Source organism: Nicotiana tomentosiformis, chromosome 5, assembly GCF_000390325.3.
Source record: "Nicotiana tomentosiformis chromosome 5, ASM39032v3, whole genome shotgun sequence".
NCBI classification, from domain to species: Eukaryota; Viridiplantae; Streptophyta; class Magnoliopsida; order Solanales; family Solanaceae; genus Nicotiana; species Nicotiana tomentosiformis.
In genome coordinates this window covers 48,278,438-48,350,526 of record NC_090816.1, presented here as the reverse complement: position 1 = coordinate 48,350,526, position 72,089 = coordinate 48,278,438, and the positions used below count along the sequence as shown (strand labels likewise).

Sequence of the window (72,089 nt, the reverse complement as noted above, 5' to 3'; positions counted from 1 at the left end):
GCGCAACAAGTTCATACAATACAACCACACAAGCACAATTTTATGATTCCGTCCCATAAGGTACAAGCAAAACGCATGGATAAGCATAGAGAATCATATCCCAACATAACTTAGTTACGGCCCATAACTCGATACAAACATACCTGATCAACATGGAATACACATCGAGCCATAATGATCATAATAAACAAACATATGTGTATCAACAACAAACACGTGAAATGCATGACCATAACCATGGAGAAATGAATTGCACAATATGCCACAAACATGATAAGCACGACTTAGGTGCAATAAGCAACTCAACACCCCGAGATCCATCTCGCTTAAATATCGCCCCAAAGCCTAAAAAGAATTACATCATACGTGTGAATAGTCACGTAGTCTCACAACCCCTCGTAACATGAAAGAGTAACACATAAAACATATCAGGACATGAATAAGATCAACTCCAGCTGATGACACACCTCAGCAGTTGCTATGCTGAGTAAACAAGCTTGATCCAATATAGAATACATATTCTCATTAGGCCTACCATTGGGCCCCCAACATCAACATCGATCATCCTAAAATAGGTAACTAACCTTCCAAAGATCCACAGTAACCTATCCGTAACACATACCATCAGATGTCTAACGCTTAACATACCTTTACAGTACACAACCAAGAAATAGTTTGCCTTTGAGAACATCTAGTCTCTAAACCTCAAGGATACATAAATCTCTATATCTTACCTCCAACTCTCCCACTCAAATGACTGATACGCCACTTATACACAATCACCTCCATATCTGACCTCCAACTCTCCCACTCAAATAACTGATACATCACTTATACACAATCACCTCACGAGAAGTACTCCCATAAATGTTTCGTGCCATGTAGCAACAACCTGAATGTCAGCAGTCAACAACAAGGCGCTTACCGAAATACTAGTCAAGCATCCATAAATCAATACACAATGTGCCTCCCACAACCCACCATTCTTAGGCGACACAAGATAGTGCTGGCATCCTTTTAACATTTGAAATCCCCCATGCTGACTAAAACTCATGAGCTTTCTTCTGAAGTTGCACTGCAACCTTATTCATACCACCCCAATGCCTCATGACTCATTGCATTTACCATGCTATGATACGAAAATGCGAGAATCTTATCATCAACTTTGAATCACGAGTAGGATAAACACCCCATCAATCAGAAACTTTCCTCTTAACTGAATCTAGGAGAACATCATAACACGCAATAGACCTTCCATACTTGTAGAAGACATCAACCTCGAGCCGTATTCAAAGCCTGCATGAACTCTTTGAAACAAATTCGCACATAATCAAAACATTTGAATTGGATCTATCTAAATCAACCAAGTCACACCGAATGCGAAACCCAGAAGTAAATCAAACCAAAATGCTCACTTTGAAGAGACCTTTTACGAATTCGAAGCTGTTCTTTCATCTCTCTAATACTGCCATGTAAAGTCAATAATGATATAAAGTACTGCAAGTCTCGGCACCATCCAATACAAATCTCATGTCCTAGCCATACACAAATTCAAAACTTTTAATTACCACATATGTATCTTGAACTCATAAGAACCATTCTCGAAAGCCAACCACTCTGCTATAACTTCAATGTACAGCCAATACACGCAGAATGACTCGTGCCTCAGTGGCTCATAAATACCTTAAGATGCAACCTCATCCTTAAGCAGCAAAGTAAGTCCTTTTCCTTGCACACCCCTCTACAACGGATGCCAAACTGAGTCATTCCACAATCTCCCTATACCAATAAAGCATATTACATAATATATGCAACATATCCCTTGCTTGAAACCATCCTTAATGACACCCTTCTCACATTATAGCTAACCCATAACCATGCCCTAGCCCAAGAACTATAACAACACATGCCCATATGACCTAACCATAGAGGGTGGACTTCCTCACTTAGCTGAAAGCCATTATACACATCCTCTTATAATCCACAATACTCTTCCTCCTCAACAGCCATGGTCTCACACTATTATTTAGCTGAATCCCTATAAACTCATATAGTACAGGTCAAAACACACTCCAATTCATCTGCCGAATGTATGCCCATCAACGTGACAGTCGTGCGAACTTCCTCAAATGATCCAAACTCTAGTCGTAGAACATGTATTCCATTTGGTAGAAAGGAAACTCTTCATAGAAATATCATAAGGATCATACAATCTCAGACCTTATGGCAGGATATAATCGACCTGCTTAGCCTTAAAGAGATACCTCTATATGACCCTACCATGGTCACAACAACTAGGCAACCAATTAATATTCCCGAGTCTATACTCGTCAACAAGATATACGAATCCACTTCATTCCTCAAATGAACAACTGAAATATACACCAACACATACATATCTTAAGATTGTACAATACATCAAGACAATAATCAATAATTCATAGCCCCCCTACATCCCAAGCATATCCTTACTATGATATCCAACCATATAGGCATAGTCCTCAATCTCATAATACTAATCACATAGATATATGACCACTCATTGAGCCATCAATCCCCCTCTTAGGGACACTACCGAACATAAAAGTCCAAAGGCGCATACTTACACAACTAAAACTACAAAAGCCCAAGCTGTAGTCTAAACCTAGCTTCAAGTCATCCAGACTGTCCTACCTTCACAACACATAAACACATCTCGCACCTCATCTATGACATCACATGTTATTGGTGCGCAGCTAATACCAAGTGCTTAATATCACATACTAATGAATGGGAAGAAATTGAAGATACAGCCTTTGAGCTAAAACAAGGTCCCACGATAAGGGAAGGAAGAAGGGAAATTTCCTAACTGTTCTGTAGCCTCTCAAACATAAGTAGGGACATCATCATACCGATCAGTAAGACTCTATAGATATTTGCTCATGACTCGTAGAAACCATGAACCTAGAGATATAAGACCAACTTGTAACAACCCAAAATCCCACCAATTCATGATGGCACCTTACCCAACACGCTAGGTAAGCCAACACCATAAGTTACGTATATAATGAGAAGTCAATAATATTAATAATAAATACTGCAAAAGAATTCAATATAATTATCCCAAGTACTGGTAGTACAAGTCATGATCTACTAATATTAGAGTTACAAGGCTTGTATGAAGAATAAATACAACATCTATTTGAAGTTTACATAAACAAAAATGAAGTCCTAAACTACCATAAACAAATGGTATCTTAAATCAGGAACAGATCTACAACTTTAATGTCAACCTTCGTCAGCCGCAGTAGCTCAGTTCCAAGATCTGCATGCAAGGTGCAGAAGTGTAGTATGAGTACAACCGACTTCATACACTCAGTATGTATCTTGACTAACCTCGATGAAGTGGTGACGAGATTTTTAAGTTAAAAGACACTCACTTTGCATAACCTGTATTGCTCAATAACATGTACAATACAGAGGAATGTCCAAAGAGACAGTCATAGAACAACATATATCAATATTAAAGGTGCACAACGAGGGTAAAGGTAGTAAACAAGCTTTGCCAATTAAACAGATCTAGCAAATACAACTTGCACCAACTCCTCTCACAAAGAGACATGCACCAAGTAGTATGCTCAAATACTCCTATATGAATGAAGAGTGTCTCTACATAATCATGATGCAACTCCGTATCAGTTTCTAGATACCATGTGTTATGAGTCTAATGCTTTAATGCATGGTGATAACTCTCTCTTTACATTAATCCTGTGCACTACTATCAACTCAACCAAAACATGAGATATCAGCTCAACATAGGTAAAATCCATCTTGATAATCAAATCGTCAAATAATAACAGAGGCATTGGATAACATGTTAGATGTAACATGAAAACATGTAAAATGCATGACAAAGCATAAAGAATGCATATTTATGATCAAGAATGTTGCCCTTATAGCGCGACATGAGCATCAACAGTGAAATGCCGCCCTTATACCCCGCACAATATTAGTAGTGAAATGCCACCCTTATTCTTCACACATAATAATTAATCAAAACAATCATGGTACCACAATCCACGTGTACGCCATCACGAGATAAACATGAGAGGGTGACCCTAGGGGGATGGATCCGTATCCACATGCTACACGGTATAAAGTCACGTGCATAACAATAGGTGCATGGAAAATACCTCATGCCCTAACAATAATAATATCATCACAACTGCATGGGAAAGACCTCAAGCCACAACAATAGGTGCACGACAAGACCTCGTGCCCTGACAATAACACTATCATAATATCCGTATGACAAAAACCTCATGCCTTCACCTCAGTCCATATCCGAAAACCATATGCATCGAAGTATGCATGTAAATGGGAAAATAAGCATTTATGATGCACGTGTATTGAGAAATAACCATATATGGATGTGTGCATGTATACAAGGGATGATCCCTAGGTAGGATGTATGCATATATGTGCGTATGACCATGGATCCAACATGTAATACGTCATCCAAGTGATCATCATGTCACAAATAAGCATCAAAAGCCATTTCATAGTCTATAACGTAGGTAAGGAAACTCAAGTAGTCATACTTCAATTTAAAGGCATAACACAAGAATAACAAGTACGAATGTGTGTTCATAGCATACGTGTGACTATGTCCAAACCAAGCATAGAAACAATCTCGAGAATAGTTCATCATACTCAAAATAAGGTACCATTAGCCTCACATTAGCTCTATTATGGTTTATTGTGCTCACGCAGTCAATTAATTGAATAACACATAGAACAAGTAGAACACACAACCAAACAAGGCATAAAGTAATCTTGAATCTACCCCGAGCATGAGTACCCATGGCATATGTATATATGCTCATTACCTTATATATAAATCACCCCCACATGTAGCAAACAACATCAATTAGTAGGAGAAATTTCCTTAACCAAAGGTAGGCAAGACACTTACCTCATCCTAGCTAGCCCAAAGCTCCAAAATCATGTTTCTTGAGAAATCACCTATAACCGGTTCGAATCTAGCTAATCATCAATCAAGGAAGTCAAACAATTTCATAGGAAGTAATCTCAATCAATAAAGTTTCGATCTTTGAAAAATTTCCCAAAAATCAACAAAATATAACCCCGAGCTCGCATGCATGAAACCCAGAATCAATACCAAAATTCGATGACTCATAACCTTTGAAGTCCAAATATATGATTAGATTTCAAAATTAGTACTCAAACTCTCAATATAAACATTCTCAATGTGTATGCAAAACCCCAAATTTCATCTCAATATTTCATATTTTGGGTGCTAATAATTTATGTAGATTCTAAAAATGATACCAAATATGGGTAGAAATCACTTACCCCAAAGTCTTGTATGAAAATATCCATGAGAAATTTCCCCTCTCTAAGCTTAGGTTTTAAAATAGGAGAAATGAGCTCTAAATCCAAAATAAACAACTTAAATCCAGCTGCAAATGTCACATTTACGACCAGAGGCTCGCAAATACGACCAAACACTTTGCAAATGCGAAGTCCCCCAGCTGCCATTCGCAAAGTGATCCACACCATCACAAAATAAAACAAAATCTGGGAAGCAAATAGTCACAAATGTGACTCACACACTCGAAAATGCTAGATCCTCCCAGCTGGACTAGGTCGCTAAAGCGACAATATCCTCGCAAATCTGATGGTCGCATGTAGCAACCTGACCGGTCGTTTTAAGTTCTAGCAGCTCGTTCTTTGATTTGAGACTTCAATAATATTCATATGATATATTATGACTTGATTTTAGGGTTTGTTTTGATTTTAGAGTGGTTTAGGATTCGATTTGATAGAGTGATTCTCAATTTGAAAGCTTTAAGTTGGAAGAGTTTACCAATGTTTGACTTGTGAGTAAGTGAACTTGGATTCATGTTTTGATCATTCCAATAGGTTTGTATGGTGATTTTCGACGTAGGCATCTGGATTTGTATTTAGAGGTTCTTCAGATTTGCATGGATGGCTTCGCGTCCGTGAAGTGTTGGTAAAGGTTGGTCAGTAGCCTTTCGCGTTCGCGCTTGGTCTCTCGCATTCGCCTAGCTAAGAGGCCAGTTGGCCTTCAAGTTCTCATGGAGCATACGATGAAGGATTTTCAGGGGTTAGGTTTTTATTCGTTGCGAACACAGGGTTGAAGTTGCGTTCATATAGCGTACTGTTGGGCAGTGTATTTAAGTTGCCATTTTCGGGATTTTATCCATTGTTTCATTTTTTAGCCCAGACTTCGAGAAGAGGAGATTTTGAAGAGTAATTTCACTACTAACTTGGAGGTAAGTGATTTTCACTTGGATTTGGTTTTATATATTGATTACCCATGAATTTCTACACCTAGAACTTGGAATTTTGAAAGTAATTTGGGGTTTTTGCATACACTTTATGAGAGTGTATTTTGGAGATTTGAGTAGCGATTTGGACACGATTTTGGAAACTAATTATATTTTTAGACTCGGCAGGTTATGCGTCATCCAATTTTGGTATTGGTTCTGGGTTTTGGGCACGTGGACTCGGGTTGGCTTTTGAGAAATTCATAAAGATTGAGGCTTTATGGATTGGGATCGTTGCCTATGGAATTTGTGGACTTCCTTGGATGATGTTCGGCTACATTTGAGCAGGCTAGATGTGATATCTCAAGGAAACGCGACTTTGAACTTTGGGTTAGCCCGGGTGTCTTGCCTTGCTTTGGTTAAGAGAATTTTTCTTAATAATTAATATTGTTTGCTACATGTGGCGGTGATGCCTATATGAGGTGACGAGCCTATATATATGTGCCATGGGTATTCATGTTCGGGGTGGATTCTAGACTTTTCTATGCCTTGTTTGGTTGTATGTGTCACACCCCAAAACCGAGGAGCGCGAACGGCGCTCAACCGAGTGAACCCGGCCGAGCAAGACTATTAGATTTCCTTCTACCTAAACTCATCCACGAATAGAGATAATACATATTTTCATTAATTAGACAAAAAGGTGTTCATGTCTACAATACCAATTCATTATCAATAGTTTCATCATTTTTAAAGTCTCAAATGGACAAATAATACAACCACAACATAACATATTTTGACTTTCCCAGCACCAATACACAACCCACACTATGTCTACGGAGCCTCTATAGATAAAGAAGAGTATAATGATAATGCCGGTCACAAGGCCCCGACTATACCTCAAACAAATACACAAAGTACAAAAGATTCATGACCCCGGGATGAAGTGGGGCTCACCATGTCAGTTTGGAAGAAGGTGTACTGCTATCACCGATCAATATCTCCTGTTGTGGAACCACCTGCATCCATTTAAAGATGCAGCGCCCCGGGAAAAAGGGACGTTAGTACTGTCGAATAGCACTAGTATGTATAATTAAACACCCTCTCAATAGAATGACAAATAATATATACAAGATTATCATAATGTTAATGGAAGCCTTAATCAACATCAAACCTCAATTTAAGATCAAGACAGTGTTTCAATTAATTTCCATATCTCACATTGGTAGATTTTTAGTGTTGATATACCACTGTCCACAATACCATTATTCACAATACCAGTACCATCGTACTCTCAGCACGGAGTCCGATCATGACCCGATCAGCTAGGCTATCTCATTAGAGAGATCAACCACAATTTCTCTCAATGTCAATACCACCATCTTTAACACAGAGTCCAATCATGACCCGATTGTCTATGCTATCCATTAAGGACATCAACCACAATTACCATTTCAATTACAATTTCCAGCACAATCACCACTATGTGTGCGGCATGATGTCTGATCACGATCCAACCAACTAGGTTGTCTTATTCGAGATATCAACCTTTTTATATCAATCATCACATTTCATATTACTTTCACATCTTTTCATTTCATTGGCACTAATGGCCATAATTATAAGATCATTCTTGGCACGTTGGCCATATTTAGTATTTCAGGTTCACCTTTTCACTTTCTAGCATCAACATCATCATCATCAACAACAACAACAATTCAAATCAAGGCATATAGTACACATGAGAGCAATTAAGAGTCTAAAGCACATAGAGATTCTTCACAAAATTTTGCATAATAGCCTTCGTTTGAATTTAGCTTGAAGTCGAACATTTCTAATGCACAGCCCATATTTTTAACGCATCCTCAATTGATAACATAACATAAATAAAGCATTTGGAATACTTGTTGAACATATATCTTTCAACCCAATCTTACTCGGAATAGCCAATTTTATAATGATCCACTCGGGACTTACATAATTCACATGAATATCGTGGGATCCAATTCTAAGAGAAGAGTTTAACCAACATACCTAACTTGAGCTTCCTTACACTCTAAATGTTCCGGAATTCTTAGCAACTTCAATCTATTTTAGAAATATATCAAATTGAACCAAAATTAGGACGATGATAATGGTTCTAGCTCATTTGAGCATTTTATCAAACATTAGGTGTGCGTTAAGGTTTCAAGGTTCTTTTATGGAGGACTCCATTATCCCACAACCCAATCTTTATCATACTTAGTTCAAGAATCTTCCTACACCACTTGACATCATATGCATGTAAAATAAACAACTCTCATGCCCAAAATTATCTTGCTAATTACCCATTTCTAGACAAAATTCGAAATTGAGGGTTAGGGTATAGAATCTTACCTCTAGGATGAAGACCTAGTAAGTTTTCCTTCTTAATCTTCCAAAACTTAGGCAAGAATTGAAGAACAATTATTGAACAACACCTTCTCACTCTATGGCACTCTCTCTCACTCTAGAATGTCAGATTATAGCTCAAAAATGGCCCAAATAGTGTATTTAACGAAGTAGGGTCGGGTTTTATAAACCCAAAAATGAAGCTCCGGAACAAGTTCTGCGATCGCATATGCAATCGCATAATCAATATGCAAACCGCATATCGGTCGCATAATTGCTGACCAAAACGACCAAAAATCTGTCTGTGTATGTGGTCATTATGTGGTCCGCATAACTATTCTGTGGTCGCATAATGCACCGCAAAATAGTTATTCGGTCGCATAGTCGACTGCATAATTGCTTCCAGACTGACCCTCTCCTGCCTCACTTCTGCAGCTATTATGCGGCCCGCAGAGTGATTCTGCGGTCGCATAATCTACCTGTCAAGGAAAAATAACTCCGATTCAAAGATCTATTGATTTTGCTTCAAAATTTCTTGATATTATTACTGATAGAACTCAGTTACAAAGATTTTTGGGAAGTTTAAATTATATATCACCTTTTTATAAAGATTTGTCTCGTGATTTAGCTCCCTTGTATGATAGGCTAAAAAGGATTATAAAAACCCTTGGGCAGATAGTCATACTATTGTAGTTAAAAATATTAAGCAACGTGTTAAATCTTTACCTTGTTTAACCCTTGCTAATCCTACATGGCAAAAGATTGTCGAGACAGATGCGTCTAACATTGGTTATGGAGGGATTTTGAAACAGATAAATCCAAATAATAATCATGAATACTTAATTAGATTTTACTCCGGAAAATGGTCTGAAGCCCAGAAACAATACGCTACTTTGGCTCATGAAATGTTAACCATAGTTAAATGTATTTTAAAATTCCAAGATGATTTATACAATCAAAAGTTTTTGATAAAAACTGACGCACAATCTGTTAAATATATGTTTAACAAAAATTTTTAACATGATGCCTCAAAAATGATATTTGCAAGATGGCAGGCTCTATTAGCCCCCTTTGATTTCGAAATTCAATACAAAAAGGGAATTGATAACTCTCTGCCAGATTTCTTATCTCGTGAATATTTGCATGATGGAACCCCCATGGGACAGAGGTAGAGGTAGAGAAAGGGGAAGATCATCCCCACATTCCCAAGGAAGGACATCGCCTTCAGGATCGTCATACGGATCCACATCAAGCTCCCCAATTATACAAATGGGAAGAGGAAGCTTGACTAATGAGAAGATATCTCTTAGAGGCGAATCCTTAATGATAGGACCATCCATTCACCTGGAAGATATTTCAGAAGACAGTCCGTTATACGCACATTTACAGGCATATTTGACTGCTCAAAAGCAAAGTGATACTTTTGCTTCAATTACAAAAGAGGACAATGATGTTATCAAGTCCTATGAAAAAATTCCTAAAAAAGAAATGATATTTCTTTTGGAGAATTCTGAGATACAAAGAAACGATGAACCCTAGAAGATATTCCATAGATACTTGATAAATGGATTATATTATCCGGGTGAGTCATACAAAACCTGTTCTTATTATGAAACTATTCTCACAAGTACAGGGAGTGTAGAATTTCAGCACTTTTCTGGTTATAGTACAGACGAGAATGTTTATAACTTCTCGAAAATCATCATCAAACAGATTATATCCGTTGAAGACTGAGAAATATCCACAATGAAAGAAAGGCAGATAAGCCTTAACAAGTCCCGTATGAATTTTACCTATTGGGATTATATCCAAGCCTTTGATAAAGTGCTCTATTACAATAATGATAAACATAAGCACACTTGGTTCGTAAAAGTGTGTGCAAAGATATTTGCAGAATCTATTCCTAATTGGTTTTTAAACTGGTGGTCCTACCACGGTCCGACAGTAAAGATATTACCCGAGCCATTTCTTATGTTATACAAAGAATGGACGAAAGTTTCACCAGATCTAAATGCGTTATACCACACAGATCATATTTGTTACTTAGAAAAGATTGATCAGATATATTTCTTCCTAGAATTCTCTATTCCTTGGATTCATAAATGGACTCCGGAAGTAGGATTCACCGAGGAACAGATTCCTTGTTTATACAGAACCTTTTATAATAATTTCTGGGATAAACTGATGAAAAAGGATCCCAAAACAAAGACGTTATATGGTTAAGAACTCTTGGATTTCATTAAAATAAAAATCCAAGAATATTCCAGCAACCCTCAGAAAGAGAAAATTGACGATAGCTCAGTGCGGCACATTACCAGAAAGATCTCCTTTCAAGAAAGGGATAAAGAAGAAATGATTAATGATTATTTGGAAGAAGTAAAAAGAAATTTGCTTCGTTCTATCAATCAATATGAGAAATCAGACACTTCAATGCAAAGTGAGATCAGCAACGATGATATCGCAGATGACTCTCAACCTATTGAATCATAGAAGATATTATCTGATGAAGCCTTACAAGATGCCGAAGAATTCCTCCGCAAAATGAAAGAATTAGAAAAGCGACCAGCACAGTGAAGCCGCCGGACCCCACAGCACATTGAAGCCGCCAGACCTAGTCGTTGGACCCTACTCAACAGTAGATAGACTATTTCAACAGTAAAAACAATGTTCATCAACAGTAGAAACACTGTTTTATATAGTAGAAACACTGTACAAGGGACCCAGTGGGACCCTTTTTATTGTTTAAATATTCTTTTTCTTTTTCTATTTATAGGCTCATTCATTCAGAGAGAAGGAGGAGTCAAAAACTCTCTCTCTTGTAAGTTTGTAAGTACTACTTTGTAATCGAAGTTCAAGTAAATAAAATCTCAAGTTCTTCGTGCACAGACCTTGCATCCCGGCCTCATCATAAGGTATTTATTCTTACTTATAGTATTTCTTCTAGTCACTCCTCTCTGGCCGTGACTATGTCCAGCTAAGAGACTTCATATCTATGTTGAATATCTAACTTCTCTCCTATATAAACCATGAAAGATCTGGCCTCTATCAAAATATAAATGAATTTTATATATAGTTTCTTGAATTGGTTTCGAGAGGGTGGTACAGTCTAATATAGCACTACTCTTCTTGGCTTTGCCTTAGTGGCTCCGTCTAGCCAGCCGTGAACCTCAGCCCGATAAATGAAATTGAAAAGGGCATCTTCTTTCACGGTTAGAACTGCTAGATAAATGGGCTCAATGAGAGTATGTATTATATTAAGACAGACCCCTTGCTTGAGTAAAAGGTTGAACATTCCATACAGTCATCAAAATATATAAACAATTCTTATATATTTCGACTCTTATCTTTACTGACCGTGCGGATTACTGCCAGTCTTTAAACGTAAGGATACTGAATTAGCTACTTAGAAAGTCTATAAGAGATCTTTAACTGGTGGAAACCTCAGTGAACATATAAAGGTCAGCTGAGGTGCGAAACAATTCCAGTTCCCGTTAATCCGGTGATCTCTCGGACTGACTAAATTCGTTAATTCTAGCTAAACAAGGTAAAGATTTAACATGTTGCTTAATATTTTTAACTAAAATAGTATGACTATCAGTTCAAGGGTTTTTATAATCCCTTTTTAGCCTATCATATAAGGGAGCTAAATCACGAGACAAATCTTTATAAAAAGGTGATATATAATTTAAACTCCCAAAAATCTTTGTAACTAAGTTCTATCAGTAATAATATCGGGAAATTTTGAAGCAAAATCAATAGATCTTTGAATCAGAGTTATTTTTCCTTGACAGATATAATGTCCTAAAAATCGAATATTAGTTTGGAATAAACTCATTTTTTGTTTTCAAATAACCAAACCATTGTGTATAATAATTCTTTTTAAAATATCTAAATGCTTAATATGCATTTCAAATGTTTTGGAGAATATCAAAATGTCATCAATATAAATAATGATAAAATCTAGATATAGATTAAATATATCATTCATGATTTTTTGAAATTCAGAAGGCGCATTCTTTAAACCAAAAGGCATAACATTCCAATCATATTGCCCAAATGGAACATTAAAAGCAGTTCTATAAGTATGCTCTTTAAATATATTGATAATAATAATAATAATAATAATAATAATAATAATAATAATAATAATAATAATAATAATAATAATAATAATAATAATAATAATAATAATAATAATAATAATAATAATAATAATAATAATAATAATAATAATAATAATAATAATAATAATAATAATAATAATAATAATAATAATAATAATAATAATAATAATAATAATAATAATAATAATAATAATAATAATAATAATAATAATAATAATAATAATAATAATAATAATAATAATAATAATAATAATAATAATAATAATAATAATAATAATAATAATAATAATAATAATAATAATAATAATAATAATAATAATAATAATAATAATAATAATAATAATAATAATAATAATAATAATAATAATAATAATAATAATAATAATAATAATAATAATAATAATAATAATAATAATAATAATAATAATAATAATAATAATAATAATAATAATAATAATAATAATAATAATAATAATAATAATAATAATAATAATAATAATAATAATAATAATAAAACATCTCAAGAATAACAAGTTCAACTTATTTACAATAACAATAAATAGGCATACTTTCCAATCAAATTAGTTAAGTCATCAATCTCAAGACGTGAAGTATCAATTAGCATGAGGAAGATACCTCTCTATTCTAGCATGAGAAGTATCAATACCAAATTCAACAAATTAACAATTAAATCATTTGTAAGCGTAATCTTAGCACTGTTATAATAATAATAAAGAGAAAGCAGCTCAAGAATAACAAGTTCAACTTATTTACAATAACAAGGAATAAGGATACTTTCCAATCAAATTAGTTAGGTCATCAATCTCAAGATATAATGTATCAATTAGCTTGGGGAAGATACCTCTCTATGCTAGCATAACAAGTATCAACACCAAATTCAACAAATTCACAGTTAAATCATCTAGTAAGCGCAATCTTAGCATTGTACGGGTGCCTGGCATAAAGCCCTCACTCAGCACATACCAAGTGTCTACACTCACAGGGCCCAAAGTAACATGGCTTATCACCTGACTTTGGAGGGAGGATCCTAGCATAAGCGTAACCTCAATACCAATACCACTCGGCCCAATAGGAGGCCTAGCATATGCATCACCTCAATATCAATATTATCACGACTCTACGGCCCTAGATCAAGTTAAACAGCTCAACATAGCAAAATAATCCTATTATATCTCAAACAGATAAGCACATAGCCTAGACATTATTTCTAATATGAATAATATCTCAAGTAGTCATACAAGTAAAGAAAATACGGTAACAATAAGTTATGATAGGAAAACATGGCACATAATAGCCTAAACTCCATTCGGGTCATGAATAACCACGGTGTACGCATATACGTTTGTAACTAAGTACGTGCCCCTCCCCCCAACACATAGAAAGCATCGTAGTCTACGGGGAAAATACCCCCAATCCAAGCCTAGGCAAGATACTTACCTTAAAGCGCAAGAATCAAACTCCAAAAAGCCCTTGCCACTTTAATCGGCATCCGAACATGTCAAATATAGCCAAAAATAACTCAATAATGTCAAACAAGGCTATAAGAATCGATTCCAAGTAATAAAGCTCCAATATTTATCAATCCACACCCGCTTCTCGGCTCTATAAAAGTTACAAATCCCGACTACCCATTCGAATACGAGTCCATATATACAAGTTTCATCCAAATCTGACTCTAAATCGGGATTCAAATCTCAATTTTTCACTTTCCAAAACCATAGTCAAAATCCCTAAATTTCTCTTTCAAATCCCATAATCTACATATAATAATCTATGGGGAAATAAGATAAAATGTTAAAATAAAGTGAAAATTAGTTGCCCTCTTGCCTTGTGTGAAAATTCCCTTCAAAAATTGCTCTTATCCAAGTCTAGGGTTCAAAATACGAAATAATGGGTCTATGTCACAAAATTAGAACTTTTAAAAGTTTGCCCAGTGATACCCTTAGTGAAAGCGGCCCAAGTCTCACATTTGTGAAGCACAAACAGCCACCGGCCCAAAAATACTCTCCACGAACACGATCTGCCACCCGCGAACATGATGCAGTAGCATCCTAAGCCTATGCAAACGTGTCCAATTCTTCGCGAATGCGAAGGATAACAAATGTGAGGCTTGGGCCGCTTTGTTAGCCAACCTTACATCCTACGCAAATTCGAGCCCTTTGCCCCCGCGAACATGAAGAAAAATGGCCTCCACACTTCGCAAATACGACACCCAATTCGCGAATGCGAAGAACAAAAATACTGCTGCCCAAAATAAGCCTTCGCGATCGTGAAGCACACCAGACACCTGTAGTTTCCAGCAATCGCAACCAAGCTCCGGGTGGTCTGAAACTTACCCGAGCCACCCGAGACCCCGTCCAATCATACCAACAAGTCCGTTAATACTATCCGGACCTATCAAAAGCATCCAAACACATGTAAGATCACCACAGCTACAAATCGACGATTAAACCATCAATTGAATTTCTCTTAAGTTCATAAGCTTCTAACTTCCAACTAAACATTTTATTCCTATCAAACCAACTCGAATATAACCAAACTTTTCACACAAGTCTCAAATGATAAAATGAACCTATTCCAACTTTTGAAATAATAATCTAACCCCGATAGCCACAAAATCAACTCTCGGTCAAATTTATGAACCTTTGAAACCTTCAGATTTCCATCTTTCGACAATTAGAGCCAAATAAACCAAGGAACATCCAAATCCGGAGATACGCCTAAGTCCAAAATCACCATACGAATCAATTTGAACCATCAAATCACCATTCCGAGGTTGTTTACACAAAACTTAAACCTTGTTCAACTCTTATAACTTAATCTTCCAACCATAGAACTAAGCATTCTAATTCACTCCAAAACCTTCCTGAAACCAAACAAACCATCCCTGCATGTCCCAAAACAACAAACAAGCATACGGGAAACATCAAATAGGGTAACGGGGCTCAAATACACAAAAATACCGGTCGGGTCATTACATTCTCACCCTATTAAATAAATATTCGTCCCCAAACAGGTTTAGAATCATATGTGGGATATCAAAAAGATGAGGATATCTGCTCTGCATATCATGCTCGTGTCTCCCAGGTTGCCTCCTCGACCGGTTGACCTCTCTACTGGACCTTCATTGATGCAATATTCTTCGACCTAAGCTTCTAAACCTGCCTATCAAAAATGGCCATCGACACCTCATCATAAGTGAAATCCTTGTCCAAGTACACCGAGTTAAAATCCAACACATGTGACGGATCCTCATAGTGCTTCCGAAGCATGGAAACATAAAACACTGGGTGAACTCTCGATATGGTGGGTGGAAAAGCAAGTCTGTAGGCCACCTTAGCTAGTCTCTCTGATACCTCGAATGGACCAATATACTGAGGGATCAACTTTACCTTCTTCCCAAATCTCATCACACCCTTCATAGGCAAAATTCCAAGAAGAACCTTTTCATCCTCAATGAAAGCTACAACCCGAACCTTTCTATTAGCATAACTCTTCTGCCTGGACTGTGCTGTACGAAGTTGCTCCTGAATCAATTTCACCTTCTCCAAAGCATCACAAACCAAATATGTGCCTAATAATCTAGCCTTAACTGGCTCAAACCAACCAATCGGAGAACGACACCACCTCCATATATTGCCTCATACAAAGTCATTTGGATACTCGACTGGTAGTTGTTGTTATAGGAAAACTCTGCTAATGGAAGAAACGGATCCCAATGTCCTTCAGAATCTATGACACATGCTCTCAACATATCCTCCAAAATCTGAATGATCCGCTTGGACTGCCCATCCGTATGAGGGAGAAATGTGGTTCTCAACTCAACCTGCAAGCCCAACGCACGTTGAACGACTCTCTAGAAGTGCAAAGTAAACTGAGTGCCTCTATCTACGATAATCGATACAAGCACATCATACAGGCGGACAATCTCCCTGATATAGATCTTAGCCAACTGCACCCAAGTGTAGGAAGTCATGACTGGAATGAAATGCATAGACATGGTCACTTTGTCTACAATGTCTCAAACGACATCAAATCTCCTCATTATTTGTGGAAACCTACCACAAAGTCCATAGTGATGCACTCCTACTTCCACTCAGGTATCTCAATCTTCTTAAGCAACCCACCAGGTCTTTGATATCATACTTGACCTGCTGATAATTCAAACACCGAGAAACGGATCCAACAATGTATTTCTTCATCCTCCGCCACCAATAATGTTGTTTCAAAATATGGTACATCTTCGTAGCACCCGGATGAATAGAATATCAAGAAAAATGAGCTTCCTCAAGAATCAACTCTCCCAACCCATCCACATTAGGAACACAAATTTGTCCCTGAAGCCGAAATACACCATCATCACCAATACCCTTAGCACCACATCGATGCATTGTGTCCTTAAGTACAAGCAAATGGGGATCATCATACTGACTAGCCTTAATGCACCCAAGCAAGAACGCCTGAGATACAACACAAGCAAGAACCCTACTAGGCTCCAATATATCCAATCTCACGAACCTATTGGCCAAAGCATGTACATCCATAGCCAAAGGCCTCTCCCCAGCTGGAACAAATGTTAAACTCCACATACTCTCCGCATTTCTACTCAAGGCATCTGCTACCATATTGGCCTTCTCTAGATGATAAAGAATAGTGATATCATAGTCCTTTAATAGGTCCAACAACCTTTGCTACCTCAAGATAAAATCCTTTTGCTTGAATAGATGTTGAAGACTCTAATGATCTGTATACACCTCACAAGACATGCCAATATAAATAATGCCTCCAAATCTTGACCGCGTGTACAATAACTGCTAACTCCAAATCATGCACTAGATAGTTATTCTCATGGGGCTTCGACTGGCACGATGCATAGGCAATCACCCTACCGTCCTGCATCAACACAAACCCAATGCCAACCCGCGAAGCATCACAATAAATTGTATATGACCCTGATCCTAAAGGCAAAACCAACACTGGAGTTGTAGTCAAGGCTATCTTGAGCTTCTGAAAGCTTTCCTCACACTCATCTGACCAACTGAACGGAGCACCCTTCTTAGTCAACTTAGTCAAAGGGGCTGCAATAGATGAAAATCTCTCTACGAAGCAACAGTAGTATCCAGCCAATCCTAAGAAGCTCCTGATCTCTATAGCAGTAGAAGGTATGGGCCAACTCTGAACTTCCACAATCTTCTTCTGGTCTACCTTGATCCCATCACTAGATACAACATGACCCAAGAATGCCACTGAGTCTAACTAAAACTCACACTTGGAGAACTTAGCATAAAGTTTCATCTCACTTAAAGTCTGAAGCATGGCCCTCAAATGTTGCTCGTGCTCCTCCCTACTACAAGAGTACACCAATATATCATCAATGATCACAATGGCAAAACATAAGTCTGGAATACATTGTTCATCTAATACATGAAGGTTGTTGGGGAATTAGTCAACCCAAACAACATTACTAAAAACTTATAATGCCTATAACGTGTTCGAAAAGCAATCTTAGGGATATCCGAAGCCTTAATCTTCAACTGGTGATACTCTGATCTCAAGTCAATTTTGAGAACACCCTGACACCCTGAAGCTGGTCAAACAAATAATCAATATGTTGTAGTGAATACTTGTTCTTGATGGTCACCATGTTAAACTGCTGATAGTCAATACACATTCTCATAGTCCCATCCTTCTTCTTAACAAATAACATTGGCACACCCCAAGGTGAAATACTAGGCCTGACGAACCCCTTATCCAAACTCTTGCAATTGTTCCTTCAATGCTGTTGGATCCCTACAATATGGAGGAATAGAGATATGCTACATGCCCGGTGCCAAATTAATGCATAATCAATATCCCGATCGGGTGGCATGCCCAGTAGGTCTACTGAAAATACATCGGATAACTCCCTCACTACTAGAACCGACTTAACAGTAGGAGTATCAGCACTAACATCTCCGACAAAGGCTAAATATGCCAAATATCTCTTCTCAACCTTCCGTTGAGCCTTCAGAAATGAGATCACTCAACTAGGAGTGCAACTAAGAGAACCCGTCCACTCCAACCTCAACAACCACCGCATTACCAATGTCACGGTATTAGCGTGATAATCTAGAATAACATGGTACATAGATAACAAATCCATACCCAAGATCACATCAAAATCAACCATATCTAACAGTTAAAAGTTCACCCTCATCTCAAAACAACAAATAGTGACCACACAGGACTAATAAACTCGATCCACCATAATAGAATCACCAACAGTTGTAGACACATGTAGAAGAGCATCAAGAGAACCACGAGGTATATCCAGGCAAGAAGAAATATATGATGTCACATATGAATAAGTGGAATCGGGATCAAACAATACTGAAGCATCCTTACGGCACATAGAAATAATACTTGTAATCATTGCATTAGAAAAAATAGCCTTAGTCCTCCCACCTGGCTGACCTCCACTAGACTAAGCTCCCCCTCTAGAACGACCACATCCTGGATGACTTCCACCCCGAGCTAGCTGAGTGGTTGGTGTAGCAACCGGTGCGGGAACCAGAGTCTGACCTCCCTGCTACACTGGACCTCTGCGAAGACGGGGCAATACTTCCTTTTATGCACCAACACTCCATACTCATAGCAACCTCTGACTGGAAATGACTGTGGGGCCTGAGTCAGACCTTGTGAACAAAAATAACAACTAGAAGAACTTGGTATTGATGAACCCTGAATAGATGGAGCGTAGTAAGAACTCTGCGCTCGACGTGCACTGAATGAAGACTGCACAAAAACTCCTCAACAGGGTGGAGGTGAATGATAAGCTGGCCTACTAGAATGCCCATCCCCAAATTGACATCGGCCTCCAGATAAGGCACCAGTGAAACTCCATGAACGACAGGACCTCTTATCCCTACCATGCATCTCTTCCAGGTCTCAATGCGAATGCACTCAATACGACGCGCTATCTGCACAATCGGGTGAAATAAAGTCATGGTCTCCACTTTTATAACCATAGCAATTTGAATACCATGGTAAAGACCATCAATGAATCTCTTCACTCTCTCCTCCTTAGTGGGTATCAGAATAGTAGCATGACAGGGCAGCTCTGTGAACCTAATTTCATTCTCGGTAACTGATATCTGACCCTGTTATAGGTACTCAAACTGTCTTCTCCACTCCCCTATCCTAGTGTGTGGCATAAAATGTTCTAAAAAGAACTTGTAGAACTCAGCCCAGGTAAGAGGAGGTGATCCTGTTGGTCTTCTAGCTCATAAACCTGCCACCACTTCTTGGCTGGACCCTGCATCTAGAAGGCGGTGAAATCAACTCCATTGGACTTGACTAATCCTAGTTGCACAAAATCTCATGACAACGATCCAAGAATCCCTGATCATCCTCTTAAGGTGCACCACTGAAGTGACGAGGATGCAACTTCTTGAACTTACCCAGTATTTTCAGCTTATTAGCTGACATTGCGGGCCTCTCCTCAGGCTGAGGAACAATAATAGGTTAAGCTCCTGCAACTGGTAACATTGCAGGTGTTTGATAACCATGGGCCACCTTCTCTGAGGTATGAGTAGCTGGAGTCTGCGCTTTGCCCCCTACCTGGGAAGTAGTTGGTATAGTAGGAAATGCCCAGGGCTGAGCCGAACTCTCGAACAACCCAACCATGCAGACCAAAACATCATGAACAATTGGTGAAACAAATAGACCCTAGGGAACCTGAGCTGGTGCCGCCGACTCATCATAGTCTTGAACATGCACCTCAACAGGAGCTAATGGTGGCTCTATCGAAGTCGCTTGAGCAGGGGCTCTAGCTGCGGCACGTGTTCCGCCCTTGCCTCTGCCTCAGCCCGGCCTCTCATGGACTTAGCTTGGGGTACCGGTGCCTGCTAAGCTGCACCTAATGATCGTGTCCTCGCCATCTATCAAAGAATAAAAAATCAACGATTCAGATTTAGGGATAAATAAATCCACATGATAGAGAATGAAGGAAAGAAGAGTTTCCCTAACAGCCTAGTAGTCTCTCGAAGATAAGTACAGATGTCTCTGTACGGATTTGCAAGACTCTACTAGACTTGCTCATGACTCGTGAGACCTAAGAAACCTAGTGCTCTAATACCAACTTGTCATGACCACAAATCTTACCGAAGTCGTGACGGTTCCTGGCATTGCTTGCTATGCAAGCCAACATTTCAATATATAGAAATAAACTTCAATAACAATAAGAAATAGTCTCTAAAGCAGAAAAGATAAATAATTGTAATCAATTAGTGACACAACTAAAATACCATCCCAGAATTTGGTGTCAACAAGTACATAAGCTCTATAGAATAAATAAGTAAAATGGTCTGAATAACTATACAATATTGTCTAAATTACATAAACAGTAATAACAAAAGTAAGGAAATGGACTCCAAGTCATGCGGTCGGAAACAACAGTGCTACCTTGTAATCACCAACGGAAACGGTACAACTCTCTAGCAACCAGCTCTATCAGCACCACCAGGATCTGCACATAAAGTACAGAGTATATTATGAGTACAACCGACACCATGTTTTCAGTAAGTAGCAAGCCTAACCTCGGATTGAAGATAGTGACGAGATTGGCAAAGTCCGCTACTCACTTTCAATAGTCAACAACAGCAACAACAACAACAATAACGACGACGACGACGACGACGACGACGAGGACGACGACGAGGAGGAGGACGAGGAGGACGAGGATGAGGACGAGGACGATGACGACAAGGACGACGACGATGATGATGATGATGATGATGATGATGATGATGATGATGATGATGATGATGATGATGATGATGATCATGATAATAATAATAATAATAATAATAATAATAATAATAATAATAATAATAATAATAATAATAATAATAATAGTAATAATAATAATAAAGGGAAAGCAGCTCAAGAATAACAAGTTCAACTTATTCACGTTAACATGAAATAGGCATGCTTTCTAATCAAGTCAGTTAAGTCATCAATCTCAAGATACAAAGTATCAATTAGCATGAGGAAGATATGTCTCTATGCTAGCATGACAAATATCATAACCAAAATCAACGAATTCATAGTTAAATCATCAAGTAAGCATAATCTCAGCATTGTACGGTTGCCTATCATAAAGTCCCTCACTCAGCACAGTCCAAGTGACTGGACTCATAGGGCCCAAAGTGACATGGGTTATCACCTGACTCTGGAGGGGCAGATCCTAGCCCAAGCACTAATCGGATCAAAAGTCAACGACCATAACTCAACCCAAACGGCCTGGCGCACGCATCACCTCAATACCAATACCACTCAGTCCACTAGGAGGCCTGGCGTATACGTCACCTCAATATCAATATTATCACTACTCTGTGACCCCAGTTCAGTTACTAATCCGCTCAAATCACAATATGTCAATATCTCACAGTATCATAAATTAATGTACCGCACTATACCAATGTACGACAAATCTACTGAAACCCGTATTACACAAGAAAACTAACAAAATATGAGATAACATGTAAAACTTATACAGAGATAGTAAAATAACACGTGGATATAACATTATGAATGAAAAGTATGACTATAATCTGCCCAAACAGCTCAACATAGCAAAATAGCCCTGTCATGTCTCAAACTGATAAGCACATTGCCTGGACATGATTTTCAACATGAATAATAGCTCAAGTAGTCATACAAGTAGGGAAAACACGGCAACACGAAGGCATGACAGCAAAACAAGGCACATAATAGCCTAAAGTCCACCTAGATCATGAATAACGATGGTGAACGCATATACGCTCGTCACCACGTACGTGTGTCGCCCCAACACATAGCAACCATCATCGTCTACGGGGAAAATACCCTCAAGCCAAGTCTAGGCAAGATACTCACCTTAAAGCATGAGAAGCAATACTTCCAAAACCCCTTACCTATCAAATCGGTCTCCCAATGGATCAAATCTAGCAAAATACAACTCAATAACGTCAAATAAGGCTATAGAAATCGATTTCAAGTAATAAACTTCCCATTTTTAAAAATTGCAAAAAAAGTCAACCCGGGCCCGCTTCTCAGAATTTGACAAAAGTCACACATCTCGACTATCCATTTGAATACGAGTCCAAATATACAAGTTTCATCTGAATCCGTCTCCGAATTGGGTTCAAATCTCTATTTTTCACACTCCAAAATCATAGTCAAAATTCCCAAATTTCTCTTTCATATCCCATAATCTACATGTAATAATCCATGGAAAAACAAGATATAATCTGAAAATCAAATAAAAATCACTTATCCTATTGCTTTGTGTGAAAATCGCCTTTGAAAATTGCCCCTCTCCAAGTCTAGGGCTCAAAATATAAAATAATGGGGTCTAAGTCCTGAAATTAGAACTCTTAAAAGTCTGCCCAGTAATACCCTTCGCGAACGCAGCTCAAGCCTCGTGTTCGCGAAGCACAAACAGCCATTGCCCACCCAAATGCATCTAAGTCTTCGCGAATGCAAAGGCTAACCTCAGTCAGCTCCCAGGCAGCCTCACCTCCTATGTGAATGCTAGCTCTACGCCGGTGAACACAATGGCAAACGGCCCCAAAACTTCATAAGTGCGAAACCCAGTTCGTGAATGAGAAAAACAAAAACACTGCTGCCCAAAATAATCCTTCGCAATTGCGAGACCTACTCCGTGATCGCGAAGCACACCAGACACTAGCAGTCACCAGCAATATCAACCAAGCTCCGGGTGGTCTGAAACTCACCCGAGCCACACGGGACCCCGTCCAATCATACCAAAAAGTTTTTAATCACTACCCAGACCTATCCAAAGACTCAAAACACATGTAATATCACCACATCTACAAATCGACGATCAATCCATCAATTGAACTTCTCTTAAGTTCATAAGCTTCTAACTTCCAACTAAACTCCTAATTCCTATCAAACCAACTCGGAATGCAACTAAACTTTGCGAACAAGTCCCAAATGACATTATAAACCTATTCTAACTTTCGGAATAACAATCCAACCCTTATAGTCTCAAAGTTAACTTTCGGTCAAATCTAAGAACCTTCCAAACTTTCAAATTTTTAACTTTTGACAATTAGAGCCAAATCAACCAAAGAACCCCCAAATCTAAATCGAGACATACACCTAAGTCCAGAATCACAATACGCACCTATTGGAACCATCAAATTATCATTCTGAGGTCGTTTATACATAAGTCAAATCTTGATCAACTCTTATAACTTAAGCTTCCGACCATGGAACTAAGTGTTCTAATTCACTCCAAAACCAAGCCACCCATCCCCACAAGTCATAAAATAACAAACAAACATACGAGAACTATCAAATAGGGGAATAGAGTTCAAATACACAAAACAAATCGGACAGATCATTACACCGGCAGTGCAGTAAATTTTGGGAAGAAGTTCACGCGGCTTAGGAGTCCTTCCTAATTTAAGACTCTGGAATATTTGTTTACCGAACCTACTTGTTTACTAACGAGGAGTATATATTATTTTCCTATGTATTGTAGGAAAATTGACTCAGGCAAAAATAAAGATCATGCATTCAGTAATAAGTAATTGAAATAATTTATTTCTTGGAGAGTTCAACCTTTGTTCATATGAGAGTGCGTGAAGAACAAGGCTGGAACAGGTGGTCCTTTGTAGCCATATGTGTAACTTGATTCCTGTCCTATTTCAATTGTATAATTAGATTATTAAGTTATAATATTTGTTCTATTGAAAAGTACACTTGTTTAAATTTGTGAAACTTTTACATTTTAAGTCGCAGTTGACTAGAAAGCATGTAACAGTCGTGGGACTGTTAGGGGGAAAGCTTAGAATTAAGTCTTAGATTGCACGATTTATAATTTTAATATTATGGCTCATTTATTTTAGTGGAGTTTGAGTTAAATTCTATTGGGTTAATCATGTTTATTGCACTTTTTGAGCGGAGTGATATTTTACGTAAAACTCTTTGTGTTCTTATTTATCCGTACTTTAGTTTATCGCACTTAAACTACATAAGCTAAAGAACTAGGTTCATTAGATAAATTTAGGAGCACTCGAATTAACATTAAGTTATAATTTATTTGATGGGGTTGCTCGGCAAAAATGTCGTTAGTTCTGGTCGATAGGGGCAGAGTTACAATATTATGTGTACTCGTACAGATGTAATAGCTTGTGCTTAGACCCTGTATTTATATTATAAAATCTATTAATTATGTATAACTATTGTTAGTTAGTTAGTTGTTATGTAAATAAACATAGTCCTACATGGAATAGGAGTAGTGTAGGTTTTATGTATTGTTATACAAAGGGGTACTTGTATTATTCTTAATGTACATCAATAATATAATTTTCTGAGTTATTAATTCTCACATGGTATCAGAGTAGTCATGAGAAACTCTGGAAAGGTTGGACAGTCATTGTGCATCAACTTCCGGCGACTTTTTCCATATCTGATCGCGTCACCTCCTTTTTGGTGAGTGTTGTGCTAAAACCAACATACTCGGAAGGCTCCGACGACCAAAGCCCAAGAACCTAGACTGGCAGAAGACCTGCCACGCACCGTCATGTGCGGCCAGAACCTCTGACGTTGGCAACGCGTCGGTCACATGCACTGGTGCGTGAACCCTTTTCTGGCCAGTTTTTTGCGAAACTCATTTTGGATAGTTGGCTCGCGAGGTGATTTTGAGCCTACCAGTCCAAGTTACACCAAATTCCGATAACTTTTGGTATTTTCCAGTGACTATTTATAGATTCCGGCAACAGTTCCTATTTTCAGCGGTTACATTATTTTTTTTCTGCTGCCTCTTAACTGTTTCTGTGACCTTTTAATAATTTGGTCCAACAATGTATTTGGGAGTTAATATATTTGGGTCTAAAAATACGGGTTCTGGAAATTCAAGCTTCATGATTACTTCGAGGCCTTTAATGGGAAGTTCAAACTATTTAGCTTGGGCTTCCTCTGTTGAATTGTGGTACAAGGGTCAAGGTGTTCAAGATCACTTAATCAAAAAGGCTAGTGAGGGACATGAAAAGGCCAAAGCACTTTGACAAAAGATCGATGCACAATTATGTAGTATCTTGTGGTGATCTATTGATCCCAAATTGATGCCCTTGTTTCATCCATTCCAAACATGTCATTTAGTTTGGGAAAAGCTCGCACTTTATACACTAATGACATATCTCGTTTCTATGATAATATCGCGAATGACAAACTTGAAGAAATAGGAATTGGATATGTCTACTTACTTAGGACAAGTACAGGCAGTCATGGAGGAATTTGAGAAGTTGATGCCAGTTTCTGCTAGTATTGAAAAGCAACAAGATAAACAACTGAAGATGTTTCTAGTTCTTATACTCGCTGGACATTCTAATGATCTTAATTTAGTACGTGACCAGATTTTTGCTAGTCCGACTGTCCTACAGTTAATGAATTATTCTCTCGATTACTTCACCTTACTGCAGCACCCAGTCACCCAGTAATCTCATCACAGACACTTGACTCTTTTATTCTCGCATCCCAGATAGTGGAAAATTGGGCATCTCAAACTATGGAGAATAGACGAGGAGGATCAGGAAAAAACTTCGTTCATAATGAACTTTTGCACATATTGCTACAATATGATGCCCTTCAGGCTTAAGAACGCCGGAGCCACTTAACAGAGGCTCGTGAACAAATAGGGAAAATAATGGAAGTTCACATAGATGATATGCTGGTCAAATCTTTGAACGCAGGTGACCATCTGAAACACCTCCAAGAAACCTTTGACATCCTGAGGAAGCACAACATGAAGCTTAACCCAAAAAAGTGTGCATTCGGAGTCAGCTCCGATAAATTTTTGGGTTCTGTGGTGTCAAAAAGGGGGATCGAAGTCAATTCCGACAAGATTAAAACCATAGAGGATATTCCAGACCAGATGACAAATGTGAAAGAAGTCCAAAGGCTAGCCGGAAGATTGGCCGCTCGAAGAAGGTTCATTTCCTGGTCCTCGAAAAAATGCCATCACTTCTTCTCACTTCTTAAAAAGAAAAAGAACTTCAAATGGACTACAGAATGCCAACAGGCTGTAAAAGCCCTGAAACAGTATTTATCAAGCCCTCTGTTATTATCAAAATCGGAGGAAGGTGAACAGTTTCTAGAATAGTTAGCGGTCTCGGAGGTAGCGGTAAGTGTCGTTCTAGGCCGAGAAGACGAAGGTACGCAATCTCCTATCTATTATGTTAGCAAAATTTTAACAGGAGCAGAAATTCATTTTCCGCACCTCGAAAAATTTGCCTTAGCTCTCGTAGTCGACGCTCGAAAGCTTAGGCCTTATTTCCTTGCCACTCGATAGCCGTGGTGGCAACTTTTTCCTTGCGGAATGTCCTTCACAGACATGAATTATCAGGTCTACTGGCCAAGTGGGTAGTCGAAATGAGTGAATTTCACATCGAATATAAAATTAGGACTACGATCAAATCACAAGTTTTGATCGACTTTGTATCGATTTCAGTCCCGGGCTGCTGCTTTTGGCCACCAAGGAAGTGGTGGTGGTTTCATAAATGACATCAGAAGTTTGGACCTTATTCACGGACGGAGCTTCCAACATGAAAGGGTCGGGGCTCGGGGTAGTCTTAATTACGCCCTCGGGAAAAACCTTGAGGCAGACCATAAAAACTGTTCCCTTGACTAACAATGAATCCGAGTATGAGGCTTTGATTGTAGGACTTGAACTGGCCCGGGGACTAGACTCTGACGTCATTGAAATAAAATGCGATTCCCAACTAGTGGTAAATCAGGTCTATGGAATCTTCGACACTAAGGAGGAACGCATGCAGCAATATGTGGTGAAAGTACAAATTCTGCTCGCACGGTTCAGGGAATGGTCAATCACCCACATCCCAAGAGAATAAATCGTAGAATCAGGTGCATTGGTCAATTTGGGTTCATCACATAAATGAAGGGATCAGATTCTGGTACGGTCGTACAGCTAATGCACTCGGTATAGCATAAGGACGGTTATTATGAAGTAAATGCGACCAACTTGGTCTGGGACTGGAGAATTGAAATCATCAACTACCTTGAGCACGGCAAACTGCTCGAAGACCCAATGGCATCCTGAGGACTCCGCACCAAAGCAGCTCATTATAGCTTCTGGGGAGGATAGTTGTACAGAAGGTCATTCCAAGGCCCGTTGGTCCGATGTTTAGGAGCCTCCGAGGCTATTTACGCCATGAGATAGGTTCACAAAGGAATTTGGAAATAATTCAGGTGTAGACTCATTGCTGTAAAAATTAGTTAGGACAGGATATTAATGGGCCCGAATGGAACAATACGCCAAGGCGTTCGTTCAGAAATGCGGCAAGTGTCAATGCTATGCGCCGTTGGTACACCAACCGGTAGAGCTATTTCACTTGGTATTATTGCCATGGCCATTCATGAAATAGGGGATGGACATATTCGGCCCACTGCCACTAGCTCTCGATAAGGTAAGGTTTCTTTTGATTTTAACTTATTACTTCTCTAAGTGGTTGGAAACAGGTCCTTACCAGAAAATCGGCGAGCGCGAAGTGGTCGATTTATTATGGAAGAACATAATTTGTCTGCTCGAAATCCAGAAGGAGATAGCATGCAACGACGGGCCACAGTTCATAGGCGAAAAGGTCACAAAATTCCCTGAGGACTTGAAAATCAAAAGAACCACATCTTCTCCGTACCATCCGAGCGCAAATGGCCAAGCGGAGTTGACGAACAAGGTGATTATTCAAAACCTTAAAAAGAGATTGGAAGCATCCAAAGGCAAGTGGCCCGTATACGGAGTAGAAGCTCTTATCCCGGTGGAAGTAGGAGAACCTACCTCAAGGTACTTCTGAGCGGACGAAGAAACAAACAACAAAGTGTTGCTAGTCAAATTGGAGATGCTTGATGAACGCAGGTTCATGGCACACATAAGGATGGTGGACCAGAAATAAATAATGGAAAGATACTATAATCGAAAAGCCAATCTCCCTTATTTCGAAGTGGGGAACTTGGTTTTAAGAAAAGTGACTCAAAACGCCGGGGAGCTCAATGTATGAAAGTTTTGTCCAACATAGGAAGGCCCCTGTCGGGTTTCAGCCGTCACCGGGAAAGGATCATACGAACTAAAAAACCATGATGGAGTCAAATTGCCGAGCAGCTAAAACGTGACTCACCTCAAAAGGTATTATTGTTGATGAGCACCGCTTACACTGAAAGTATGTGCTGCATTCTTTTTCCTTTCGTCCAATTTTTTTCACAATTGGATTTTTCTAGCAAGGATTTTAACGATGCAGCAATGGTAAGCATACTGCGAAGGAAATACCTTTGGCATAAATAAGACCTTTAAATGACAAGGCATAAAAACGACAAGCCACTGCGGGATGGTTAGATAGTCTTTGGCTCGATAACAAAGTTTCTAATGGGAAACAAAGCTTGCTATCGGACTGAAGGCTATTCAACTGTTCACGAGTGCTCCTTCCCTACAAGCCATTGGGGGTGGTTAGATAATCTTTGGCTAGGTAGCAAAGTTCCTAACGGGAAACGAAACTTGCTACTTTGACCAAAGATTATCCAACCATTCACTAGTGGAATCCTTAAAGGAGCAAGACTTCCAGTGTTCCAATTTGCATTCTTCGCATTCGAACACTAGGTGAGAATGATATGAGAATAGGGCAATCTGATTGCCAAAGAAACCTAGACTATAATTCGGGAACAAAAGTGTCTTATTGGGACCGGGGACTGCGCAGCCAGCCCCGTAGAAACAAGTTGTACAAATTAGCCACATGTAATGGCAATTTCTTTTCGAACAACAAAATGAATGCTTATGTAGATAGAAGGAATAAAATAAAGTCCTGTTATTTTTATCTTATTTCTTGTCAAAACGATGAATTGATTTTATCATTTGAAAGTTAATCAAGTACTTCAAATGCTAGTGTCGGAATGAACAGGAGACGTCCTCTTCAAGAGCACCGTAAACATAAGATGACCCTCTCTTATGAAACCCTCACAGTAAAGGGTTGGTTTCAGAAGAGTTTATGCCAGGAACCCAAATGCTATCGGGGAAAATTGCACCTGAAGCCTTGCATAATTTGACGCAAAAAAGTAAACTTTGCCCAATGCTTAAACAAAAAGCACTTTTATTTATTAAACGTGTCAAGCAGCACATGTACAAGAATACAAAAAGAAAACAACAAAGGAAAAAAAGCAAACACCTAATCTATATCGCCCCAGAACTCGGGGGAAGAGAAGCATCTGGCCTTCATCAACCTCCTCCTCAAGTTCCTCCTCGATTCCCGATAAATCAGAACCAAAACCAGAAGAGTCAGTTGCATCGGGCTAAGCCGGGAGGCGTCTTCGAGCGGTTGACTCCAGCTCTCGGGCCTTGGCAATTTTGGCATCAATATCAATAACGCCCGCTTCGGCCTCTTCAAGGTTTTCTCCTCATGTTATACATAGAATGTGTTTTTTCAATAATGAGGGAATCTGCTCGGCGCTGGATTTCTGATTTAAGACGATCAACCTTGGATCTAGTGGCACTAAGGCTAAGATCAAGGTCACCGATAGTGACTATATGAACCTTATGGTGTTCTATGATCCTCTTATACTTATCCTCCATTAGGGCAAGCTTCTCCTCGGCACCAGCGACCTTTGCAGTCTTGGAATTCAAGGCTACCTCTAAGTTATTTACTCACTCAGCGGAGGCAGCCTCACGCTCGGCAGCTGCAAGCACAACATTTTGGATATCAGACCATTTAGACTTGGCTTCTTGAAACTGTATATTTAACTGGGAGGCTTCTTGGCTGAGGGCCATCACTTCCTGCTCACTCTGCTACAATCGAGCCTCCAATTCATCAGCTTCAGTAGCTTGTGCTTCCAGCACCAGGAGGCGAGCAGCAACTTGGTCCCTCTCGGCCAACGGTTGATCCCGCTCGGAATTAATCTTTTCTTTATCGAGGATCAACTTCTGAAGGCCCTCGGAAGCAAGGAAGTTGGCCTACGAACCAAAAACCCAAGTTAGAGACTCTGTTGTAGCAAGTCAAAAGGAAACAGATAGTAAAAACAACAAGTACAATTGTATAGGGTAAAATTGGTTCACATTAAATACTCGAATGATAGAACGACAGATGGAACCGGAGACAGACGAAAGACGAAAAAAGTGGAAACCAAGACCGAGGACAACAACATCGGTTGGCATCGGGCGGACCCTGAAGGGAACATTGTTAATGAGGGAAAATGAATATTTGCCACCAGATGACATTCAATGAGGAATATTCCTCAGTATTAAATACACAATCTGTTACAGAGAATTTTGTCATTCATAGCCTACCGTTATATATTCATCAATTGCCCCCATTATTGTTATTTAAGAGGGGCTTGATCCTAGGACCTTATTCCCTAGGTATAACTATAAATAGTGACTTCAACAGCCGTTGTAAGACATGACATTTCTGACAAACTTATGCTACATATTATTCCAAGCTAAATAATACTTTATTTTCTGTCTATCAATATTTTTATTGTTGTCTTCGGAAGCCTTGCTCCTATAACCAAGTTGTCTGCTATCTTATCTCGATTTCAATACTAAGTCTTGCATTTTATTTAATTTATTTATCATTTTGGGATCAAATCGATTTTCTTGTTTATAAACCATGCTATAAATTCAATTGTACCATTTTACGGGTAAACAGTTTGGCGCCCACCATACGGCTAAGACAGGTGCGTAATTGAGTTGATCCTTGCATCTATTACTAATCTATTTGGTTCTTTGATTCTTAGCAAAAATCAAAAAAGATGGCAGATAACGATGTCAACATCACACACAACATTCAGGCACAAGAAAATCTGCCTCAACACGAGGATTCAATCAGCGACACCTGTAACGAGGAGGACGTAGCTATGCAGGTTCATGGTAGGCGGTATCCCCGACACATACGGGAAGCGACTCCTGATGACGCTAAAGACGAGTCGTGTTAAGAAAATGGTGAGGATCCTGAGGGAACAACAAAAGGCTATCATGGACCATCTCTCACGGCAACACCAATCCATGACAGAATTGAGGCAGGTGTTGTTGGGTGCTTCCAACAATGCGAATGGAAGAGTTCGAGTTCCTCCCGGTGCCCCGGCAAATCAAACAGCATAAAGGGTAGATAACAACACCCTGAGGGGTGAGGTCAGCTTCGACCGGGGCGGGGTGGATCGACAGCGGATCTGGTAATAATAACGGTAATGATCCTTTCAAAATCGAGCTCATGCGATTTATGAGGGAAATAAATACCTGAATGGACCAAATTTCGGGCGTGGCACCAGTGGTAAAAAGCCCGAACTCAAAGAAATACACCCAGTTGCCGTTCAAACTGAGCACAGCACCAGAGTTGATTCTAAGGTGGTTCAAAATTCCAGAGGTACCAAAGTATGATGGGACTTCGGATCCTCAGGAACACATCACCACTTATACAACAGTGGTGAAAGGAAATGATTTAGCTCTGCATGAGATTGAGTTGGTCCTGCTAAATAAGTTTAGAGAAATCCTCAAGAAAGGGGCCCTGACACGATATTCACTTTTACCCGAGCATTCAATAGATTCCTTCGAGATGCTCGCAGATTCTTTTATCAAGGCCCATGCCGAGGCCAGGAAGGTACATGCCCAGAAGGACGACATATTCAGAATTGTACAAGGAGAGTCCGAATTGCTGTGGGAGTTCGTGACCAGGTTTCAGAAAGAAAGGATGCTGCTATTGGTTGTGCCGGATGAATAGGCGGCTAAGGCGTTTACTAAAGGGCTGAACCCGAGTAGCTCCGACGCCTCCCGGAAACTAAAAGAAAGCTTGCTCGAGTTCCAAGCAACTACATGGGCAGATGTCCATAGCCGTTATGAATCAAAAGTAAGAATAGAAGATGACCAGCTCAGTTTCCCGGCATCAACCAAGGGTCAGGATCGAGAAATGAATAGGGATAAGTCGAAGAATGATTTTGACACAGATCGATGATCTTCTAAGGGCCGGTTTGTACCCTACAAAATGGCTGAAGAACACGATAGAGGTTTCCAGTTGGCAGATAGGTTTGTTCCCGATAGAAGAACTGATCGCGGCAAGAATAACAAGTCATTAAAGGACAAAGAGGTATCAGGTTCCCAAGATTCCACATATCCCAGACTTTCTGAGTATAATTTCAATGTCAGCGTAGCAGAGATAGTAACGGCGATGAGGAACATTAAGGAAGCGTAGTTCCTGAGGCCAATGAGATCTGATCCCAACCAAAGGAATCCTAATCTATTGTACGAATATCATGGGACTAACGCCCACCGGACTGGGGACTGCCGAAATCTACGCGAGAAGGTGGCGACGTTTTTGAAAAATGGCCATCTTAGAGAATTCTTAAGCGACTGGTCCAAAAATAATTACGGCTGCAACCGAGATAATGCAGAGCCCTCGAAGATAGGAGAAGACCCTCCTCGACTAACGATCAACATGATTTTCCGGGGGAACGAGATTAACCGTGTAACCTTTTCGGTAGCAAAAAAGACAAAGGTATGACCCAAAGCAAGAGACTTCGGAAGTCACCGAGGACGATATCACCTTCACAGAGGAAGATGCCGATATAATTCAATAGAGAGTGATGGAGCAAGCCTAGCTAACTAGAAGCATCATTTCAACCATAACGCTCCTCGCCAAGTTCAACTTAGCAAGTGTGACAAGCCGAGGAGAGATCCTGATGCCCACAAACGTCGAAGGGGTCATGAAGACTACCTTGTTTGAAGTAGTAGACGGCGACATGGGCTACAACATTATTCTTGGTAAACCATGGCTACACGAGATGAAGGTTGTGCCATCAACATACCATCAACTTCTGCAATTCCCAACACTTGAGGGAATCAAACAAATAAGAGGAGATCAAGCAGCGGCAAGGGAGATGAACGCCCCTTCCCGAATCAAATAAAGATGACAAAGGGGAGGAGCCATCGTAATCCTATCAGGTACCAAGTTATTTCTAGGTACCGGAAGAAATAGACGCAACCAAATCAACGGTGGAAGAACTCGAACATGTGGCATTGTTCGAAAAGTTCCTAGAAAGGAAGTTCGAATTGGGGATAGGATTAGACCCCGAGCTCAGAGTTATGATTTATAGAATTTTTTAAAACTAATGTTCATTGTTTTTGCATGGTCGCACACGGATATGACAAGTATCCCTTTAGAGGTGGTCGTGCACAAGTTAAGCCTGGATTCCGACATCCCTCTAGTAAGGCAAAAAAAGTGCCTGATCATCGAGGTCCAAACAGGTTTGTCAAAGAAGAGGTAAATTGATTGCTTGATATCGATTCAATCGGGGAGGTAAAGTATCCCAACTGGCTAGCTAACATAGTAGTAGTTCCAAAAAAGAATAACAAATCTCGCATGTGTGTAGATTATAAGGATCTAAATAAGACGTGCCTAAAAGACTCGTTCCCATTGCCAAACATTGATCAAATGATTGATGCAATGACCGGGCACGAGTTGATGAGATTCCTCGATGGCTATTCCGGGTACAACCAAATCAAAATAAACCTGGAGGATCAGGAAAGAACTTCATTCAGAATGAACTATGGCTCATATTGCTACAATGTGATGCCTTTCGGGCTTAAGAACGCTGGAGCCACTTATCAGAGGCTCATGAACAAAATTTTCGAAAAGAAAATAGGAAAAACAATGGAAGTTTACATAGATGATATGATGGTTAAGTCTTTGAACACAGGTGGCCATCTAAAACACCTCCAAGAAACCTTTAACATCCTCAGGAAGCACAACATGAAGCTTAATCCCGATAAGTGTGCATTCGGAGTCAGCTTCAGGAAAATTTTGGGTTTCCTGGTGTCACAAAGGGGGATTGAAGTCAATCCCGACAAGATTAAAGCCATCGATGACATTCTAGACCAGCTGACAAATGTGAAAGAAGTCCAAAGGCTAACCGGAAGACTGGCCGCTCTGAGTAGGTTCATTTCCCGGTCCTCGGAAAAATGCCATCACTTTTTCTCACTTTTGAAGTAGAAGAACAACTTCGAATGGACTCTGGATGCCAACAGGCTCTAAAAGACCTGAAATGGTATTTATCCAGCCCTCCGTTACTATCAAAATGGGAGGAAGGTGAACAGTTGCTAGTATACTTAGCGGTCTCGAAAGTAGCGATAAGTGTCGTTCTAGTCCGGGAAGATGAAAGTACGCAATCTTCTATCTATTATGTTAGAACATATTTTAACAGGAGCAAAACTTGTTATCCGCACCTTGAAAAATTGCCCTTAGCTCTCGTAATCACCGATCGAAAGCTTAGGCCTTATTTTCAGTATCACCCGATATCTGTGGTGACAACTTTTCTCCTGTGGAATGTCCTTCACAAACCTGAATTGTCAAATCGACTGGCCAAGTGGGCAGTCAAAATGAGTGAATTTGACATTGAATATAAACCCAAGACTGTGATCAAATCACAAGTTCTGGTAGACTTTGTGGCCGATTTCAGTCCCGGGCCTTTGGCCACCAAGGAAGCAGTGATGGTCTTGGAAATGAAAGGGTCCAGGCTCAGGGTAGTCATAATTACGAATTCGGGAGAAACCCTGAGGCAGGTATTAGGCTTTGATTGCAGGACTTGAACTGGCCTGGGGACTAGACTCCAAGGTCATTGAAATCAAATGTGATTCCCAACTAGTGGTAAATTAGGTATACGAAATTTCAACACTAACGAGGAACGCATGCAACAATATGTAGTGAAAATTCAAACTCTGCACGCACGGGTTCAGGGAATGGTCAATCACCCACATCCCAAGAGAAGAAAACACAGAAGCAGATGCACTATCCAATCTGGGCTCATCCACAAAAATAAAAGGATCAGATTCCTGTATGGTTGTACAGCTCATGCACTCCGTATTGGATGTGGACAATTATTATGAAGTAAACGCGACCAACTTGGTCTGGTACTGGAGAAATGAAATCATCGACTACCTTGAGCACGGCAAACTGCCCGAGGACCCGAAGGCATCCCGGTCACTCCGTGCCAAACCAGATCGCTACAGCTTCTAGGGAGGACAGTTATATAGAAGGTCATTCCAAGGCCCGCTGGCCCGATATTTAGGAGCCTCCGAGGCTAATTACATCATGAGAGAAGTTCACGAAGGAATCTGTTGAAATCATTCAGGTGTAGACTCGTTAGTCTTAAAATTAGTTAGGGCAGGATACTACTGGCCCCGGATGGAACAAGACGCTAAGGTGTTCATTCAGAAATGCGACAAGTGCCAATGCCATGCACCGTTAGTACACAAAACAGTATAGCTATTGCACTCGATATTATCACCATGTCTATTCATGAAATGGAGGATGGACATAGTCGGTCCGCTACCGCCGGCTCCCGATAAGGTAAAGTTTCTTTTGATTTTAACTGACTACTTCTCTAAGTGAGTTGAAGCAGGTCCTTACTAAAAAATCGGCGAGCACAAAGTGGTCTATTTCCTATGGGAGAACATAATTTGCCGGTTCGGAATACCGAAGGAGATAGCTTGCAACAACGGGCCACAGTTCATAGGCGCAAAGGTCACAAAATTCCTTGAGGACTTGAAAATCAAAAGAATTATATCTTCACCATACCATCCGAGTGCAAATGGCCAAGCGGAGTCGATGACCAAGGTGATTATTCAAAACCTCAAAAAGAGATTAGAGGCAGCCAAAGTCAAGTGGCCCGAATAGTTACTGGGAGTGTTATGGGCATACCGGACAACGACCAAGTCATGCACAAGAGAGACACCTTTCTCTCTCGTATACAGAGCAGAAGATCTGATCCCGGTGGAAGTAAGACAAACTACCTTGAGGTACAACCGGGCAGATGAAGAGACAAACAATGAAGCATTGCTAGTCAAATTGGAGCTGCTTGACGAATACAGGGAATTGGTGCACATAAGAATGGAGGCCCAAAAACAAAGAATGGAAAGATACTATAATCAAAGAGCCAATCTTCGTTACTTCAAAGTGGGAGACTTAGTTTTAAAAAAAGAGACTCAAAACACCCGACACACTCAACGCAGGGAAGCTGGGTCCGATGTGGGAAGGTCCCTACCGAGTTTCAGTTGTCATCGGGAAAGGACCATATGAACTGGAAAACCAAGACGGAGTAAAATTGCCAAGCAATTGGAATGTGACCCACCTCAAAAGGTATTATTACTGATGATCACCGCTTATACTGCAAGTATGTTCTGCACTCCTTTTTCCTTCGTCCAGTTTTTATCCCAATTGGGTTTTTCTGGCAAGGTTTTTAATGAGGCAACAACGAAAAGCAAACTACGAAGGAAATATCATCGGTAGAAATAAGACCTTTAAATGACAAGGTATGAAAATGACAAGCCATTGTGATGGTAGGCTATAATATCATATTTTAGTCGCTTATTTCACTCTAATTTACTGCACTTTTATTGTATTTGAGCTTTAATCGCTAGTGTTTTGCACTAATTGTGTGTTTTATGCCTTATAGGAGTGATTCCGAGCTATGTAGATGTTATGGAATAAATTTGAGTGATTTGGGACTTTTAAGTCTGAGTAAAATCCCAAGGGATTAAGTCGGGATCGTGTTCGGGGGTCGAGGACCAAGTCTGGACATCAAAACGCAAGAACAATCAGTACTCTGAGAAAATTTCACTAGTACGGCGCATGGGGCGGCGCATGGGGCGCCGCGGCTGCCCATTTTCCTGCTGTCTAACAGATTTCAACACTTTGGATTTCCCCACTAATGCCCTACATGGCGCATCTCCCCATGCGGCTCGCCTGTGCAAATTTTACAGAGTAATTGTCCTATTTCGCGTAGGAAAAGGTAATTTCGTTTGGACCCGACCCTACTTGGTATAAATACATGGAAAAACATTATTTACTAGACTTTGGACACAATGGGGACCTAGGGAGTCTAAAGAGGAGTTGGAGAAAAAAAATCACAAGGAGTTCATCATTCAATCCTCACTCAAGACCCGAGTTTGGATCGTTTTATATTTTTCTTTACTTTAAACATATTTGTGATGAATTGCTCCACGTCTATGGAGTAGTTTCCTTTAGGGGTTTGATGGATTTTGTGTATTTATATTTGTTTGTGGATTATAACTCTAGTTTTATGTATTGAATCATTTTGGATGATTTAATTGTTGCATCTATATTTACATGTTCATGTAATCGAGAGAGGCATAACTTGTCATAGCATTATCTTGTTGGTTGAGTTCATTAATTTGTATTAGCAATCGAAAGAGGCTAGTTGAATTATTGATTAAACCTAGTTAGGAGGATAATCGAGAGAGGTTCTCCTAAAGACTAACCCATTACGCATTCTGACATATCTTCGCAGAGCTTAAATTGGTTCATATTGAGAGGTTGAGACTTAATAGAGATAGGAGTTTCTACTAAATAGTTGTACTGATAATTAAGTGAATTCGAGAGACTCACTTGAACATTAGAAGTGAATTATCTAGAGTTAAATCCCAGATAATTATCTTGCACCTATCCTATAAAAACCCTATTTTCTCCCATTGATATCTCCCTTTGCTTAGTCATTGATTCGATTGTCATTAGTCAATTAGCTCTAGATTCTTAGTTAATTGTAGTTATTAATCATATAAATCTCTATCGTTGATTCTCCTGAATAGCAATTAAACTAGAAACTACGAAAATACTGTTTAACTCCTATCCATGTGGATACGATATTATATTATACTATATTCGACTAGCGAGCATATTTAAGTGTGTGTTTCGAGCTCGTTACACTGCGGGATTGTTAGATAGTCTTTGACTCGATAGCAAAGTTCCTAACGGGAAACGAAGCTTGCTATCAGACCGAAGGCTATTCAACCGTTCACGAATGCTCCTTCCCTAAAATCCACTAAGGGTGGTTAGATAATCTTTGGATCGGTAGCAAAGTTCCTAACGGGAAATAAATCTTGAAACTGGACCAAAGATTATCCAACCATTCACTAGTAGAATCCTCAAAGGAGCAAGACTTCCAGTGTTCTAATTCGCATTCAAACACTAGGGGGATGATATGAGAATAAGGCAACCCGATTGCCACAGAAATCGGGACTACGAAAAATGGGAACAAAAGTATTTCATCGGGATCGGGGACTGCGCGGCCAGCCCCGTAGAAACAAGTTGTACAAATTAGCGACATGTAATGGCAATTCCTTTTCAAACAGCAAAATGAATGCTTATGTACTTTTGAAGATAGAAGGAATAAAATAAAGTCCTTTTATTTTTATCTTGTTTCTTGTCCAAACGATGAATTGATTTTATCATTTGAAAGTTAATCAAATGCTTCAAATGCTAGTGCCTGAATGAACAAGGGACGTCCTCTTCAAGAGAACCGTAAACAAAAGAGGGCCATGTCTTATGAAACCCTCACAGTAAATGGTTGGTTCCGGAAGAGTTTATGGCTAGAACCCAAATGCTATCGGGGAAAAATACACCCGAAGCCTTGCATAATTCGACGCAAAAAAGTAAACTTTGCAAAATACTTCAACGAAAAGTACTTTTATATATCAAACGTTCAAAGTAGCACAAATACAAAAACACAAAAAGAAAACAACAAAGGAAAAAGAAAGCAAAAAGCTAAACTGTAGCACCCCCAGAACTCGGGGGAAAGAAGCATCAGCACCCCCAAGAATAGTAGGCGGATCTGCCGTTGGCTCGAGATTTTGGCCTTCATCATTGTCCTCTTCAAGTTCCTCCTCGGTTCCCAAGAACTCGGAACCAGAACCAGAAGAGTCAGTTGCATCGGGCTGAGCCAGGAGGCGCCTTCGAGCGGTTGACTCCATCTCTCGGGCCTTAGCGATTTCATCGTCAAAATCAATGATGCCCGCTTTGGACTCTTCCAAAGTTTTTCTCCTCATGTTGTACATAGAATGTGTTTTTCGATGATGATGGAATTTGCTCGATGCTGAAGTTCTGATTTAAGCTGATCAACCTCGGTTGAAAGGTCATCCCGCTTGGATCTCGTGGCCCTAAGGCTAAGATCAAGGTCATGGATAGTGGTTATATGAACCTTATTATGTTCCATGACCTTCTTATACTTATCCTCCATCTGGGCATGCTTCTTCTCGGCAGCAGCAGCCTCTTCCGATTTGGAGTTCAAGGATGCCTCCAAGTTATTCAATCTCTCAGAAGAGGCAGCCTCTCGCTCACCAGCAACAAGCACAACATTTTTGACCTTAGAGCATTTAGCCTTCGCTTCTTGAAACTGTACATTTAACTGAGAGGCTTCTTTGCTGAGGACCATCACCTTCCGCTCACTTTGCTGCAACCGAGCCTCCAACTCACCGGCTTCAGCAACTTGTGCTTCCAACATCGGGAGGCGAGCAGCAATTTGGTCCCTCTCGGCCAACAGTTGATCCCTCTTGGTCTTAAGCTTTTCTTTATCGAGGATCAACTTCTGTAGGCCCTCGGAAGCAAGAAAGTTGGCCTATGAAGCAAAGACCAAGTTAGAAACTCTGTCATAGCAAGTCAAAAGGACATATACAGTAAAAAGAACAAGTATAATACTGCCGCTGCATTGTGCATGGCATTACTCATCATACACTATCCTGAAATAGAGTGCATTTTCTTATTATCTTTCTATAAAGCCAGCGACTTCAAATAATTAGCGAGTTCCACCAGCCGGGATAGTAAATGGCACTCGGTAGATACCGAGAGAGCAACACTCCTCCTCCTCTGGGGATCTGCAGAAGGGGCCGAATAGTTGTGCCCCAAATTCCCATGGTTAGAGAGTGGGGAGGAGGGACATCCTCCGCTCGGGTGTTTGCGGTCGGTGGGGGTGATGTAGAAGTTGCTGGTGACGAAGGTATGGCCGGTGTGGATGGACATGAATCTGATAGTGTTGTGGGTTGATAAGCAGCTACGGCAAAGGCAGTGCTAGTTGTAGGTTGCTCACCAACTGAAGATGGAAGAGGCCTGGTACTCAGCCACATAGTATCGGGAGCAGCAATTGGGACTGGAAAGTGATAATTGGAATTCTCTACCAAGTCAAACTCTCCCTAGAGCGCTTGGGCATCGTCCCCGTTTGGGGTTATAAGCTCTTCAGATTGAGCATTCTGTTGGTCGTTGTCTCCTTTGTAGGGAAGCCCCTTCATCACTGGCTTCCCCATCATCATCAATCACCACAGTGAATGTGACTGGCTAGGGCGTGACTTTCTTCATCTTTTTACCCTTGCCCTCAACCAAGGAAGAACACCGCCTTTTTGGTTGCTTGTTCTCCGGCCAGGGACTCCGAGAGGAAATGCTTGCACCGGGAGCAAATCTGATGGTGCCAGTACGGGTGAAAGCCTCCTTCAGCAACCTCATAGCCTCCGCGGGATCAGCCAATACATCCTTCTCAGGGATGGTAATAGAGCCCTACGGGAGACCTGAATTCAACTAAAAAAGAGGTTAACCAATTTTCTTATACACAAAAATGAGATGAGGACAAAATCAGTTTCACGAGTCAACTTACCATGATGTTTTGTCCTTTCAAACGTATTTTGGGCTGCCAGTTATTTCCAATAGTGGGTCTCAGGTGTGGTAATGTCCAGAATCTTGTGAACCACTAGTTCAAGCCTTCAACCCTTGATGGTGTCCACCGAGTGGCTGAAATAATGAAAAGAGAAGGATCAGCAACGACATGAAACAACCTTTTTCTGAGAAAAGAATGACTTTGAACTTACGTCTACGAGTCCAGGACTCAGGGAAAGACGGAGTTGTGGCCGGGATGATATCCCCGCTGGAAACAAAGACAAACTACTATATCCATCCACGGTCGTTTTCGTCATCCATGCTGGTGAGATAAGCATAGTAGCCACGTTTGCTAAAAATTTTTACTCCCCCACGGAAAATCCTGGGTGAGTAGAGATTCATCATTTGAGACAAGGTTAGCTCCTCCTTCCCCTCTTGGCAAAGCCGCCATAGACAGGCCACCGTTCGCCAAATAGAAGGCCCTACATGTGCCAAGCAAACCTGGTATTTGTGGCATAGATCCAAAATCACAAGGTCAATTCCCCCGCTCAAAGAAAATACACCCAAAGTAAATGGGTACGTATAAACGTACATGAGGCCCTTCTTGGAGAAGGTTACTCGCTCGACCAGTTCGGGAGCAATGATGTTGAGATCATGGCAATCACAATCCTCCTTCACAGCAGGAATGCTGGAAGGGTGGATGGAAGAAGGGTATATACCAATAACCCAAGTGCGAGAACTTAAAGAAGGAAACTTCTTTTCGATGTCCTTGGTTATGTTGAGTCTTTTGGGAAAGATGATGCTCACCGTATGGGGGTCAGCATGAACGGTTATTTCATTATCTTTGTTCTCCTTCGGACCCCCACCGAAGAGAGAACCTGAGTTCTTGGAAGAAGAAGCCATGATCAGCGAAAGGTTAGAAGAGTTCTCTGAAGAAGACGAGTGAAAGCAGGAAAGAGTTGAATGCAAAGAAGTTGAGAGAGTTTGTAGAACTGTGAAGTGTAAAAGAAGAAGAATGAGGCGTATAAGTAAAGGAATAGGTGTCTAAAATCGTGGCCATTATTACCTCGAGAACCGATGAAAATATTGCTAAATCGTGGAGTAACACGTGTTTAGGGTATTAAATGCCATCAGCTTCATCTCCTTCCCACCGGCCATACCTTCATCACCAGCAACTGCTACATCACCCCCGCCGGCCGCAGACACCCGCGATGAGATGTCCCTCATCTCCAGTCCCCAGACCATGGGAATTTGGGGCACAACTATTCGCCCCTTCTTCAAATCCCCAAAGGAGGAGGAGTGTCTCCCTCTCGGTATCTACCGAGTGCCATCTGCTGTCTTGGCTAGTGGAACTCGCCAATTACCTGAAGCCGCTGGCTTCAGAAAAAGATAAGAAGAAAATACACTCTCTTTTCGGGGAAGTGTATGATAAATAATGCCATGACAACGTAGCAGCAGTATTATTTTTTACCCGTAAATCGATACAATTAAATTTATAATGTGGTTTATAGATAAGAAAATCTATTTGATCCTAAAATGATAAATACATTAAATAAAATGCAAGACTTAGCGTTGAAATCGAGATAAGATAGAAGACAGCTTGGTTCCGGGAGCAAGGCTTCTGAAGACATCAATAAGCTTATTTATAGACAGAAAATAAAGTATTATTTAGCCTGGAATAATGTGTAGCATAAGTTTGTCAGAAATTTCGTGTCGTACAATGGCTATTGAAGTCACTATTTATAGTTATACCTAGGGAACAAGGTCCTAGGATCAAGTCCATTTTAAATGACAATAATGGGGGCCATTGATGAATATAAAACGGTAGGGTATGAATACCAAAATTCTCTATAACGGATTGTGTATTTAATACTGAGGAATATTCTTCATTGAATGTCATCTGGTGGTAAATATTCATTTTCCCTCGTTAACAATGTTCCCTTCGGGGTCTGCCCGGTGCCAACCAAAGTTGTTGTCCTCAGTCTTGGCTTCCACTCCTTTTGTCTACCGTCTGTCTCTGGTTCCACGTGTCATTCTATCATTCGAGTATTTAATGTGAACTGATTTTAACTTATATAGATTGTCTCCCTGCTTTCCGGTGGCACATCTTTGTGTCATCGGGAAGTTGGTAAAGATTCCTTTCTTGGGGGGGAATTCTCTTAACCCTTCTGAAAAGTTTCTGACGCTTGATTAGACACACGACTCTCTATTGTGGGTTGAGAAGCAGCTACGACAAAGGTAGTATTGGTTGTTGGTTGCTCACTAACCGAAGACGGAAAAGGCCCGGTACTCAGCCTCATAGTACCAGGAGCAGCAACTGGGACTGGAAAGGGAGAATTGGCATTGTCCACCATGTCAAACTCTCCTAGAGCGCTTGGGCATCGTCCCCAGTTGGGGTTATAAGCTCTTCAGATTGAGCATTCTGTTGAGTTGATGAAGGTCATTGTCTCCTTTGTAGGGAAGCCCCCTCATCACTGGCTTCCCCATCATCACCAATCATCATGCTGACTGCGGCTGGCTCGGGCGCGGCTTTCTTCACCTTTTTATTCTTGCCCTTGGCCGAGGAAGAATGCCGCTTTTTTGGTTGCTTGCTCTCCGGCCGGGGACTGCGAGAGGAAGCGCTTGCACCCGAAGCCAATCCGGTGGCTCCAGTCCAGGTGAAAGCCTCATTTAGCAACCTCGCAGCCTCCACGGGATCAGCCATAACATCCTCCTCAGGGATAGTAACAGAGCCCTGCAGGAGACCTGAATTCAACGAAAAAAGAGGTTAACCAATTTTCTTATGTACAAAAATGAGATGAGGACAAAATCAGTTTCACAAGTCAACTTACCATGACTTTTGGCCTTCCACCTGTATTTGGGGGCTAGTTCTTTCCACCGGCAGGTCTCAGGCGTGGTAATATCCAGAATCTTCTGAACCCACTGGTCCTAGCCTTCAACCCTTGGTGGTGTCCACCGAGTTGCTGAAATAATAAAAAGAGACGGAATAGCGGCGACATGAAACAATCTTTTTTTCAGAAAAAAGACAGACTTTGAACTTACGTGTACAAGTCCAGGACTCAGGGAAAGATAGAGTTGTGGTCGGGATGATATCACTAGTGGCAACAACGACAAACCGCTCCATCCATCCACGGTCGTTGTCGTCAATCATGTTAGTAAGCAGAGTATGGTGGCCACGTTTGCTAAAATGTATTACTCCCCCACGAAAAATCTTGGGGGAGTAGAGATTCATCATGCGAGCCAAGGTGAGCTCCTCCTTTGTCTCTTAGCACAGCCGCCGTAGACAGGCCATCGTTCACCATACCGAAGGGCCCAAATGTGCCAAACAAATCTGGTATTTGTGGCACATCTCCAAAATCACGGTGTCAATTCCCCCGCTCAAAGAAAACGCACCCAAAGTAAATGGGTACGTATATGTGAAACCCTTCTTAGAGAAGGTTACTCGCTCCACCAGTTCGGGAGCAATGATGTTCAGATCATGGCAATCACAATCCTCCTTCATAGCAGGAATGCTGGAAGGGCGGGTGGAAGAAGGGTATATGCCAACAGCCCAAGTGCAAGAACATGAAGCCATAGGCCAACAGCCCAAGTGGGAATGATGGTGATCACCATAGGGGAGTCAGCATCAACGGTGATTTCTTTCTCTGTGTTCTCCTTCGTACCCCTACCGAAGAGAGAACCTGAGTTCTTGGAAAAAGAAGCCATGATCAGCAGAAGGTTATAAGAGTTCTTTGAAGAAGAAGATTAAAGAAGATTGAAAGAAGGAATGAGTTGAATGCAAGGAAGTTGAGAGAGTTTGAAGAACTGTGAAGTGTAAAAGAAGAAGTATAAGTAAAGGAATATACAACTAAAATCGTGGCCTTGATTACCTCGAGAACCGGCGAAAATATTTCTAAATTATGGAGTAACATGTATTCGGGGTATTAAATGCGGAGAGACATGCGTCTAATCAAGCGTCAGAAACTTTTCAGAAGGGTTCAGAAAATTTCCCGCCAAGAAAGGAATCTTCACCAACTTCCTGATGTCACAAAGATGTGTCACTTGAAAGTAAGACGGGAGACGAAGCGAGTGGAAAGCAAAACCGAGGACAACAAATTCGGTTGGCACTGGGCAGACCCGGAAGGGAACATTATTAGCGAGGGCAAACGAATATTTGCCACTAGATGGCATTCAATGAAGAATATTCCTCAGTATTAAATACACAATCCGTTACAGATAATTCTAGCATTCATAGCTTGCCGTTGTATATTCATCAATGGCCCCTGTTATTTTCATTTAAGAGGGGCGTGATCCTAGGACCTCGTTCCCTAGGTATAACTATAAATAGTGACTTCAACAGCCATTGTAAGACAGGAAATTTCTGGCAAACTTATGCTACACATTATTCTAAGCTAAATAATATTTTATTTTCTGTCTATTAATATTCTGATTGCTACCTCCGCAAGCATGCTCCCGGAACCAAGTTGTCTGCTACATTATCTTGATTTCAACGCTAAATCTTGCATTTTATTTAATTTAGGCCAAATATATAGACGGCCCCTTAAAGTTGGTTCCAAATTCCATTTTAACACATTAACTTAGTCTGTTTCCTATTAGACACTTAATATTAACATAAATTGTGCCTATAAGACACAAATGCTGAGGTGGCAAAGTGAGTATATCACACTTCTTTTTGAGAGCATGGATACAAAATATTGAGTGTCAATTGAAGATTAGGCTATAATTTTTCTTCCATCTCCTTTTTATGGCTTCTCTATAGATATCACCCCACCAGGCCACCTCTATAGCCATTGTCTTCATTACCACCTCATTCCCACCTCCACCATTTCACATGTACTTTTACAGCATAAGCACCTTCATCTCCCACCGAGCTATCACTGTGAAAATCACTTCGAACTCCACCGCCTCTTCACCATTAGAAACAAAAATTCATATCATAATATCAAAACTCCACAGCTTCTTCAAACAATTCTAGACCAGATTCACACAAATTCGCAATTTCAAGCTGGTAATTTATAAATTTCTCATTAAAGAAGAAATCAAGACACCAACATAATAATACCCAGATGAAATTGAAAAGAAAAAATAAAAATAACAGAGGATAAAGAATTAAAATAGAGGATAAATCTCTCAAGGGTTGGCGTCTTATTTTGGGACAAAAAAGGTTCTTGGGAAGTTCCACCGGAAAAGTAGCCAGTAAGACTCCATTAATGGAGTATGATCATGGCTTTAAAACAAATGACAGTCATGGGCTTTCGCCGGAGGAACCAGAGGGGTCAACGGCACCGGTGTGGAACTGCACCTACTGTCGTTCAGACTCGTTCTCTTAGACAAATAATAGAAAAAATGGTTAAAAGAGAGTTTACTGGTGAGAGAGATTTGACAGAGAAAGGAGCAGAGTGATTATTGTGAGGGGTTCATTTAGAGAAGAAGACGATAGGAGAGGCAAGGTGGAGAAGGCAAAAAGTTTATATTTTTTTTGTGGGTATATTGTTAATATATTATTTGGGTTAAATACAAGTGTTGTTATTTGATTTTTTTTTTGCCACGTCATCGCGTTTGATTTCACGCTATTACTTTTGTTTACTGGTGGTTAGACGATGGCCTAATAGGCACCGTTTATGTTGGGATTAAGTGTTTAATAGGAAACATTGTAAGTTGAGGTGTCAAAATGAAATTTGGAGCCAAATTTAAGATGATCTCTATGTATTTGGCCTTTAATTTATTTATCATTTTGGGATCAAGTCGATTTGCTTGTCTATAAATCACGCTATAAATTCAACTGTAACGTTTTACGGGTAAATAACCTGTAGTTTTTTTATTTATTTATTCTCTTTTTGTTTCTTCGTATTAATTAGTTAAAGGTGGAAAAAATAGTTTGTTACGGTACTTATCCAGTTAAGCTTTTCAAGAGCTTGTCTGACCTAGATCTGTATGAAGTACTCAAATTGATCTTGTTTTTCATTTTCTCTCATTGTATACAAGCGTTAACTGCTTCGTATTCTCCCAAGGGCGTTGATAAAATTGCAACCTTTTTAGTCATATATACAAAAACTCCTGAATTATATACGTTCTTACAGTTATTTACCTAATCTATAATTCCTTTTCAACAAGTAAAGTTGGTGAAATTAAGCAATTTAATTTGGGATAAAAAAAACCCCAGAAAATGACTGTTTGATATCAAAATGGCGCAATTAGAAAAGTTATAAGATTTCCCGGTGTTTATAGCTCCCTCACAATTTCCATAAGGTAAAAGTGGAGGGGAAAGAAAAAGAAAGAAAGATCTCTCTGTTCCAAACATTTTGGTCTCTGTAAAAATTCAATCTTTACAGACGTGGGATTGACAAGAGTTTATTCTTGGCAGTGATCAATCAATCTTTACAGCAGAATATATCTTCCGAACAAACCACAAGCATGCCAAGAAGCCAATAGTCCCGGTGAGTACAAAAAATGCATAAGCCCAAATCAGCATATAACCAAAGTAGAGAATACCTGAGACCAGCTTTGAGATTTCCAACTTGGCACAGAAATAATAGATGGAATACAAGAATAGGTATAACGCAGAAGAGCCGGAAGTCAAATAGGCTCGCCACCACCAGCGATAGTCCTCAGAGCATAACTGAAAGTAGGCTAGTACAATGGTTATCTCCGCGCAAGTGACTATAAGAATGGTAAAGACAATGAAGAGAAATCCGAATATGTAATAAAACTGGTAGAGCCATATGGATGTCAAGACAAAAAAGAGCTCTATAAACACTGCACCATACGGAAGTATGCCTCCGAAAAGTGTAGTGAATAGAGGATTCATGTACCAAGGCTGCAAAGGGATCAGTCTAGGAATCTTATTTGTTTTAACAGGATCCTCAACTGCAGGTTTTCTATAACCAAGGAAGCTTCCCAGGAAGACTAATGGTACTGAAATGCCAAACCAGAGAAGCACAAGGACGAACATTGTCCCAAAGGGTACAGCTCCAGAAGATTTCTCTCCCCATATTAGAGCATTCAGCACGAAAAAGATGGCAAAAAGAAAAGCAGGGAACATAAAGGCTGTTTGCAATGACATTTTTTTCCAGTCTGTTCCTTTGAACATTTTGTACAATCGAGCTGAGGAGTAACCAGCAAATAAGCCCATGAACACCCATAGCAAAACCATGGCGGTCATTAGCCCACCACGATTAGAAGGCGAAAGAAATCCAAGTAAAGCAAATATCATTGTGACAAGGGACATTCCGAGAACTTGGATTCCTGTCCCAACATGCACACACAATAAACTGGAATTTTCAGGTGGCCTGAAGACATCTCCATGTATAAACTTCCATCCAGTCTCTTCTTGTGCTTCATCTTGTTCCAACTGGTTGTAGTTGGCAATGTCTCTGTATATAGTTCTCAAAATGATCATAGCTACTATTCCAGATAGGAAAAGCACAATCATCAAAGAATTGATTATTGAAAACCAATGGATCTGATCTCCATTCATATGGAGGTATGAGTCCCAACGGGACGCCCATCTGATATCACTGGACTGGCAAAAGATAAAGCCCAATAAGAAGCTGAATGTCAAGGGGAAGGACAAGGGAGGTGTTATTGACAAAACAATATACCTCAAATGAAACGTCATATGTAAACACTAGTTCTTTGTCTGCAATAATCTCTTGAGGTACAGAGTTTGTCCGGAATAAAGTTGGCTTCCCAGGTTTGTATGTCGTAAGTTTAGTGTTCTGTTCATCCCACTTTTTGTAGTCATGGTTAAAACTGATTCAAATCAGCATGTGATCTCAGAACACGAGAGATAGCGAGAGAGAAAAGGCAGTTATCTCTAAAAGATATGCATAGAAATGCCAAAGCACACCAATAAATAAACCTTCTAGTAAGAAAATTATGCATTTAAATTTCATCATGCAAGGATGCAATGCAATCAAAGATCAGGGCCAATTAACCTGTAGGACTTTTGATATTACTGGATCCAAATTACATGGAAACATAGTCAAATTAGACAGTGCAAAACCTTGAACACTTCTATGACTCAAATAAGTGCATAAACTTGAGCAAGTAGAAACTATGAGCAATGCTAAACAGGCCATGAAACTATGAAAAACCAGCAGAAGCCTAGAGTTGAATGCTGCATCACGAAAGTTCGGAAGCGTGAATGTCCTAGAACTACAATAAACTAATGTACCAGTTACAGGAGACCACTGCCACTCCACATTCTGAATTCATCACTAAGCATGCAAAATTAATTCTATTTTTGAATGCCTAATCATCGTTTCACAAAAGAGAATAACAGAAAAAAGGTCAAAGGAAAATGAGAGAGAGAAGGGAAGTGGTATAAGAAGACTTTCATTCAAGTAGTGAAAGCTTGAGAGTTGTTCAAACCTGAGGGGAATAACCTCAAAACCAACAACACGAGCAGTGCCCGTCTCAAGATCCTCGTGATACATAACCTTGAAATTCAAATGGTTATTCATAAAATAACTTTTCTCTTTCCTCTGCAAAACCAACTTTTACAGTCAACAAACAAATAACAACATTCAGAGATAACAACGAAACAGTAAGATTCAGACCCCAGCAAATCTCCCTTTAAATCCAACTTGAAATCCACGTTCATAAACTTTTTCTCCGCTTCCATCCAGCTTTCGCCGAGGAACTGCCACAGGAAGATTGTCCAGAATCCTGTACAGGTGACACAAAACTAACTTCAAAGCTTATAACTATCTAGGCAAAAGTATTTAGGTATCCACAAGTCCATCACCACATTAGTAGAAATAAAACAGCACAATCAGCAAAATGACTGAAGTGAAACAAAGGGAGTCTCAATTAATTGTTCACCCTTACATGTTAACTCGGTAATCGTCATCAATTTTGTCTTTGAAATTCTTAGCAGAAACTGCATCAAGTTTGATTCTACATGCCACCTTGCAGGACTCTGTCTCTCTCATCTTGAACTGGAGAACTTTTCAAAATTAGCTCAGAACTAACATACTGTATCATATTTTACATTCAAGCCATACCATAATTTTCTTTAGTAATGGATGGATAGCTAAAAGACACTCACAGTATAGATAGAATTCTCAATGCGGTCACCTCGAAGAACTTCTCCCAAATTCTCTGCACTGTTGGAAACTTTTGGAGGTTTACAATAGCCCAGGAAGTAATAATCGTATGGCAGCTGTGTCTTCGTGGATGAAAGCTTGTTTACTTTAACATGAAGAGAATCACCCTGTGAAGAAGTTGGTAGGTTTATTCACAAGCAGAACCATATTAAATATAAAAACACCTTAATGTAAATTAGTACTACTATTATCAAACTCTATGCAGAGAGGATCCTAGATTTTAAGTCAATTGGTGCAAAACAGCAATGTATCCTCTACATCTTTGTGGCAATATGTGCAGTCTTGGTATAATTAAAATATTTTAAAGATTTTTCAAACTATGTATATATTGTTGAATGAAACCTAAAATAGTGGCTATGATCGCGACTGTCGAAGCTTTAAATCTGCTACTGCCTTGATGTATCGATAAAGTTACTAAACCAGAATGTCTATCAAGCATATTTCCAAGTTTACTGAATGTATTTCCTAATGAACAAGGCATAAACAAAGGCAAAAAAAAAATCATGACATGAATTCTCAGGAAATATCATTTGATTAGGTGAGAAAACTTTTGCACTTAATTGATAATGCCTCTGAAGAAAAGTACTAAAAAATAAAAAACAAGACAAACAAATGCTTTTCTCAGTCATTATCCCCCAAATCAAATTTCTTGTGTACATTATACCTTCATTTTCGTAATCACAAACAGACAATTATTTAGTATACACAGTATCATGCATTCAGTGAAAATATTTTGGCAACAAGTACCAATTCAGAATAGATATAGGTATATGTATCTCAAGATTAGGACTGTGGGTGCAACCATGCTAGCTTTCGACACACTACATCTGCCAAACCATCATACAGTGCAAGGGAACTTGTAATGTTTCAGTACCAAACATGTTAGGATCGAAATAAACAGGTGTCATGCGGAAGCTAGTAAAACAAACCTTGAATGACGATAAATCAGACAACAAAAGAGAAATATACCAAAAGAGACACAAACATTTAACGTGGTTCGGTCAATTGACCTACGTACACAGACGGAGATGAACAATCCACTATATAAAAGAGAATACGAAATATCGAGAGAACAACCTCACAAATAGGCACACACAAGTGGTAGACGAACACTTGTCTCACAAATTCTCTCCCTAAACAAAACTCTCAAAACTTTTATGGCAACATTGCGGATGTTACTAAATGAGAAAGAAAGATCCTCAATTTATAGAAGTTCAAAATCTTTTCCTCCAAGAAAAAGGACTAGTCAAATATGTAAGAATTATATTTTTCATTTCGTAAAAAGAAAAACCAATTATGGTAAATATGTTGTCCTTCCTTCAAGAAATAGAAAAATAAAATATTATAAGAAAATCAGAACAAACGCCTAGGGCTGCTATTGGGCGGATCAGGCGGTTATTTACTGTTAACGGTTCGGCTTATCGGTTATCGGCTTTTAAATACATTATTCCGCTAACAATTTCCCCCCTTGGCCTAAATTTTATAAAAAAATAAACTTAATCCACCTTCTTCATAACCTTTAACATGTCATATCTCTTATTCTCCACCACAAAGTTTGTCTCGATACCAGTAGCACTTCGGTCAAATTTCTCAGACAAAACTCATGATTACCGACAAATAGGTTGCGGATAGAACTAAATCCGCCTAGACGAACATGTCTTGAACCTCGCTCTGATGCCACTTGTTAGGATCGAAATAAACAGATGTCATGCGGGAAGCTAGTAAAGCAAATCTTGAATGATGATTAATCAGACAACAAAAGATATATACACCAAAAGAGCAACAAATATTTTAACGTGATTTGGTCAATTGACCTACGTCCATAAGCGGAGATGAGCAATACACTATATAAAAGAGAGTACAAAATATCAAGAGAACAACCTCACAAATAGAAACACACAAGTGGCAAGCTAACACTTGTCTCACAAATTCTCCTCCTAAACACAACTCTCAAACCCCAAAGGACTAGCCAAATATGAAAAAATTATATTTTTCTTTTTATAAAAGTAAAAATCAACTATGTTAAATATATTTTCCTTTCTTCAAGGAATAGGAAAATCAAATACGTTAAAGAAAATCAGGACAAATACCTAACAAGACAATATTTGGCTATCATCTTTATATTAATTACTCCATTCGTTCCACTTTTGCTTGACATAGTTTGACTTGACACGCTTTTAAAAAGGAAAAGAAATTTTTTTAAACTTGTGGTGTTAAACATGACAAACCTGACGAATCCGACTGATCCAAGGTGCAAGTAGTGTCCATAACATTTGTGTGGCTATAACACTTTTAGATCTTTGATCTTAAACATGTCATAACATTAGTATGGCTACAAAAGCTTTTTGTTAAGAAAATATAGAAATGTGTCATTGTTGTTCGGACTAATAAGGAAATAATATCAAAATAAATAAAAGGAAGGAGTAATATAATATTTGTCTCCACGAAGAAGAAGTGAGAATATTTATCGACTTAATTTAAAATGCTAAGAGGGGAGAGAGGAGAAAACTTTTTACAGTTTGAAAATCGCGAGGAGCAACGCCGGGAAGATAGAAAGCATGCAAGAAGTGACATGAAAATAGCAGTAGTATGATCATCCACAAAAGTCGCTGTAGTGACCACAAGCTGCTATACATCATCGTCAGTCCAAAGGCTTTCCACATTTTCTGATCAGCCAAGTATGGAGGTCGCTTAAGTGGCAGTACTCTCGTAGACTACAAAGTAGTAGCAAGAGTGGGAATTTACTACTGAAGGACGTATACGACGCCGTTCGGTGGTAAGCTGCGGGTCTTCCAAAAGTCTACTACACTAATTGATTTTATTGCAAAATTTGCTTTGCAGATCGGAGGATATATGCATGCACGGAACGGCGACTTAATTTCCTCGGTATTCCATATTTAGGAAAACCGCGTCCCCCCCATTTATTACAATTCATTTTCTACCGCACCTATTTTTTATCTATTCATCAAAATATTTAGGATGGCTAGCTAGATGATTAGTGCAGATATCATATTTCGACCTCATATATATAGACAGTCATCTAATTTAGGGGAAGTAATAATTATATTCAGATGTACCTTTAGAAGTTAGGTTGCAGCGCGGCAGAAGGATGATTTTCACCAATGTGATTTAAAAAATAAAAAAATAAACACACAAAATAATTAGGATATTCAACAGATAATATATTTTTTTAAAATTTTTTTTTTAATCTTGTATACACATTGTAATTTTTTAGAAGGAACCGCCTTCCGCCACCCTGGCTTCGCCCATGGGCGCAAGGCAAAGGTGTTTATCTGGAACGGGGCGAGCATTAAATCTAGATAATTGGGGCTTACATAAATCTTTAAATTTTTACAATTTATAAATTTACAAAATTAGTATTGAAATATAATTTTCTTCTTTTAAAAATGCATTAAAATCATAAAATTTAAAAATTGAATGATACAATCCGTAAGTGAAAAACAAGAATTCCTGGATAATGTGCCTAGTAGCTTCACATAAAAAATAGTTATCTCGAAAACCAGAGATACAGAAACAACAATTCATACTCCATCCGTCCTAATTGATGTGATATTGCTTTTTTAGTTTGTTCTACCAAGAATGATTCCTTCATTTTTTTTTACAACTTTCCATTAGTTCCTCACTTTGCTCCATTCGTGATGGAGAAAACTTACCACTTGAGCAATCTTCTGTTATCATGATTCGTTCTTAAATTTGAAACAATATAAGTAAAAAAATCCTTGTTTATTCTTAATGAAAAATTTATATAGCTGTATAGGGTAAAATCAGTTTATATTAAATGCTCGAATAGTGGGGTGACACGTGGAACCAGAGGCAGACGGAAGATAAATTGATTGGAAACCAAAACCGGGGACAACCGCTTCCGTTGGTACCGGATAGATCCCGAAGGGAATACGGTCAACGGAAGCAAACTAATATTTGTCACCGGATAGCATTTAAGGATGAATATTCCTCAGCATTAAATATGCATGCCTTGCAAAGAATTTTGGCATTCACGTCCCGCCGTTACATATTCATCAATAGCTCCTCCCCCCCCCCCCCCCCATATTGTCATTTAAAATGAGTTTGATCGTAAGATCTTGTTCCCTAAGTATGATTATAAATAGTAGCTTCAACAACCATTGTAAGACACGAAAATCTCTAACAAACTTATGCTACACATTATTCTCAAGCTAAATAATACTTTATTTTTTGTCTAATATTATTTTTATCGCCGTCTTCGGAAGCCTTGCTCCCGGAACCAGGTTATCTGTTATTTCTTACGTTTTCAACGCTAAGTCATATATTTTATTTTATTTATTTATCATTTTGGGATCACATCAGTTCGCTTGTCTATAAATCACGCAACAAATTCAACTATACCGTTTTACGGATAAACAGTTTGACGCCCACCGTGGGGCTTAGATAGTTGCGTGCTTGAGTTGATCTTTGCATCTATTACTAACTTGTTTAATTCTTTCTTTCATAGCAAAAATCGAAAGAATGGCAGCTTACGATGTCAACATCACACACAACGTTGAGGCATAAGAACATCTGCCTCAACATGAGGATTCGATCAATGACACCCGAAACGAGGGGAATGAGCAACTCCGGTCCATGGCGGGCAATATCCCCGAGATGTGCGGGAGACAACTCATGATGACGCTGAGGACGAGCACGTTGCGGAAACAGTAAGGATCTTGAGAGAGCAACAAAAGGCCATCTCTCAAGGCAAGATCAGGCCATGACGGAACTAAAGCAGGCGTTGTCAGGCGCTTCCAACAATGCGAATGGAAGAGGCCATGTTCCTCCCTGAGCTCCCACAAATCAAACAACTTAAAGAGTTGATAACAACACCCCGAGGGGTGAGTGTTTCTCCCAAACATACACGCAAGTATACGTGATCGATAAGTAATATAGGATTGTAAGTCCAGATATCGTACCCAGAGGGACTTGTGATTAACTATCAACTAAATTAAACCAAACAATTAATCTATTCAAGCGAATTGTAAAGTATGACTATTTAACTAAAATTTAATCTAGAGTAACAAATTAAGAGATTAAAGAAAACAACGACAAGCTTAAAGACGAATTCAATGTGAGTGAATATTCTAGAGCTATGGGTTAGCTAATAATCCCGTTGAGTTTTCCACTTAATTCGTCTAATTAATTTATCTGGTTTTTTGGTTGACAGGGTTAATATTGCTCGTAACCTTCTTCCGAAGTACAACTCGCCTATTCAAGCTAATCTAACGTCTATATTCCTATGGAATTAGAATTAACAAGAACGCATTAATAATTCCTGAATAGTAACCAAGCAAGGCGATTAGGTATATTCATATTCCTATCCTAACTGCAAATCCGCCCCCCTCAAAGTTAAGATCTTGCTCTACTCAATCTTATATGCAATCTAGAATTCCCTCTCCCGAGTTCAATCCTAGATTCGTAGATAGTATTCAATTGGTGATCAAGCAATTAAATAATTAAGCGCAAGATTAAAAAAATAAACCAATATGATAAACTTATAAGAACAATTCAAGCTTCAAACAACAACGTTCATGCAGCACCCAAAACTCTAGAACTAATAAACTATGAGATTCAAGGAAGAGAAGAGAAGAAAAACTAGTTAGAAGCCTCCTCCAAGCCTGATGGTCTTGTCTCTGGTCACAAAACCCCTTCAAAGTATGTTAGCTCCCCTCCAAATTAGGTTTAGACTTGCTTTTATACGACAAGCTTAAAGACGAATTCAATGTGAGTGAATATTCTAGAGCTATGGGTTAGCTAACAATCTCGTTGAGTTTTCCACTTAAATCGTCTAATTAATTTATCTGGTTTTTTGGTTGACAGGGTTAATATTGCTCGTAACCTTCTTCCGAAGTACAACTCGCCTATTCAAGCTAATCTAACGTCTATATTCCTATGGAATTAGAATTAACAAGAACGCATTAATAATTCCTGAATAGTAACCAAGCAAGGCGATTAGGTATATTCCTATCCTAACTAAAAATCCCCCCCCTCCCCCCCCCCCAAAGTTAAGATCTTGCTCTACTCAATCTTATATGCAATCTAGAATTCCCTCTCCCGAGTTCAATCCTAGATTCGTAGATATTATTCAATTGGTGATCAAGCAATCAAATAATTAAGCGCAAGATTAAAAAAATAAACCAATATGGTCTTGCCTCTGGTCACAAAACCCCTTCAAAGTATGTTAGCTCCCCTCCAAATTAGGTTTAGACTTGCTTTTATACGAGTTGGGAGGAGTCTTGGGCCGAAATAACCTTGTCCCGGGCAAAATAGGAAAAATCGCGCACAACAGTGTCCAGACCACCGCTAGGTACTGGCCGTGGAACCGGAGGCCGTACGCTTTTTTTACATTGCTATTTCAATTTTGCTTTGAATTGTAACTTTCTCTTTTGTTGTCTTCCACTTGGGGGGACAAAACCCAAAGGGTGTCTCCCTCCATTTTTCTCCTTTTATTTTTTTTCTTTTTTCTTTTGCGTTTTATTCAATTTTACTCCAAATCTCTTCATCTTCGCACCGCTTTATTCCTACACAGTTAAAATATAATATTAAGTAAAAAGTAATATAATTAATACTCAAAGATGATTAAAAATGCTATAATGTGAGGCAACAACGGTTAAATATATGTATTTTTGGCCAAACATCAACACCCCACACTTAGACTCCTGCTCGTCCTCGAGTAAGCATTAAAATCACTCTCAATAAATCAAACCTATCAACTCCACCACTTCGGTTGATACTAACAATTAGACTCTATAGCAACTCAAACCATCAGATATACACTTCCTGATCATCGTGCAAGATATACAAGTCACAAACAAATAACAAACTTCTAACCTCCTAATCTCAGAGAGGGACTCTATCTCACCAAATTTAAGCTCGCTCACCTACTCTGTCAGGTAAAGCTAATAACATCACCTATCTATCATAAAACAAGTGTCATCACATGAATAAATAGTCCATATACTCAAATCAAAGAATGAATATAATTTATGGACATAGCATCAAAAAATAACTCTCGCACTCACAAACGAATTCACATGTATTCACAAATAACCATAGGTTTGTCCATTATCTACATCTCTACTAATTAAGTATGCTCGAATAAAATTAAATAGGACTTTAACGGGTTATAGTGTTGGCTAGGGGACGGGTAGGAGAACTATATAATATTGACTTACACTTCCCTAAGTACTTTGTACTTTTAGACTTCATCGCCAATTATTTTCTACTCTTCACTTTATTTTCCAGCCCTCTCTTCATCAATTGTTTCACATGTATTTCCCTCATATCAAGAACGCTTCATTTTTTTCAAAGCAATTTTTTTCATTCTTTATTTTTTCATGTCACGTTCATTTCAAGAAAGCCTTTTTATCACCTTTCAGCCATCATTGGTCGTCATTGTTCACTTAACCATCCCATTCTTCAAATTTATCAGTTAATATCACGGTCTAAGCAACAGTGCTTAAGGAAGCAGGGTAAAAACTAGGGATTAAACAAATAAATCCAGGCAAAAATACGGCTTCCAAATAAAAGGCTACAAGCTCAAAGGGCTAACTAATGGTACAATATCTGAAAAGGCTAAAATTCACAAGACATATCAAAAAAAGCCTATTATCATCTTCTAAACAGAACAACACTTTTATTTCGCTTCAATAATATGCAGGGCAAGTTCTAGACTAAGATGCAAAATATGGAATATATGTAAGAAATCCTCACCCCACATGGCACAAGTATCAATCAAGATGGATCAATTCTACTCTAAGACAGATAGGGTCATAGCGAACGGCAAAATAAGAATAAGCTATATACAGAGTCACAACCCTGAGCTTAGGTATCAAAAAGTCTGCTATTTTATTCATTACTCAAGCACTCAGAGAAAAGTACTACTCAAGCTCGGGCCTAAATATGCTAGTATCAAACAAGGCACAAAAGTTTTCTTCTTCCTCTTTTTCTGTTTCTAAAAAATTCTAATCCTAAAAATAAAAAAGTTTACCCGGTTCAAGTTACATCCTTTGAAAAAGAACCGATGCAAAAAGAAAAACCAAGGGAGATTATTATCTAACTAAAACTAACTAGAACAAAAAATATTTTTAGAATTTATTTTCATTGGACCTTAATCCCTCAAGAAAGCTGTCCACAAATCCATCGTCGGGAAAAGTCTAATTTTCTAAAAAAGAAAAATCGTTTTCATTTTTTTTTTTCATTTTTTTTCTTCAAAAATAACTACACTAAGAAAAACTATTACAACTAAGCTAGGGTAGCACGAAAAATTACTCAGACAATCTCCTCACTCCATACTTAAAATTGTGCAACGTCCTCAATGCATACAATAAATAACAAGAGGGTAAAAGAGACTCCCTGGTAGGCCAAAGGCTGAAGTATTAGCAGCTCATGGGATACTCAGACTTCTCCCAAGGATGGTCCTTTGTGTAGGTACCTCACACTTAGTTTCAACCGCCTGCTCGCTTTTGCACTCGCCTATTGCCTTTGACTCCATGCTCCTACTCCTACAAAATATAAAAACAGCACTATAAAGATAACACAATTAAAAAGAAAAATAAAAAGAATAAAATAAAATTGGGTTGCCTCCCAACAAGAGTTTGATTTAACGTCGCGGCACGACGTCATCACTTTCACCACTTTCCCTTCCACTTTGAGGATATGAATTGCGCACCCAATTTTGCATCAATTTTTCTATCACGTTCATGGGGCGGTGGTGTGAAAATAAAGGAACTAAGCAATAGATAACGCATCTTGCACTTCTTGGCCCTTAAGTGAGGAATGTCGTTTTGCCTTTTTGGTGTTGCAAATATTAGAATATAGGGGACTTGTTCTTCATATATACATCTTTCCAAAGGCTCGATCTCCATGTCTCCATCCAAACATAATGTATAAAAATGATTAGAATGAGGACCAACATGCCCCAACTCCAAAACTGCATTATTTTTGACATCCTCAATAATATATACTACCTCAACCTCGGCATCATCAACAAAAGCATGGTCTAATGATTGGTATTCTCGTTTTACCTCCTCAATTTTGCCTAGAAGACCTTTTTCAACTTTACACAACTCGTCACTAGGCGTTACACGCATCAACCTTTCCACTCAATTGAGCCTCCAAGTCGCGAATAGAACTGTCAAATTGGCTGATCTCTTGTCCCAGTTCAGCTCTTCCTTCTATAAAATGTTGTATCCCATTTATAATTTTCTCACGGAAACCTCCATATTCCTCTAATAATTTCCTGTGCATATCAAGAATGCGAAAATCATGTTCCACATCATCAAATCTGTTACTCATGTCAAGCTCGCAAGAATTATTAGAATCAACATAAGAAGGGATTGGAGTAGGATAACAACACTTAGGACAATTATTCCAATTACCACCACAAATAGTACAGGATTGAGATGGTGCACACAACTCGGTCCTGGAAATATTTTTATAATATTATCACAAGTGGGGTCCTTTACAATATGGATAAGCATCACAAAAATAAGAATACTTACTATTCCACCACTTTTCGTTCAAAGATGTCATGTAAAAAAAAGTATATCACTAACTATACTAAACTACAATTAAAAACTTAAATAGATAAGAAGTAAAAATCTAATCTAGTAGAATAGTTAATTTCTAAGTCCCCGGCAACGGCACCAAAAACTTGTTGTGCCCAAACGCACACGCAAGTATACGTGGTCGATAAGTAATATAGGATTGTAAGTCCAGATATCGTACCTACGGGGACTTGTGATTAACTATCAACTAAACTAAACCAAATAATTAATCTATTCAAGCGAATCATAAAGTCTGACTATTTAACTAAAATATAATCTAGAGTAACAAATTAAAAGATTAAAGAAAACAACGACAAGCTTAAAGACGAATTCAATGTGAGTGAATATTCTAGAGCTATGGGTTAGCTAACAATCCCGTTCAGTTTTTCACTTAAATGGTCTAATTAATTTATCTGTTTATTGATTGATAGGGTTAATATTGCTCGTAGCCTTATCCCGAAGTACTACTCGCCTATTCAAGCTAATCTAACGCCTATATTCCGATGGAAATAGAATTAACAATAACGCATTAATAATTCCTGTATAGTAACCAAGCAAGACGATTAGGTATATTCCTATCCTAACCGCAAATCCGCCCCCCTCAGAGTTAAGATCTTGCTCTACTCAATCTTATATTCAATCTAGAATTCTCTTTGCCGAGTTTAATCCTAGATTCGTAGATAGTATTCAATTGGTGATCAATCAATCAAATAATTAAGCGCAAGATTGAATAAATAAACCAATATGATAAAATAGTAAGAAAAATTTAAATTTCAAACTACAACGTTCATGTAGCACCCAACAACTCAAGAACTAATAAATTATGAGATTAAAAGAAAAGAAGAGAAGAAAAACTAGTTAGAAGCCTCCTCCAAGCCTGATGTTCTTGCATCCGGTCGCAAAACTCCTTCAAAGCATGTTAGCTCCCCTCCAAATTAGGTTTAGACTTGCTTTTATACAAGTTGGGAGGAGTCTTGGGCCGAAATAACCTTGTCCCAGGCGAAGTAAAAAAAATAGCGCCCCACAGCGTCCAGACCAATGCTAGGCGCTAGAGGCAGTACATTATTTTTACGTTGCTATTTCAATTTTGCTTTGAATTGTAACTTTCTCTTTTGTTGTCTTCCACTTGGGGGGACAAAACCCAAAGGGTGTCCCCCTCCATTTTTCTCCTTTTCTTTTTTTTTTCTTTTTTCTTCCGCATTTTATTTAATTTTACTCAAAATCTCTTCATCTTCGCACCGTTTTATTCCTACACAGTTAAAATATAATATAGCAAAAAGTAATATAATTAATACTCAAAAGATGATTAAAAGTGCTGCAAAAGGGCCAAATATACCCCTCTATTTTCGCAAATGGTCTAATAATACTCCTCGTTATACTATTGGGTTATCTATACCCCTACAGTCATACTTTGAGTCAAATATACCCCTCATTTAAACGGAAGGACATGTGTCATCGTCCTGTTAGTCAATTCTAAATATCTTCTAATTAATTAAAAAGACTCATTAATCATACCCGAAAAGTAATTTTTTTTTGTAAAAACTGAAAAAACTGAAATTATTTTTACAAAAAACTGAAAACAAATGAAAATATATTTTTTTTGTAAAAATTGCTTTAGAAAAAACTGAAAAATATTTTCTAAAACAATGTTTTTGAAAAAACTGAAAACAAAAAACTGAAAATCAATATTCCAAAGTAATGTTTTTTTGTAAAAACTGATTCTTTTTTACTAAAAACTGAAGAAACTGAAAATATTTTTTTTTCCAGTTTTTACAAAAAAACTGCTTTAAAAAAAGCTGAAAAATATTTTCTAAAATTAGTTTTTTGTAAAAACTGTTAAAAAAACTAAAAAGCAAATTTCTAAAGCAATATTTTTGTAAAAACTGAAAAAACAAATATAAATTTTTTTTCAGTTTTTTATTAAAAATATTGCAGTTTTTTTTTTCACTTTTTAATTGTTTTAGAAAATTGCTTTTCATTTTTTTTTTCAGTTTTTACAAAAATATTGTTTTAGAAAATATTTTTTAGTTTTTTTAAAGTAGTTTTTTGTAAAAACTGGAAAAAAAAATATTTTCATTTTTTTCAGTTTTTAGTAAAAATGTTTTTTTAGTTTTTTTTCAGTTTTTTTTTTAAAAAATATATATTTTGGGTATGGATAATTGGTCATTTTAATTAATTAGGAGATATTTAGAATTGACCAATATGACGATGACACGTGTTCCTCCGTTTAAATGAGGGGTATATTTGAACCCAAAGTATGACTGCAAGGGTATAGATAACCCAATAGTATAACGAGGGGTATTCTTAGACCATTTTCGAAAGTAGAGGGGTATATTTGGCCTTTTGCCGTTAAAAGTGTTATGATGTGAGGCAACAACGGTTAAATATATACATTTTTGGCCAAACATCAGTGAGGTTGGCTTTGACAGAGCCGGGGGGATCGGTAGCGGAGCCGATAACGACAACAACAATGATCCCTTCAAAACCGAACTCATAAGGTTCATGAGGGAAATGAACGAGCGGATGGATCATAACGCGAAAGAGTTCCACGCTCTAATGGACCAAATATGGGCGCACCACCAGTGTTGAAGGGCCCAGACTCGAAGAAGTACACCTAATTGCCGTTCAAACCGAGCGTAGCACCAGAATTGATTCTGAAACGGTTCAAAATGCCGGACATACCGAAGTATGATGGGATTCAGACCCTCAGGAGCACATCACAACTTATACAGTGACGGTGAAAGGAAACAACTTAGCCCAACATGAGATTGAGTCGGTCCTGCTAAAGAAGTTCGGTGAAACCGTCACGAAGGGGGCCTTAACATGGTATTCACTCTTACCCGAATACTCAATAGATTCCTTTGAGATGCTCGCATATTCTTTCATCAAGGCCTATGCCGAGGCCAGGAAGGTCCAGGCCCGGAAGGTGGGCATATTCAGAATTTCGCAAGGAGAGTCAGAATTATTGCATGAGTTCATGATCAGGTTCCAGAAAGAAAGGATGTTGTTACTGACCATGCCAGATGAATGGGTAGCTAAGGCATTTACTAAGGGGTTGAACCCGAGGAGCTCCGACGCCTCCCGAAAGCTGAAAGAAAGCCTGCTCAAGTTTCAAGCAACCACATGGGCAGATGTCCATAATCGTTATGAATCAAAGATAAGGATAGAAGATGATCAGCTCGGGTTCTCGGCATCAATATAGGGTTGGGATCGAGAAAAGAACAAGGATAAATCAAAGGATGATTTTAATATGGATCGGCGATCTTCTAAGGGTCAATTCTTGCCCTACAAGAGGGCCGAAGGACGCCGTAGAAATGGATTTCGGTCAGCGGATAGGTTTCGCTCCCAATAGAAGAATTGACCGTGGCCGAAACAACAGGTCGTTGCAGGACAAAGAGGTTCCACTTATCCCAGGCTGTCAGAATATAATTTCAATGTTCGCGTAGTGGAGATAGTATCGACAATGAGAATCGGTAAGGAAGCACCAGTTCCCGAGGCCGATCAGATCCGATCCCAGCGAGAGGGATTCTAATCTATGGTGCGAATATCATGGGAATCATGTCCATCGAACTAGGGACTGCCCACATATGCACGAAGAGGTGGAAACGTTGTTGAAAAATGGCCATCTCAGGGAATTCTTAAGCAATCGGGCCAAGAACAATTATGGCCACAGCCGAGACAACGCAGGACCCTCGAAGATAGGGGAAGACCCTCTATGACTAACTATCAATATGATTTTCGGAAGGAACGAGATCAACGGTGTAACTTTCTCGGCAGCTAGAAAAACAAAGGTATCAGTGACTCATAGCAAGAGACTCTGGGAAGTCGCCAAAGACAACATCACCTTCACTGAAGAAGATGCCGATGGACTTCTTCTACTGCACAACGATGCCCTGGTAATTTCTCTTAACATTCTAAATTTCAAGACTAAACGTGTTTTGATTGACCCAGGAAGTTCAGCCAACATCATTCAATGGAGAGTGCTATAAAAAGACAAGCTAACCGGAAGCATCACTCCGGCAACAAAACTCCTTTTCAGGTTCAACTTAGAAAGTGTGACAACCCGAAGGGAGATCTTGTTGTGATGACCCAAAATGTCATCTTTAAATTTAATAATTAATTCTGTATTCTAAGACCTCAAAAAGTATTATTTATCATTCCTCGACTTGCGTGCATAATTCGTAAAATTTTCTGGAAAATTTTTATGTGAAAAATGGATTAAAATGTGAATTAGAGCTTTAAAACTCAATTGAGTTGACTTTGGTCAACATTTTGAGTAAATAAATTCGGATCAGTGTTTTGACAGCTCTGGTAGATCTGTATCGTGATTTGGGACTTGGGCGTATGCCCGGAATCAAATTTCGAGGTCCCTAGCCCGAGATATGAAATTTTGATGAAAAATTAAAAGTTTAAGTTCAAATAGTGACCGGATGTCGAATTATGTGCAAACAACCTCGGAACAGAATTTTTATGATTCCAACAGCTCCGTATGGTGATTTTAAACTTAGGAGCGTGACCGAATTTTTATTTGGAAGTCCGTAATGAAATTAGGCTTGAAATGGCTAAAACAAGAATTTAAATTTGGAAGTTTGACCGGGGAGTTGACTTTTTGATTCCGGAGTCAAAATCCAGTTCTGAAAAATTTCATAGCTCCGTTATGTCATTTATGACTTGTGTGCAAAATTTGAGATCAATCCGACTTGATTTGATAGGTTTCGACATCGAATGTAGAAGTTGGAAATTCTAAGTTTCATTAAGCTTGAATTGGAGCATGATTCGTAATTTTAGCGTCGTTTTATGTGATTTGAGGTTTCAAATAAGTTAGTATGATATTTTAGGATTTGTTGGTATATTTGGTTAAGGTTCCGAGGGCCTCGGGTGAGTTTCAGTTGATTAACGGATCAAAAGTTGGACTTAAAAAGTTGCTGCAATTTTTCCTCTTCTGTTAGACATTCTGGGCTATGTTCGAGCCCAGATATCGAGCCCAGGTATCGAGCCCAAGGTTGACGAGGCTTAGGCTCAAGATTGTCTATCGAAGCCATGATCGAAGGTCCAGCTCGAGGGCCATGATCGAAGGCAAGGCTCGAGGGCTTGGATCGAGACCCAAGATCGAGGGTCACAATCGAAGGCTCAGGCTCGATGCCATGATTGGGGCTATGATCGAAGGACCAGGCTCGATGCCATAATCGAGGCCATGACCGAGGTCCAGGCTAGAGCCTGTGATCGAAGCCACGATCGATGCCTAGGCTCGAGGACCATGATCGAACCCACGATCGAGGCCCAGTTCGAGGCCCAATTCCGAAGGCTGCCTGGGCAGTATTATAAAAAGAAGGAATTCGTCCCATTCACCATTTTTAATAAATTAGAGCTTGAGTAGAGGCGATTTTGGATAGATTTTCAAGGAAAGACATTGGGTAAGTGATTCTAACTCGGATTTAGTCTATATACACAAATATATCATTGGTTTCACCATTTAATTAGTGTTTTGAGATTGAAATTTGGGAAATTTTTTGAAATCTAATAGAAACGAATTTTTGAGATTTCGGTATTGATTCAGAGTCGGATTTGAGTGAAACTGGTATGGTTGGACTCGTAATTGAATGGGTTGTCGGATTTCATAACTTTTGTCGGATTCCGAGATGCATGTCCCTCGGCAGTGTACACGAAACTCTGGATCGGGCCGTACGACCTTGGCAGAAATCGTGCTTGATAATAATAATAATTACATGATTTTTGGACAATTGAATTGTAGCTTGTAAAGCTATTTGATAAATTGAAAATTTATTAAAATTGAATTGTAGCTTGTAAAGCTATTTAATAAATTTTAATTTTTATTGAAATTGAAGGATTTAATTAATAGATTGGGAATTGTTGCATTTGAAGGATTTTTATTATTTCTGCTAATTGAATAAAAATATTATTATCTCTGTGAATCATGCTGATTTGAATAATTATAATTTATTCCAATTATTATTGTTGACCCTTAGTGAGTGTCAATGTCGGCCATCTCGTCTCTACCACTTCGAGATTAGGCTTGATACTTACTGGGTACACGTTGTTTACGTACTCATACTACACCTGATACACTTCTTTGTGCAGGATCTGAGACAGATACTAGTAGAGGACCTATCATAGCACATCCTTATTATCCAGGGGCGTAGTGATGAGCTTCCTTTCCGAGCCCTCCTGCAGCTACCAGTGCCTCTTCTTGTATTTTTAATTCTGTCTATTTTCATTTAATGAAAAAATATTTGGATTTTTGTATAATCTACTAGATGTTCATACACTTGTGACACCAGGTCTTGGCACACACATTGGTAGAATTTCATGTCTTATTATTTTTATTGGATTTAAATTTTATCGATATATGTTTAATTTATTAGTTGGCTTGCCTAGCTATAGTGTTGGGCGCCATCATGACCTATAGGTGAAATTGGGTCGTGACAACATGGTATCAGAACACTAGGTTCACGTAGGTCTCACAAGTTATGAGCAGACCTAATAGAGTCTTGCGGATCGGTACAGACATGTCTTAACTTATCTTCGAGAGGCTATGGGGTGTTAGGAAACTACCTTTCTTCATATTCCATCGTGCAATTAATGTAGTACTAAATATCCTTCTCTTATTCTCTCACAAATGGTGAGAACGCGCTCTAATTAGGTTCCAGACCAGGGAAGAGCTACTCCCCCAGTTTCTAGAGGCCGAGGGAGGGCTTTAGCCCGTGGTATAGGCGAGGACATCCCAGGACTGTTCCAGTTATACCGCCAGTGGGTCCAGCAGAGAATCCCATTATTGAGGAGTAGGGTGAGGTGCATGTGGCAGAGCCAGCTCCGGTGGATTTCACATCTGCACCGGGATTTCAGGATGTCATGGGTCGTATGCTGCGGTTCTTGGATAATATGACTCAGGACGGTTTATTTTCGGCAGACCCAACCACATTTCAGGCGGGCGGTGAAGCACAGACCCCTACCGCGCAGGCTCATGGACAGGCAGCTGCTCTATATCAGACCCATGGTGCACTACCCGTGGGTGGAACCCAGCCAGTGGCAGCAGCTACACCTGAGCCCAGGCCAGTTGTAGCCGCCGATCCTCAGAAACTATTGGATAGATAGACTAGACTACATCCTCCTGTCTTTGGGGGTGAGCGACATGAGGATCCCCAGGATTTCATTGATCAGTGCAAAGATAGACTGTACAACATGAGGATATTAGAGTCTCATGGGGTAGACTTTGCTACTTTTCATCTAGAGGGCAGAGCCCGTAGAAGGTGGCGGTCTTATATTCTTAGCAGACCAGCAGATTCTCCTCCCATAACTTGGGACAGGTTCACCCGTATCTTCCTGGTCAGGTATATTCCACCCTCTAGAGGGAAGAGTTGAGGTTTCAGTTTGAGCAGCTCCAGCAGGGTCAGATGTCAGTGACCGATTATGAGGCGAGGTTTTCTGAGTTATCTCGCCATGCACTTATGATATTCCCTACTGAGGCGGAGAGAGTGTGGAGGTTTGTTGCGGGTTTACATACTGGCATTCATGCCAATATGGCTCGAGGGGTTGAGATGGGTACTTCTTATGAGCTAGTTGTGGAGATAGCCTGGAGGATTGAGGGTGTACGTCAGCATAGCTGAGAGTAGGTTACTAGAGATAAGCGGTTTAGGTATTCTGGAGAGTTCAGAGGTGATCCGTCTGGGGGAAGAGGTCAGTTCATGAGAGGGCAGTCCAGCAAGCCCCCATATCCAGCACCACTGCCTCCTCGAAGTGCTCTAGTGCGACCCTATCTCAGTGCTATAGCAGAGAGTTCTTATCGCCCACCAGCTATTCAGGGTTCTTCTAGTGGGTATTCAGGTCACTAGGGCCAGACTTCTAGTCAGCAGCTTATCGTACCAAAAAGTTATTACGAGTGCGGGGATCCCAGTCACATGCAAAGATTCTGCCCCAAACTGCGGGGTAGACCAGTGCAGCAGGGTCAGCAGCCTATGATTACCGCACCAGTTACTCCACCAGTAGTCCGACCACCAAGGGGTGGAGGACAGGTGGGTAGGGGCCGTCCTAGAGGTGGAGGTCAGTCAGACGGAGGCCATCCAGTTGGCGCTCCAGCTCGGTTCTATGCCTTTCCGGCCAGACCAGATGCATAGGCCTCAGATGCTGTGATTACAGGTATTATTTCTGTTTTCGGCAAAGATGCCTCAGTATTATTTGATCCAGGATCTACGTATTCATATGTGTCATCTCTATTTGCTCCATTCCTGTGTGTTTCTCGTGAGTCCTTGAGTACTCCTGTTTATGTGTCCACTCCTGTGGGTGATTCTGTTGTTGTGAACCGTATCTACCGGTCCTGTATTATTACATTATGTTGTTATGAAACTAGAGCAGATTTTCTATTGCTTGAGATGACCGATTTTGAAATTATTCTGGGCATGGACTGGTTATCTCCATATCATGCTATTCTAGATTGTCATGCCAAGACTGTTACCTTGGCTATTCCAGCATTGCCTAAGCTGGAGTGGAGGGGTTCGTCTGTTAGTTCATTTAATCGAGTTATTTATTTTATAAAGGCTCAAAATATGGTTGAAAAGGGTTGTTTGGATTATCTAGCCTATGTTCGGGACACTACTACAGAGACTCCGGCTATTGATTCAGTGCCTGTAGTTCGAGAGTTCTCCGATGTATTTCCTTCAGATCTTCCAGGTATGCCACCTGATCATGATATTGATTTTTGTATTAACTTGGCTTCAGATACCCAGCCTATATCTATCCTACCATATCGCATGGCTCCAAAAGAATTGAAAGAACAGCTTGAAGAGTTACTAGCCAAAGGGTTCGTCAGACCGAGTGTATCGCCTTGGGGTGCACCGGTATTATTTGTGAAAAAGAAGGATGGAACAATGCGGATGTGTATTGATTATCGCCAATTAAACAAAGTCACTATTAAGAACAAGTACCCGTTGCCGCGTATTGATGATCTATTTGACCAGTTGCAGGGTGGTAGGGTGTTCTCTAAGATCGAATTGAGGTCGGGGTACCATCAATTGAAGATTCGGGACTCGAACATTCCGAAGACTGCTTTTCGAGCTAGATATGGTCATTATGAGTTTTTGGTGATGTCCTTCGGTTTAACTAACACCCCGGCAGCGTTTATGGATCTGATGAATAGGGTATTCAAGCCATATATTGATCAATTTGTCATTGTCTTCATTGATGACATTTTGATCTACTAGTGCAGTAAGGAGGAGCATGAGCAGCATATGAGAGTAGTGCTTTAGACATTGTGGGAACAAAAGCTATATGCTAAGTTCTCCAAATATGAGTTCTGGCTAGAGTCTGTAGCATTTTTGGGGCATATTGTGTCGGGCGAGGGTATTAAGGTTGATCCCAAAAAGATTGAGGCCGTTCAGAATTGGCATCGTCCCACTTCGGTGACTGAGATCAGGAGTTTTCTGGGTTTAGCAGGTTATTATCGTCAGTTCGTGGAAGGTTTTTCATCTATTGAAGCACCTTTGACCAAATTAACCCAGAAAGGTGCTCCGTTTCGATGGTCCGATGATTGTGAGGAGAGCTTTCAGAAGCTCAAGACATCATTGACTACAACACCAGTATCGGTGTTGCCTTCTGGTTCGGGGATGTATGCAATGTATTGCGACGCTTCACGCGTTGGTTTGGGTTGTGTATTGATGCAGGAAAGGCGAGTTATTGCATATGCTTCACGTCAGCTGAAGCCCCACGAGAAGAATTATCCAGTACATAATTTGGAGTTAGCTGCGATTTTTCACGCTCTTAAGATTTGGAGGCATTATCTTTATGGGGTGTCTTATGAAGTTTACACTGATCATCGCAGTTTGCAGCATTTGTTCAAGCAGAGGGACCTAAATTTGAGATAGCGCAGATGGCTTGAGTTACTGAAAGATTATAATATTACTATCCTATATCATTCGGGCAAGGCAAATGTGGTTGCAGATGCCTTGAGTAGAAAGGCGGAGAGTATGGATACTTTGGCTTTCATTACAATAGAGGAGAGGCCATTAGCTTTGGATATTCAATCCTTGGCTAATCGACTTGTAAGGTTGGACATTTCAGAGCCCAGCCGAATTCTTGCATGTGTTGTAGCTCAGTCTTCACTATTTGAGAAGATCAAGGCTCGCCAGTATGATGATCCACACTTAATGGTTCTTCGAGAAACGATACTATGAGGTGGTGCCAAGGAAGTTACTATTGGAGCGGATGGTGTTCTGCGACTCCAGTATCGTCTATGTGTTCCTAATGTGGATGGACTGAGGAAAAAGATTCTAGAGGAGGCACACAGTTCTCGGTATTCTATTCATCCAGGTGCTACGAAGATGTATCATGATTTGAGGTAACATTATTGGTGGAGGCGAATGAAAAAGGACATAGTTGAGTATGTAGTTAGGTGTCTAAATTGCCAGCAAGTTAAATATGAGCACCAGAGGCCAGGTAGCCTACTTCAGCAGATAACTACACCAGAATGGAAATGGGAACGCATCACTATGAACTTTGTAGTTGGGTTGCCGCGGACCTTGTGAAAGTTTGATGCAATTTGGGCCATTGTTGACAAGATGACCAAGTCGGCACATTTTATTCCTGTTGTGACTACGTATACTTCAGAGAGGTTGGCCCAGATACATATCCAAGAGATAGTTCAGTTGCACGGTGTGCCAATTTCTATCATATCAGATAGAGGCCCTCAGTTTACTTCACATTTCTAGAGAGCAGTACAGAGTGAGTTGGGGACCCGTGTAGAGCTCAGCACAGCCTTTCATTCGCAGACCGACGGGCAGTCAGAGCGGACAATTCAGATTTTGGAGGATATGCTCAGGGCATGTGTGATTGACTTTGGAGGTCAGTGGGATCGTTTCTTACCTTTGGCCGAGTTCTCTTATAATAACAGTTACCAATCCAGCATCGAGATGGCTCCATTTGAGGCTTCATATGGTCGGTGATGTCGTTCGCCCATCGGGTGGTTTGAGCCCGGTGAGGCTAAGTTATATGGTACTGATTTGGTGAAAGATGCCTTGGAAAAGGTAAAGTTGATTCTGGAGCGACTTCGTACAACACAGTCCAGACATAAGAGTTGCGCGGATCAGAAATCGCGTGATTTATCATTTATGGTAGGTGAAAAAGTTCTTTTGAAAGTTTCGCCAATGAAGGGAATCATGAGATTCGGGAAGAAGGGCAAGTTGAGCCCAAGGTTTATAGGCCCATTTGAGGTGTTGAGATGAGTTGGGGAGGTATCTTATGAGATTGCATTGCTTCCCAGCCTATCGGGAGTTCATCCGGTTATCCATGTATCTATGCTCCGGAAGTATCATGCCGACCTATCGCATGTGTTAGACTTCAGCACAGTGCAGCTAGATAATAGCTTGGATTATGAAGAGGAGCCAGTTGCCATTATTGATAAACAGGTTCGCCAGTTGAGGTCCAAGATAATTTTTGCAGTAAAAGTCCAGTGGAGGGGCCAACCAGTCGAGAAAACGACTTGGGAGGCCGAGGAAAACATGTGGAGCATATATCCACACTTATTCATCACTTCAGGTATAATTCTAAACCTGTTCGAGAACGAACGTTTATTTTAGAGGTGGAGAATGTGATGACCCAAAATATCATCTTTATATTTAATAATTAATTATGTGTTCTAAGACCTCGAAAAGTACTATTTATCATTACTCGACTGGAAATTTTTTATGTGAAAAATAGATTAAAATGTGAATTAGAGCTTTAAAACTCAATTGAGTTGACTTTGGTCAACATTTTGAGCAAACGGACTCGGATCAGTATTTTGATAGTTCCGGTTGGTCCGTATCGTGATTTGGGACTTGGACGTATGCCCGGAATTAAATTTCGAGGTCCCTAGCCCGAGATATAGAATTTTGATAAAAAATTAAAAGTTTAAGTTCAAATAGTGACCGGATGTCGAATTATGTGCAAACGACCCCAGAAAAGAATTTTTATGATTCCAACAGCTCCATATGGTGATTTTGGACTTAGGAGCGTGACCGGAATTTTATTTGGAAGTCCGTAGTGAAATTAGGCTTGAAATGGCTAAAACAAGAATTTAAATTTGGAAGTTTGACCGGGGAGTTGACTTTTTGATTCCGGAGTCGGAATCCAGTTC

The 72,089-nt window shown here is 39.5% G+C and overlaps 1 protein-coding gene across 1 annotated transcript; it reads right to left on the bottom strand.

Annotated features, from left to right (window-relative positions):
* Window positions 1-47,569: 47,569 nt before the first annotated feature.
* On the bottom strand, window positions 47,570-53,195 carry LOC104098826 (transmembrane 9 superfamily member 7-like). The gene is made up of 7 exons (XM_009605654.4): window positions 52,907-53,195; window positions 50,333-50,497; window positions 50,113-50,222; window positions 49,842-49,950; window positions 49,654-49,766; window positions 48,882-49,032; window positions 47,570-48,802 (listed from the first exon to the last, which is right to left on the bottom strand). The coding sequence occupies exons 1-7, from the start codon at window positions 53,051-53,053 to the stop codon at window positions 47,648-47,650; spliced, it is 1,950 nt and encodes a 649-aa protein (XP_009603949.1). The 5' UTR covers window positions 53,054-53,195; the 3' UTR covers window positions 47,570-47,647.
* Window positions 53,196-72,089: the final 18,894 nt, after the last annotated feature.

Coding starts and splice junctions, on each gene's coding strand:
- LOC104098826 (XM_009605654.4), bottom strand. CDS start 53,053: ATGTGGAAAGCCTTTGGACTGACGATGATGTATAGCAGCTTGTGGTCA. Junction 49,767..49,841: donor TTAAAGGGAGATTTGCTGGG/GTCTGAATCTTA, acceptor TTGGTTTTGCAG/AGGAAAGAGAAAAGTTATTT. Junction 49,033..49,653: donor TTTGAGGTTATTCCCCTCAG/GTTTGAACAACT, acceptor GATTTGAATCAG/TTTTAACCATGACTACAAAA.